This window comes from Ambystoma mexicanum, chromosome 1p (assembly GCF_040938575.1).
Source record: "Ambystoma mexicanum isolate Mex_15411 chromosome 1p, UKY_AmexF1_1, whole genome shotgun sequence".
Taxonomy (NCBI): Eukaryota; Metazoa; Chordata; class Amphibia; order Caudata; family Ambystomatidae; genus Ambystoma; species Ambystoma mexicanum.
This window is the reverse complement of record NC_090921.1, coordinates 210,861,467-210,933,555: the sequence shown is the minus strand read 5'-3', so window position 1 is coordinate 210,933,555 and position 72,089 is coordinate 210,861,467.

The window sequence follows — 72,089 nt, the reverse complement described above, 5'->3', positions numbered from 1 at the left end:
TGCATCCCTCCCTGGGGTCAGATGCCCCTTCCTAGGAGCAGATATCTGCCCCCAGGGAGGGTTGCATGAGGTGGGGCCCTCCATTTGGGGTGGTGGGGGGTTGCGGGCCACCCCCCATTGCGGTACATCATGCGCTGCCAATTTAGCGTGGCCCTCAGCCCCCCCTAAAAAGCAGCCTGTGGTTTTGTATATTTTTTTTTGTTTACCCAACTTTGCTTGGTGCAGATGGCCACATTAGTGTGGCTATCTGCCCCCAGGGTGCCCAAACCCTACTGCCCCATCTATTGGGGGTCCTGCCCCACCTTTTGGGGTGGCCCTCTCCCCCCTCACCCCAAATGGAGGTGGGGTGTACCTCAGGCAGCCGTTTGGAGGAGGCCCAGGGAGGCCTGCATGAGGTGTGTCCCCCAGCCATTGGGGGTGGGGTGGGGGGGGCACCCCAAAAGGTGGGGCAGGACCCCCAATAGATGGGGCAGTAGGGTTTGGGCACCCTGGGGGCAGATAGCCACACTAATGGGCCCATCTGCACCAAGCCAAGTTGGGTAAACAAAAAAAAATATACAAAACCACAGGCTGCTTTTTAGGGGGGGCTGAGGGCCACCCTAAATTGGCAGCGCATGATGTACCGCAACGGGGGGTGGCCCTTAACCCCCCACCACCCCAAATGGAGGGCCCCACCTCATGCAAGCCTCCCTGGGGGCAGATATCTGCTCCTAGGAAGGGGCATCTGACCCCAGGGAGGGATGCATGAGGTGAGGCCCCCCTATCTGCGCCCAGGGAGGGTTGCATGAGGTGGGGCCCTCCATTTGGGGTGGGGGGGGGGTTGAGGGCCACCCCCCGTTGTGGTACATCATGCGCTGCCAATTTAGGGTGGCCCTCAGCCCCCCTAAAAAGCAGCCTGTGTTTTTGTATATTTTTTTTTGTTTACCCAACTTGGCTTGGTGCAGATGGGCCCATTAGTGTGGCTATCTGCCCCCAGGGTGCCCAAACCTTACTGCCCCATCTATTGGGGGTCCTGCCCCAGCTTTTGGGGTGCCCCCGCCACCCCACCCCCAATGGCTGGGGGACACACCTCATGCAGGCCTCCTCCAAACGGCTGCGTGAGGTACACCCCACCTCCATTTGGGGTGAGGGGGGAGAGGGCCACCCCAAAAGGTGGGGCAGGACCCCCAATAGATGGGGCAGTAGGGTTTGGGCACCCTGGGGGCAGATAGCCACACTAATGGGCCCATCTGCACCAAGCCAAGTTGGGTAAACAAAAAAAAATATACAAAATCACAGGCTGCTTTTTAGGGGGGGGCTGAGGGCCACCCTAAATTGGCAGCGCATGATGTACCGCAACGGGGGGTGGCCCTCAACCCCCCCACCCCAAATGGAGGGCCCCACCTCATGCAACCCTCCCTGGGCGCAGATAGGGGGGGCCTCACCTCATGCATCCCTCCCTGGGGTCAGATACCCCTTCCTAGGAGCAGATATCTGCCCCCAGGGAGGGTTGCATGAGGTGGGGCCCTCCATTTGGGGTGGGGCCCTCCATTTGGGGTGGGGGGGAGTTGAGGGCCACCCCCCGTTGCGGTACATCATGCGCTGCCAATTTAGGGTGGTCCTCAGCCCCCCCTAATAAGCAGCCTGTGTTTTTGTATATTTTTTTTTTTTTTTGTTTACCCAACTTGGCTTGGTGCAGATGGGCCCATTAGTGTGGCTATCTGCCCCCAGGGTGCCCAAACCTTACTGCCCCATCTATTGGGGGTCCTGCCCCAGCTTTTGGGGTGCCCCCCCACCCCACCCCCAATGGCTGGGGGACACACCTCATGCAGGCCTCCCTGGGCCTCCTCCAAACGGCTGCGTGAGGTACACCCCACCTCCATTTGGGGTGAGGGGGGAGAGGGCCACCCCAAAAGGTGGGGCAGGACCCCCAATAGATGGGGCAGTAGGGTTTGGGCACCCTGGGGGCAGATAGCCACACTAATGGGCCCATCCGCACCAAGCCAAGTTGGGTAAACAAAAAAAAATATACAAAATCACAGGCTGCTTTTTAGGGGGGCTGAGGGCCACCCTAAATTGGCAGCGCATGATGTACCGCAACGGGGGGTGGCCCTCAACCCCCCACCATCCCAAATGGAGGGCCCCACCTCATGCAACCCTCCCTGGGGTCAGATGCCCCTTCCTAGGAGCAGATATCTTCGGTTGGGGGGGCACCCCCCCCATGGAGGGACACCCCCCCCCTTTCATTCAGTAAAAAGTCCATGGTGGCTAGTGACCCCCACCCCTTCCCCCAACCCTGTTTCCCATCATTTCATTTTTATTTTTTATTTTACATTCCCTTGGGGCAGATGGTCAGCCATCTGCCCCAGGGTTCACATGCACGTGCCCCCATGCTTTGGGGTCGGGAGGGGGGAGAGGGCTGCTTACTTGAAGCAGCCCCCCCCCCCCCACCTCACAAAGAGATCCATGGTGGTCTAGTGGGTTGCTGGTCACGGATCGAGCGCTCTGCGCCGATCCGTGACCAGCAATGCCTCATATGTGGTGTCCTTGGAAAGGGGAGAAAGTCCCCTTTCCAGGGACACCACTTTCTGCTCAATCCCTGGTGGCCTAGTGGGCCCCAGGACCCCAAACCCCCTCCCACCTCCCCCCATCCCTCGGATTTTTACTTTTTTTTCTTTTATATATTTCCCTGGGGGCAGATGGTCAGCCATCTGCCCCCAGGGTTCATTTTCATGTGTCCCCATGCTTTGGGGGCCGGGGGGGGGGGAGAGGGCTGCTTACCTGAAGCAGCCCCCCTGCCCCCCAACTCACAAACAGATCCATGGTGGTTCAGTGGGTTGCTGGTCACGGATCAGCGCTCTGCGCGTATCCGTGACCAGCAATGCGGCATATGAGTGGTGTCCCTGGAAAGGGGAGAAAGTCCCCTTTCCAGGGACACCACTTTTAGGTCAATCCCTGGTGGCCCAGTGGGCCCCAGGGCCCAAACCCCCCACTCACCACCCTCCTTCCCTCAACATTTTTTTTTTTTTTCCCCCCACCCCTGGGGGCAGTGATCACCTGCCCCCAGGGGTCCCTGGTGCTGTGGCCCCATGCTTTGGGGCCACGGGGGAAGGGGGCCGCTTACCTAGTAAGCAGCCCCCCCTCCCCCACGCGTCACAAAAGGATCTTCGTTTGATCCGTGACGTTGCTGCCCGCGGATCGAGGCGCCCTGCAGCAAAGTCACACAATGGGTACCGTTGGAAAGGGGAAGATCTCCCCTTTCCAACGATACCCGCCTCGATCTCCGGCTTGAAATACAGCCGGAGATCGAGGCGGAACAAGAAGGGCACTCACCTTCTCTCTCCAACGCAGCAGCCGAAAATGGCTGCTGCGGTGGAATTGCTTTCAGTTTCACGCCGACGTGCGTCACGCACGTCGGCGTGAAACTGAAGGAAATCCAACCCCCGGGCAGTGAGGGGGGACCTCCCCCTCACATAGCCCGGGGGTTGGATTACAGTTTTGAGCGATGGGATCGCTCAAAACAAGGTGCCGAAAAAGACGAGCTATCTCGTCCTTGGCACTGCGTGTGCACTTCCAAGGACGAGATACCTCGTCCTTGGCACTTAAAGGGTTAAAGATGTTAAATAAATAAATTACTATTTATAACTGAAAACTTGAGTGTAAGTGTTACTTCGTTACTTGTATTTACGAATTTCATTCCTACAGCTCTACAGCTCACATTTACCACGCCTGGCCTGGTTGCTCAGTCGCACTACCAACTTGTGTAGTACAGACCTATACCTAAAAGATGGGTTACCTAATACCAAGCAGATAAGTGTTGTGTAGTCTCACACATTGTGTGGGGGTACACTTTCGCTCACCCCACTTCCGTCAAAGGGGACCCCACTCCAAAAAGACTCAGACACTTGGTCAAGTCATCCATTTATTAAATTTCAGCATTTGCAAATGGGCATGACTTCCTGCACATTCAAAAGACTGCGCAGGAGTGACCCGATAAGCAATATGTCTCCATGGTTTATATACATTTTCAAATATCATTGGTTCCAATCTCTAGTACATGCACATAAAAAGAGTTTACATAAGCATTAGCAGTTAGTCACGTAATCTTCCTCCCCCATCCCTCCTTCGTGCAGAAGAGTTCCTCGTAAACACATTCCTGGGGTGAGCAGATAAGCTTGCAACTGCACAGTCATTACGCCTTCTCTGCATCTCAGGGGCCCTCTTCGGGGAATTCTCTTGTAGTGTTCATGACTATTGTGTATCTGTTGTGCCAGGCCTTCACCACCCTCTGCCCTTCCCTTCTTCTTGGAATTTGACACCTGATTAACAAGAAAACAAACTTTGCAATACTGCCTAGTCTCACGCAATCACCCTTTTCTATTCTGAGGCTCTACAGGATTCATCTTGCTACAACATGTGCACGGCCTTACTAATTTTTGTACCCACATGTGACTGCACCAATTCTTACCTAACAAAGACCAAGGCACAAGCCAAGCCAAGCCAAAGGGGAAACCCAAGGCTAAAGGAGTCAAGAAAGACAAGAGGGAAAGAAAACATTCCCCCTAACTCACTTACCACCGAGGTGGAGGTAGTTGGCCAAACACCTGAACCTGAAGAGGAAGAGGTTTTGCCTGATATTCTCAATCCACATGATCATCCTGAACTCCAAAGTTTAGTGGTTGAAGGTGGTCCTGATAGGGCTGAGGTTAGTAAGGGCCAACACGAGTGCCCATCTTTGGAAGGCCTAAGGAGACAGGCCTGCTCCCAGCTTGAGGGTGAACCTCCTGGGCAGCATTGGATTTATTGGGAAGGTGGGCTCCTGTACAGTGAGTCTACAGAAGGAGACCATAGGAGTTTAGTGGTCCCCCTTCAAGTAAGACCCTTCCTCTTGCTGTTGGCGCATGAAGTCCCCCTTGCTGGTCACCTTGGCATAAAGAGAACCAAGCTAATGTTAACTATGCACTTCTACTGGCCCAAGATGGGGGTCCAGGTAGAAAGCCACTGCAGAAGTTGTGCCACATGCCAGTTATCTGGGAAAAGTGGCACAACAATCCAGGTTCCATTGGTACCACTCCCAGTTGTGGGGTTACCATTTGAGAGGGTAGGGATTGACATTGTTGGTCCCCTTGACCCTCCAACATCCTCAGACAATAGGTTTATCTTGGTGCTGGTCGACCATGCCACCAGATATCCGGAGGCCATCCCATTAAAGACAGTAACTGCCAAGTCAGTTTCTAAAGCTTTGATTGGCATATCCACTAGGGTTGGCTTCCTGTTAGGAAAGATTCCCATTTATGTGAAGTTTTCCCCCCAGTTGTGTAACCCCACAACTTTCTGCTGCTGCTTAACACCATAGTCTGACTTTACCAGTGGAGCACAGCCTTAAGCACCACTCCCCTGGGATTTTCACTCACGTTGTTATGGGGAAACTGACATGCCCTTAAATACAGTCAGTACTGGGAGACTTTGTTTCCCTTAGTCCATTTCAATGTTGCACCCTTTCTGCAAAATGTTACAAGTGCACAATGTACCTTACAGTACAGTGCACTTGGGTCCTCCTGTAATTTCCCAGGGCCCTAGACCCCCTCGAATGATTTATTTAGCAGAAGTGCAGGTGTGCCTTGAACAGGGCTGGTGACAGCATATCTTTTCATATATGTTTAACCCTTTCCTGCCATGCAAACCGCGTTTACCACGTTTGGCACAGAAAGGTGGCCTGGCTCCAAAATGGCCATGCCACAGGGTTCTTTGTCCTGTCCTTTGGCCATCTTGCCCCTATACCTCCCCCAGGTCGAGCTGACCCAGATCAGTCCTTATTTGGGCATGCATTCTCCCGTAAAACGCCAAGCTTTTGCGGGCTTCTGCATGCCTTGTGTGTGTGCTTCCAGGATGTGGGTTGGACTGTCTGGTTCCAATACACATCCTGGGTGCCAGAGAGTCTGGTGTGCTGTGAATGAGTGGGACCACCGTGGTCCATGATTGGTCCACGTATGGTGTGCCTGTATGTGAGCAGATCTACAATTGGGTCCTCTTTGTTTTGGTGCGAAGGAGATTCTGGATAAGAGAAGGCTCCAAACACCCATACCATGTTGATTTCTTGAGTTCTCTCTGAATGAAGGATAGGATCCAAGTATCCTGAAACTAAGAAGCTGAGTTGAGGAACCGCTGGTGACCCGCTGGAAGGTTTGGCACCCTGAGCCCGCTGTCATCCCGCTGAACTCCTCTTCATCTAATCGAACTAGAAGGTCTGCGAAGATGATTCGACCCATTGGAATAGCGTGACTAACTATTCTCAGCACCTTCATCAATCCCTGCAGGTAAGCCTTCTTGGAAGTGTCCCTGGGCCAACCAGTGGGCTGACCAGCTTGTGCAGGACCTTTGCTCTGAGACCGCTGCTGTTTGAAGGAGGCCCTTGAAAATTGGTACATCGCAAACTCTGTGTTCATGGCACTCTCACCCCGAATTTTGGACACTTGGCATTCCCAAGTCTGAAGTAAAGAGAGTGTGCCTGAACCGGAGTACATGCGGTTACCGTGTCGCCCAGTCATGGTGACGAACTTCGCAGGTGCCTTGCTGCTGTGCCCCCATTTGCTATGAAGCCTGCTACAGTGAAACTGGCCTGATCCATCCACCAGTAGCGGAGAAATCACCACTGTCTCTTTTGGGTATCATCACTGTAACTTCGCCGCTGAAAGCCACACAGCCGCACAATTGCGGCATTTGAACTTGCAACCGAAGTGGACTCGACTACCGAAGTTTGGTCCGGAGAGCGCCAGGGGTCGGTGAGTACTTGCAACCCGTACCGGTGGCCCCTAGCGCATCCATCCATGTTTACGCACAAATGGCCCCTGAGGGCCCCTCTTCTTTCCCCAGATAGTCTGAGCTATCGAATTATTCCCAACTCCTGGTACCTGTTCTGCCTTCTTGGGGAGACCACCCACGAATAGTGGGAACTTATTCTGCATCAACTCACCCACCTTTCTGAGCTGCTACAGACCCTACAAGAGACCCCGTTTTCGCCCATCTGCACTACCGCGCGCACCAGCATTGCAAGTACATTTGAGCAATAGGCTCCCCTCTTCTTAGGGACTGGACTGCCTTTTGGTTAGGATTGTGATTAATGCAGAATTGCCAAAATACTCTTTTCACTGCCTGCTTCCTCCCCTTTCTAGGTTGTGGACCCATTTCGTGCATTAACCATTTAGGCCACTTGGTCTTGTATATATGTATTTTAGCAGGATTGTGTTGGTTTAAAAGTAGTGCTGTTGATTATTACTGCGTGTTTGAAACTCAAAGGCCTTGAATAAATGTATTTGTATTTTTGATATGTGTACACCAGACTGGGAGTGATTTGAAGGTGTCCTTTACTCTGTGTACACATTGAGGTCCTTCAGTCACTCTCACCCCTCCTGAGACCTAGTCTTGACCGCCGCCAATGCTACCTTGATTGGTCTGGCTTGTCCAGAACTTTACCCTGTTCCAAGAAACTAGGCTGGCCTTCTGAACCTCTGCCCACCAGGTCAGAGTTCAGAAATCCATCTTAACACTTCCCTAAAGATGTTGTGTCTGATTGGGGCAGCTACCTTATGTCCAAGTATATGCAAGCCATGTGGATAGAGTGTGGGGTCACTTATATGTTTTCCTGAGCTCAACATCCACACTCCAATGGCTTAGTTGAGAGGTTCAATAGAACCCTCAAAACCATGATTGTGGCTCTGCAAGAACCCCAGAGGAGAAAATGGGATCACCTTCTGCCATGTTTACTTTTTGCCTGCAGAGAGTTACCTCTAGCAGGGGTTGGCTTCAGCCCTTTTGAGCCTCTTTTTAGTCACCCTGTTAGGGGACACTTGGCTATAGTCAACGAGGGCGGGAGATGCCTACTCCCCCTATCACTACCAATGTAGTGGGCTATGTGCTGGGACTAAGGAAGATAATGGCCCTCCTGATGGCTCAAGCCAGTGATAAGTTGAAATCTGGTCAAGCTCTGGTGAAACATTGGTATGACCAGAAGTCTTCACGTATTAACTTTACCCCAGGCCAACAAGTCCTGATCATGAACCCTATAAGACCTAAAGCTTTACAGGATAAATGGTCAGGCCCTTACTTAATAGTGAAGCCACTGGGTGAGGTGAACTATTTAGTAGACCTTGGAAGGGCTGGACAGGCTCCAAAAGTGTTCCAAGTGAATAGACTGGAGGCTTTCATCCCTAGGGTTGAAATTGCTGCACTGCTCTTGGCATCAGATATAGAAGAGGAGGAATCAGAACCTCTTCCTGACCTGTTGCAAGGCAGTCCTTCAGACAGCTCCATTTAGGGTGTCAAAGCAGCCCCTCGCCTGACTTATGCTCAAGAAGATGAGGTGAGAACTTTGCTGAGGCAATTCTCCCCTTGTTTTCCCTATCTCCTGGTTTGACACCTCAGTGCAAAAATTACATTGACACAGGAGATAGTGTACCTACCAACTGATGAGCTGGTGGATACCTCGGGTGCCTCCAAGTACATCAGCACATTTGACCTTACTGCAGGGTATTTGGCAAATATCCCCAGCAGAACATGCCAAGGAGAAGGCAGCATTCTCAACTCCATAAGGCATTTACCAATTCAGGGTAATGCCATTTGGATAGAAGAATGCACCTGCCACTTTTCAGAGGCTTGTGAATCATATCCTTAATGGGTTGGATGAATTCTACATTGCTTATCTGGTTGATATAGCAGTTTTCAGTGCCACCTGGGAGGATCATGTGAAGCACCTCCAAATTGTGTTGCAGGCTCTTCAGAAGGCCCACTTGACTATAAAGGCCAGGAAGCGCCAGATTGGTCGAGGATCAGTGGTCTACCTTGGAGGCGAAGGGAGGATTCAGCCTCTACCCAGTAAAGTACAAGGAGTACAAGACTGGCCTAGCCCCACTACTCAAACTCAAGTCAGAGCCTTTTTAAGTCTCACTGGGTGTTACAGAAACTTTATAGCAGACTATGGCACCATGGCTGCCCCTCTCACTGCTCTCATAACTCCAAAGAAACCCACGAAGATCTCTTGGTTTGTGGATTGTGGGAAGGCCTTCAATAGCTTAAACGACTTCTTGTGCCAAGCCTCTGTTCTCAAGGCCCCTAACGACAAAATACCTTTTATTGTGCAGACAGATGCCTCTGACACTGGGATAGGTGCTGTACTATCACAGATGGATGAGAAAGGCAAGGAACACCCTATTGGATTCAGCAGTTGCCAGTTTAAGGACAGAGATCTCAGTTGGGCCATAGTAGAGAAAGAATGTTTCTCTGTTGTGTGAGCCCAAAGGAAGCTGAGGCCATACCTATATATAGGGAGAGTGTTGGGTGTTTTGCTAAGGAATGTCCTGCTGTGTGTGCCATCAAACGCGCATGGCTCCTTGTGCACAGGTTAGCGGTTTTTGATTTCATGTGCATGAATACTTTGTATACTAATTACCGGAATATCCCCATTTCAGTTGCTTCACTGCACAGATCTCTGCAAAACTGTGTATTGTCAATTATGTTCTTCTTTTCTTTTCCTTTCTTTCCTTCTTAACTAAAAACTATTTTACTCACTGTGTAATCCACTGTGCAGTCGTTCTTTTTGTTTTGGTGCTGGCACCTCGAAGTTTTCTCCTGGACCTGAAGTGTTCGGTCTCTGGTAGCCAACAAGCCAAGAAGCCAAAGGAACACCAAGAAGAAACACTCTCACGACACTCCTGTTTAGAGTGCTTCCCTTTTGTTTTTGTTAGGCAGGGAAATCCTCAGCAGAGTAGCAGAGTAGCAATAGTGAGGCATTTAATATCATTCATACTTTAATAAAATGGCATATTTTGAACAATCAAACAGTTGTCAACCTCACATTTCTGATTCCTCAAACATGCAAAATGAGAACAGTGATGACGTGTAAAGCATTAATGAGTTATGAGATTGGTCAATCGTTGAGTGAACTAGAGTCTGGAATTCAGGTGCAGCCAAGATGCCAGGAATGATATATGCAAAGTGGTGAATTGTACAGGCAATGTGGTGAAAACCTGTTTATATTACTGTGTGTGAGTTCAGGAACAGGGATATGTGGGTAATTGAAGTCTATGTATCAGGTGAAGGAGTCAAGATTATCAAGTGAAGGATATGTTTCTGGAGACTGTTGATTCAGTTTACCCTAAACTCCCCCTGCCTATCCAATATCTCTTCCTAACCCTCTTTCTGGTGTTCATAACTCCCATGCCTATCCATAACCTCTACCTAACTCTCTTCCCCCCTTTGGTTGCCTTGTGGTGGACTGTGTAACTAAAGTGGGCCTTGTGCCAACAAAGGTGGGAGGGTCATGCACATGCAGCTTCTGTGGTTAGCTTGAGAGTGTGGCTAACACATGTGACAACTGCCATCTTTCAGAGCGCAATCATGCAGGGGTCTGGGGGCCGGCATGCGGTTTCCACAGATGCATAATTTTAGATGCATAATTTACACGGCTTGTTGTGGTTGCTACGGGTTACCCGGCAAGGCCACGGAGTCTCGGTCTCGTATTCAAAGGTATTTTCACCTTTGCAATCATAAATCTCCCCTGGATCCCCCTCTTCTAGGCTCAGACCACTCTCGAATGTCAGCCTCCCTCCGCCGGGTCCGCTATGGCTTGTATTCAAAGGTATTTTCACCTTTCGCAATCATAAATCTTAATGTCTTTTTAAACAGTTTCCTGTGGACATCCCTCTGTCGGGTTCACTCTTTGTCAACACAATGTTCATCGGGCATCATGTTTTGCCCCGTTCTGCAGGCATCCCTCCGTCGGGTTCACTCTTGCCAGTCTTACAGTTCCTTTCTCACTATGTGGAATTCGCTTCCCTTAGTTTTCCATTGGTTTGTTGGTCAAAGGCTTTCAACTGTACATAGGATTTTGCTAGACCCCTGTATGACCACTTTGACCTTTCTCCTATGGCTCTTTTACAGCCTTCCGGTTTCAGGAGTTTCCACAGTCGGGGAATCAACCAGAGTCTCCTGAGTGAGCACCCCCATGGTGCCGGACCCCTCTGCAGCTGGATTCCCCTTGAAGAGTTAACAGTTCTTTAATTTCCTTTTCACTTTGCCATTTGCATCTTTCTTTCAATGCAGTTCGATTTCTTATTGGTTCACCCCTCGACTCACCGGCTGTGATGAACCACTTGGCTTTTCCTTTCATCTGGAGTCAAGGACAGGACCACGGTACCAAGTGTCTCCCCCTGTCCTGATTATCAGCATAGGAGGACTTTGTGTACTGTTTGTCATGGTCATGAAGTCAGGGGCACAGGCATGCAGGGGTCGCACGCACAGGAGACTTGGGTGGACACTGTCCTGGCGCCTTTGGCGCCAAGCTCATGAACAAAAGTAAACAAAAACATCCATTTAACACCAAAAAGCTTTTATTATGGACATAGCACTTCAGATGCATTAACCTTGAACATTCCATCCATTAAGCACTTCAGATGCATTAACCTTGGACACTCCATCCATTAAGCACTTCAGATGCATTAACCTTGGACATTCCATCCATTAAGCACTTCAGATGCATTAACCTTGAACATTCCATCCATTAAGCAGCCGCAAGTGTATTCTTGGGGTGTGGCTGCTAATGGATTCACAACTATATAAGCTGCCCTGATCCTCAAGACAGATGCTTCGCGTTATTCTGCACTTACCAGCAGCGCAACGCATACCATCGCCTGAGGTAAGACCTGCTTACCTTTGAAGACCCTGATTCCTGGACATCCTGCTTCCTGCCAGCATACTTACCAACTGGGGGAAGCTGTTCTTACCTGTACATCTCTTCGGCGAACCGAGCATTCATCTTTACACTTTCCGGAACCCCGAATTCTTCATCTTGGCACTGCAGAATGACATGCTCCATCGTCGACAGCAGCGCCTGCAAGGAAAAACAGAAGACAAGGTTAGACATTGAAAAGACAGTCCGTTTAAGGTCACGCTTCGCCATACTTGGCGCTTTTCCTTAAACCTTAACTTACCTGCTGTCAAACATTGCAGTAGTATCAATCTTCCATCATGCCACATCTCCGAGCTGCATTGAGGCCGCATTTCCATCTAAGGGAAGAAAACAGAAGAGAGACATTATTGCGGGCATAAGGAGCAACATATAAAGACATTAAACAGAACGAACAGAATCACAAGAGCTCAAGAGACACTTACCAATCATAAGGAGAAGCATAGTCGCAACTGGACTGGACTAATCCTTATCAGTGAAGGAACTAGATCCCATTCAACGCGCCCTTGCCAGAAGCAGCAGGATGGAGGGCTTACCTTCCATAATTCACAGGTGAGCTTTATGGGCCGGAATATGCTGACAGAAACAGTACTTTGGGGAGAAGGGTTTGAGAGGTACAACAATCACAGATTGGTGCACTTACACACTCTTATCTCCACTCAGGAGCAGTATCACCACGTACCACCGCCCACCGCTTTTCTACCGAGGGAGAGGCCTGAAAGTTCAGGGAGGGCTGTAACCGTGCCCCAACGCCTCCCCAGAGACCAGGTGAGCGTAACACTGTTGACATCTGCTGCAACACACGATGGCTATTTTTCACGGTCTTATGATTCCTTTCATGAAGGTTTTGCAGGCTGAGGTCAGAAAAGGCAAGGTCACTTCCCTCCTTATCGTCCCTTCGGTTCGCCATCTTTCTCCACCTCTTGAACTGCCGTAATTGGATAGCTGTCTCATTGTGCGGTTTACCTTGCTCGTCATGTGCTCTTGTGTTCCACTATTTTATCCCTGTGGGGAAGGGAAAAGGCCGTTGGGTGTGTGTGATTATGGTCAATTGCCTGTCTTTGCCTGACCCTTGTGTTGGGACATATCAGGTAAACGGCTCTGGTGTTAGACCGTTGCCTTTCATTCTGTACGGAATTGTTCGTGGCGGAAACGGGGGATAGAGTTTCTGATTATCCATTGTGGTAGGATGGGGAAAAGGTGTTAGAAGAAGGGGGATACGGCATGTCGACATCAGTGTCCCACTATCACTCGCCTAGGACTCCCTATCCAGGTGATGCTCCTGCACTGGTCCACCCTTAGGAACTGGATCCAAGAGCTATGGCCGTATCCTGGCCACCTGAATGACAAATCCCTGGGGACTAGTAAGTGAGACACCTTCAGGTTTCTCACAGCCCTTACAGTGAATTCACATACTGTCAGTGTCTTTGACTTCATTGGGGTTCCCTTCCCCAATCTTCACCTTATTCAAGTTTCAAACACCACAAAAGAAATGTAACACAGTTCCTCTTGAAGCCCCTCGCGGTTCCCTCCCCCACGCTTCAATCCTTTCAACACTAAAGAGCAAGTCAATCAGTCTCCAACGTGTTTGGGCCGCTTAGGATTTCCTTCCCCAAGCTCGGGCCCCTTCCAGCTTTCAAAACACAAAGTCAGTTTTATCTGGATGCACGTTACTTTCTCAATAGGCCTCTCAGAGTTCCCTTCCCCAAGCTCGGGCCTCTACCAGCTTTCAACCCAAAACAAAATATATCACAGTTCCTTTTTGGTTTCAGAGGGCGCCCTTCCTCAAGATTAGGATTTGCCTTTTCCTTAGATGTAGTCTTTTCAAACATACCATCCTCTCATGGGGTAGAATCGGAGGCTTTCGAAAACAAAACTCCAGGCTCTTTGCTTTTCCTCAGCGTGACCACTCTGATCCTTTGTCCCTCTCTTTGTTGCTTACTCAATTTTTTTGCACTTTTTATCTTCAGGTGCCTCCTGCACTATTTTCATATATTGTTTTCCCTTTGTCATGCACACTTCCACTGTCCTTTATTCTTTCTCTATGTTGTGCCTTGTGCATGCTTCTTTCACTCTTCTGTGCACTCAGGCACTTGTCTCCTTCTTTCTGGGTCACTCACACTCTTTTTACACTGTCTTTTCCTATCGTGCCTCTGGGCTTAGCTTTGCCCCTTTTTGCCCCTCCATCTCCATCAGATTAAACCTTGTCATAAAACACCTTAGTGCTTAAACTTTTTTTCTCTTTCTTCCTTTAATTTTAAAGTTAACCTCTTTAACATCGTTCACAGGCTTCTGGCCCACTTTTCACTCATATCATTTCAGTGTCCAACTTCATTCCTTTTGTTATTTCACAAACGCGTGTCTCCCTAGCTTCGTGCTTACAGTTACTTGTATTCTTTCATTGTTGAAGTCTTCCCTTTAGCTTCAATCGAACACTTACACAAATTGCAGTCCTCTTTCTTACGCGTTTCTAGGGTTACTCCGTATCGCACTCTTCACAACCCGGCTCTGCAATGCTCTCAGACTCACCAAGCTGATGTCTGCGCTTCAGTTCTACAACGACTCTTCGTTCCGAGGTCAGGGTCTCACTGCCTGCCCCTCGGACACCCCTGGGCTATCTCACCGGCCCAGGGGGACAAGCATTCACCTTCACAGGTTCAGCAGGGGACCAGCACACCTCTCTGCTCCCATGTACAACTTTTCTCCCTGGAGACACGGCTCCCTCACCACGCTTCTGCTCTTTCAAACTGCAGCTTCTCGGCATCCTGGTTTCTGGCCTCCAGTCCTGGGCAGCTCTGATATCTCGGCTCTCCCCCCAACTCGCTCAGTCAAGTGGAGTCAGGTGTGAATGGTTACTATAAAATGCCTGACCCTGCCTGACTCTATTAGTGGAACAACTTGAGTTCTTTCTTTCTAGGGTAGTTTTCCCTTATTTCTCCCCATGTTATTCCTATGGGTAATCTTTACTGATCTTAGTTGCCTCCTCCTCGTCTCAGTATTTGTTTTAATTGGGGAGGGGAAGATGGGGTGAGATGGGACTTGACATTTAAAGGCTATATTATTACAAGGTTACTGGTAAAGGATAGGGGAAGACCCCCTGGCCCTAGTTTGGTAGACAAAAGGTGAATCTCATGGTATAAAATGACTCCCTATGTTATTCACACAATCATGCAAGCACAGGCCTGTACAACATTTCCCATGATCTGAAATGGGGAAAGAAAAGGAAGCGTTGGCATTGATACTATGGGCCTCATTATAAGTGTGCCGGTGTGGAAACAAGGGGGACGGTAAGCTCACCAGCACCCTTGTTTCTGGACCAGCAAACTACAAGCCTGCCTGCCGGGTCCTCTGTGCCCGACAGGTCTGACCCTGATGGGTGCATCGGTCACGGTAGGCAGACCTTTCACGGGAGCACTGCACCGTTTGCAATAGGACTCTATGGGAGTGGGGATTTACAAATATATCAGCGCCTGACTTCCCGGCCGCCGGACTCAGGAAGACCCGGTGGCACCCGGAGATCAGGTGCTGGTAAATTATTCAGAGTGCGGTGGCAACCCGCCGGTAGCACCGACAGGGTTACCGCCGGAGTCGGAATGAGGCCATATGTCTTTGTCTCTCCTTGCTTTGCCATTTACCCGGGGTTGCTGTAGGATAATTGGTTTGTCTCCTTCTTGGGTTAGGGACAATGGGGCTTGCATAACCCATAAAGGCTTCTGGGATCTCTCCACCTATTATTCGTTGGAATACTGCTTCTATCCTAGGGTATTCTCCTGAGGGAAAGCCTGGTCTCCCCTACCCAGGTGATCCTCCCTCGCTTGTCCACCCCCAGGGTTGGGATCCAAAAGCAATGACCCTCACCTGCCACCTGAATAGAGGATTCTCGGGGTCGACATGGGAAAATGCCCCTAGGTTTCTCACAGTTGGCTCTTCTCTGTTGCTGGCCTGTGGTCTATCTTGCAAGGATGTCGTGCAGCGTGACACCTGATCCTGCCATAGCCCGTACTGATTGGTGCCTGAGTACACATTCTCTGGCACCCAGGGTTATTGGGGTCTGACTTTCCCCCCCACCTCTGACAGGGCATGATCAATGGCCCTGTCACATACCTCCACCCTATCTCCGAGGTTGTCTTCCCCTTCTCCAAACACTCCATGTGGACTAACTGTCTGGAGGTAACGAGATAAGAAATCTATATTGGCTTGTTTTTATTCCTGCCCGTTATTCTACTATAAAGAAAAAGGGCTGTAAGGCCAAGAACCATATCAACAAACAGGGATTTGAATCTTTATTTCGAGCCACCCACACAAGTGGGGCATGATCCGTCACCAATCGGATCTTCCTCCCTTTAAGATAATATCTCAAAGATAATATTGCAGTTGCTTCGGAAGCAACTGCGCAAAGCTAACGATAATTGGAGACACAGCAAGAATAATAATGATGCAGGGAGGGCCAAGGCGGTTTTACAAATATATAAAACAGCCCTATTTGTAGCTAAACTGGACTACTTACACAATGAGATCACGCTAGCTGGTAATCAGTCTAAGGCCATATTTGATGTGGTCAAAAAATTTAGCAAACCAGCATGTATGGACTCAACCATTGCAGCATCTCAGGAACAGGCTGATAAATTCAATGCCTTTTTTAAAGAATAAATAGTCACCAAACATTGAACAGGAAAGGGATCCTAACCCAGAGAGAAAAATGAAGGAAGAAGACGAACATAAGAAGGAAAAACAAAGGGAAATAGTCTTTCAGTTCCAAAAAGTGGAGGATAAAACAATTTTTACACTATTAGGACAATTGAAACCCACTAATGACTCTTCTTGCAGAATGCCAGCATATGCTGCCAAACGGTTAGCGAAGGAACTAGCACCGTTCATTGGGACTTTTGTGAATAAGTCACATCAAGATTTACAGGTACCCACAGCTTTAAAAAAAAGCATTAAACCTTTATTAAAGAAAACCACCCTAGATCCAGAAGTAATGAAGAATTATCGACCAGTGGCTAATTTAATGTGGCCAACGAAAATTCTGGAAAAAGTGGTGTGTACTCAGTTGGATAATCTCCAATCAGGTTTCTGCCCGAAACATGGTACAGAGTCGGCCCTTCTAGCCGTGCATGATGATTTAATGGAGGCTGCTGACAGGGGGGCGGGTGGTCCACAGTATTATTAATGTTGGATCTCTCCGTGGCCTTCGATACTGTAAATCACCAGGTAATGGCAGAAAGGATTGAGCAGGTGGGGAAAGCCTCTGAACGAGTTGTGAAATGGTTTGAGTCATTTCTCAAAGATAGAACCCAAAGGATCACACTCGATGGCTTTACCTCGCAAAAGGTGGAACTTGACTGCGGGGTACCACAGGGCTCCTCTCTGTCCCCACTCATTTTAAATCTCTATTTTCATCCTGTTTTTAGGATATTCAGGAAATATGGTCTGTTATGCCACTCATATGCGGATGATAAACAACTATATATTGAGTTACAAAATAGGGAAGAGGACTTTGAGAGAATTAATCAATGTATGAAAGAACTCCATGAATGGATGAGCAACAACCATTTACAATGAAATGCAGCAAAAACAGAAATCATACTATTCAGTCCAAATAATAAAAAAGCATCAGGAATTCAAAGTTCTCCCCCTCTGATTCTAGGGGGACAACTGCAATATGCAAAAAAAGTAAAAAACCTAGGCTGCTGGTGGCAGGAGAATCTGAATAGTGAGACGCAAGTAGGAGCCAAAGTAAAAACAGTTCATTTTGCACTTTGGTCACTATGGAAAATACTACCCTATATTCCGATGGAAGATAGAGCAGTTTTGGTGGGGGCAATGACTAATCCCCACCTGGATTAATGTAATAGTTTGCTGGCAGGAATTCCCCAGAAACAAATGTTGAGACTTCAAAAAGCACAAAATGCAGCAGTGAGAGCAATTGGAAATCTGAATAAAGAGACCATGTTTCATCAATGTGGAGATCACTCCACTGGTTGATGGTGGAAGATAGGATTAAATTTAAGATGGCATGCCTAGTGTTTAAATGTACTAAAGGGCTTGCCCCCGCATATTTAGCTAAATAAATTGTACTATATCAGCCGAAAAGGAGCCTATGTTCAGAGGATAAACTCTTACTCTGCATTCCGCGAACAAAATGCCCTTCAAGAGGAGATAGACGCTTTGGTGTCTTTGGCCCTAAAGTTTGGAATCAACTTCCACTTGAAATCAGAAAGTGTGAAAGTCTGGATCTTTTTAGAAAGAGACTGAAAACATTCTTGTTTAGATAAGTGTAAACAGTTAATCAAGTCAGAATGTTACCCCCTCCTTTCTCTTCTCTTAAGAAATCCCCTATTGCCTAGTTACCACCTGCGCCCGAATATGGTTTACTCCGTCTGGTGCGCTTAATAAATGACTCAAAATCAAATCAAAATCAAAATCAAATCAAACTATATACAGCCGATTTTATGGCTAATTTATCTAGTTCAACAACAGAATTGTTTATTTCTCTGGTTTGAAGTTTCCGGCTTATGTATGCTTTTCCTCTCCATCTTCTGTCTGTGACAATACTGCCACTAAACGTATGCTGGAGGCATACATCTGCAGAATGAACTCTTTTGAAAACTCTGGCATAATAAAGACAGGATGTTTGAATAGGGCTTCTTTAAGCTGTTCAAAAGACTTCTGGGTCTTATTATCCCATTGAAGAAGATTGGGACATTCTTTCTTTAGGCGATCTGTTAACAACCCAGCGAGTTTGGAAAATGTGGGTGTAACCTGCAATAATACCCAACAAGTCTCAGGAAGGCTTGTATGTCTGTGCATGGTTGTTTAGTTTGTTATACTGCTTCAACCATGGCTTGTTGGGGTAGGACTTTACCATTTCTTCCTTGGAAGCCTTGATAATGTACAGTGCTCCTGGTCAGATGACATTTACTGGGATAAAGTGGGTTTTCCGGAGTTGTGTGCATACTGCATCGAGGTGTCTTAGATGTTTGTCCCAATCTGCACTATATATAACAATATCGTCCAGGTATGCACCTGCATACCCTCGGCAACGCTCCAGAATGTAGTTCATTAGACGTTGAAATGTTGCGGGTGCCCCATGGAGTCCAAAGTGTAGAACAGTAAACTGGAACAGTCCAAATGGAGTGGAAAAGGCCGTTTTTGCCTTCGCCTCCTCATCCAAGGGGACCTGCCAATAACCTTTTGTAAGGTCAAGGGTAGAGATCGAACAGGCTGGTCCCAAGCGTTGTACCAGTTTGTCAATTCTTAGCACGAGGTACGCATCAAAATGGGAAATTTCATTGAGTCGGTGGAAGTCAATACAAAATCTCCATGTTTGATCCTTCTTTTGGAAGAAGCACAATCAGTGATGACAACTCATTGTAGGACCCCTCAATTACATCTATCTCCAGCACTTTTTTGAGTTCTGCTCATACAATCTGTTTTGGAGCTTCTGGCAGCTGATAGGGGTTTAGGTGGATCACTCGACCCGGTGGAGTGTGTATCTGATGGGTAATCCCCTGTACTCTTCCCGGTCTTGGTGAAAACACGTCTGCATATTTCTGGATCAATTGTATGAGTTCCTAATGTTCCTTGATTTGCAGGCCGGTCGGGATGGTTACTCCCTGTACTTCTATGGGTAGTGGAGTTGTCTAGGTGTTGTTTGCATACAACAGCAGCAGCTGTTCTCATGCCAAGCTTTAATGAACGAATGTGGAATAATTGGGAAGGTTTTCACCTATCCTCCTGTTGTACCTTGTAGGTTAGCAGGGAAACGTTTTACGTGATGGTATAGGGTCCATGCCACCATGCAAGCAGCTTGCTTTGGGTACTTGGGAACAAAACCATCACCTGGTGTCCAATGTGCAATGTTCTTGTCTTGCTTGGGCGGCTTGCAGATGTGTTTTGACCAATTCTCGCACCGTCCCCATATATTCTTGGGTGATTCTGATGAGGGGATGATCGCTCCTCTGTTCTCTGTAAGGACCTTCCCATTCTTCACGAGGCGATCAGGGACATGTCGAGGAGTCCGACCGTACACCAGTTCAAATGGGGGGAAATGAGGATTGGGGTGTCTTCCTGACAGCGACTAATGCCTAGGGAATTAGGACATCCCAATTCCGTCCATCCTCGTCGACTAGCTTCTGGAGAATATGTTTCAGCGTTTGATTTATCTGCTCGACCAATCTGCCTGTCTGTGGGTGATATATGGATGTTTTCAAAGTATTTATCTTCATGAACTCCAACAGACAGATACAAGTGATCACAGTTCAAGGGTGTTCATTAAACTCTATAGGTAGGTTGGAAAAACGACTAATCTAAATCTAAATCTAAGATGGGAGCAAGCTACGACCATAAAATAATAATAAGACAGTCCTAGTGGCGTCTTGTCAAATAAAAGGGCCTATACAAAAAAAAAAATATTGCAATCCTTACACCTAAATACAAAAGAGTGTGGGTTAGGGTTCACAAGAAAGAAAGAAGTGTTCAGTCAAGATGTGTTTCGAGAACAGGAAAAGGCAGGACTCCAGAGTACAGCACATGCTCGAGCTTCCCCAGCACGAGACCACAATTCCATTCTCAGGTATCAGGACCTCTGGTGGTTAAGTCTCTTTTTTACAACAAAATCTTGCCTCCGAGGATCTGATGTGGTCAAAATAACAAACAAAAAGTTCCTTTCCGTATGTATGTTGGGTGATGACCATTCAGCCCTGTATACCCCTCTTCCAGGCTGAGATCCACAAAAAAGTTCCTAGCCATATCAGGACCTTTGTTATTTTTTATTTTTTACATTTGTAAAGCGCACTAACAGCCCAGAGGCATCAAGGCACTGGTTAAGGGCCTTGTAGGTTCAAAATAACAAACAAAAGTTCCTTTCTGATTGTACTTGGGGTGATGATTCTACAACCCTGGGTCCCCATCTTCCGGACTCAGACCCTCTCGAATATCAGCCTCCCTCAGATGGGTTCACCATGGTTTGAATTTTCTTCACCACTGGGTCCCCCTCATCCTGGCTTAGACCCCTCAACAAACAATTGTATCTGTTACATTCATGTGTCGGTGGATGATGGCTTTTCTCCCCTGGAAACCCTCTTCCAGACACAGACCCTTCTCAGATGTTTGCCTCCCTCTGTTGGGCTCAAAAGCCTTTTTTTTTTTTTTATAACACTTTTTATTGAATTTTGTGACAATAATAGCTTACAGCGTGGTAACCAGTACCAGACATTCCACCTTTGTTCATCTTCACCGTTACATGCCACATTTTTATTCCCCATGTGCCCCCCCAACTGCCCCCTCCCCCCAAGCTCCCTCCTCCCTCCGGCCTACAGTATCACTCACATTCCCACTATGTTCCGGTCTGGGGATCCAGTTTCATTCCGTTCCCCTTCCTCCTCCTGCTCCGCAGGCCCATATCCATCGCTACTAACAAAGCCACCAAGTGTCTCCAGGCCGCCAATGTAACAGCCTCTTCCTTCCCGACCCTCCCTGCCGCCTCTTTCCATACTTCCGTTTCCACCTCTGCCCGTCTCTGCATTTCTTGCCGCCATTTTAGCAGTGACGGTCTTACGTGCACCTTCCAGTTCATCGCTATTCTGTGTTTGGCCAATATGTACGCCAGGTCTTTAAGTTTGCTTACATGTGCTGTTCTGCGTGGCCTCGGAAATCCCCCCCAGAAGACACCCCCAGGGGCCCTCTACATCCAGATTAATTTCCCATCTCGCAATGTGTCGGGCCACTTCCCTCCAGAACCTCTTAATTTCCGGGCATGCCCAAAACATGTGTGTCATCACCGTTTTCAGCTCCCCACATTTCAAGCAGCACTGTGTACTCGCTCGGTGGAATTCAGACACCTTCTGGTGCGTCATGTATGGTCTGTGGGTTATGTGCAGCTGGATTTGTTGAAATCTTCTTATGGTATCTTTGCGCTATAGCCCATATCCCGTCTTCCATTTGTGTCCACACTTCATCCTCCTACTCTGTTCTTGTTTGTGTGATTTCTTTTCCTGTCTTGGACATTAAGAGCTCATAAATGCGAGACACTTCATGCCCACCCTCCGACACATCATACAATGTTTGTATCACTGCGTCTTCTTGTCTGGTTAGCTCAATGTCTGGCCAAGTCTGCTTAATATTCCGTATTACTCTGGAATATGCTATATACTGGCCCCTGTGTAGTCCCACTGCTGTCACTAGCCTTTCAAATTCCTTCAGGTGGCCCACTGACCAGACATCTACAACTGTCGCTATACCCACAGGTTCCCATTTCCGCCTGATACTCTTCCGTGTTTGTTCGTCTGTCCCCCGTAACACCACTAGCGGTATTTGTGGGGACCACGGGGTTGGATTATTCATTAATTTACAAGCTCTGTGCCACACCCACCCCCTCAGGTTCAGCAGGTTACCTTTGTCCCTCCTACCTTGCTTCTCCAACCATATCCTCTTGTTTAAGAAGTACGGGGCTCCCTCCTCCGCCAACAGTTTGGATTCAGGTGTTTGTGTTCCAGAGAGCCACCTAGTCACGAAATGCAACTGACTGGCCAAGTAATATACTTCGAAATTTGGTAGTCTGATGCCCCCCTTTTCTTATGCATTTTGCAATTTCCACAGCCCTACTCTATTCCTAGTATTGTGCCAGATGAATCCCCTGCATATGCTGTGTAGTTTAATAAAGAATCGCCTGGGTATTTCATACGGAACGGTTGTGAACCCGTGCAGTAGACTCGGTAGTACCACCATTTTTAATAGCGCCACCCTCCCCATCATCGATAATGGTAGTTTAGCCCAAAATGTCATGCTCCTCTCTATGTTAGCCAGAGCCCTTTCTGTGTTCTGTTTATGTTCATCTGCTATGTTATGGTACAACTCTATGCCTAGGTATCGGAAGTGCTCCGTCTCCCAACCTATTGGTAATATCGGCAGCTCCTGTCTCGATGTCCGCACGTATCTCCCCATGGGGAATATACTTGACTTGTGCGGATTTATTGTTATGCCCAATAGGATCGCGTACCGTGCCATTACCTCTAAAATATATTGCACATTTTCCTCAGGATATTTCAAATACAGCAACATGTCATCCGCATACAGTGATATCGGGTACTGCATCCCTGTGACTGTGATTCCCACTTCCCCATATTGTTGCTGTAAGTATGCTGCTAGGTGTTCTAGCGCCAGGATAAACAACATCAGTGACTATGGGCATCCTTGCCTGGTGCCCCTGCTCAGTTGCCATCGTTCTGAGATGTACCCGCCCATTTTAACTCATGCCACCGGCTCACTGTACAGCAGGTAAACCCACCTCAGATATGTGGGCCACAATCCGTACCCCTTCAGAACCACCATCAGCCAGGGCCACTTGACTGAGTCAAACGCCTTGACCACGTCCAGCGAGACTATTGCTATCTCCTGTGTGCTCTCCCAAGTGTGAGCTATCACTTGCTGGAGCCTCATCAGATTTTCAGTTATATTCCTGTGTGGTAAATACCAAGGCTTATCCTCGTGTATCAATTTGTGTATCTTGGGTTTTAGTCTGTTCGCTAGTACCGCTGTCAGGATCTTTCCATCCTGGTTAAGTCAAGACAGAGGCCTGTATGACCCACACTCCGTTTCTGGTTTGTTAGGTTTCTGAAGTAGGACAATGACCGCCTCCCGAAGTGATTCGGGTAGTTTTGCTTTGGCCAATGGCTCATTCAACATGATCACTATGGGGGGGGGAGGAACCTCGTTGTTGTAAAATTCACAATTTTACAAATTCACTCGGTAGTCCATACGACCCAGGGGCTTTGGTTGTGGGCAGCAGCCTGATCACTAGTTCCAGTTCCTCTATTGTTATAGGTACTTCCAGGCATTCCCTATCTGCTTCCTCAAGCCTTGGGACTGTAATTTCCTCTAATGCCTCTGGTATGTCTATCTCCACCTCCTCCTTGGGATCTGAATATAACTTTTTGTAATAATCCCGGAAGCACTCATTCACCCCCTCCTGTGTGTCTAGTATCTGTCCTCCCTCCCCTTGTACCACTTTTATGGTCTGTTTAGGGGTTTCCCTTTTATATAGCCAGGCCAATAGTCTGCTGGGCTTACTCCTTCCTCGTGCTGTCTTTTCAGATATTTCCCGTAGCTAAGATTGCTCAGCCTCTCCCAGTGGTCCTTACATTCTTGTTGCAATGCGGTTCTGGTCTCGGACCCCCCTTCCTTCCCTGCTTCTTCCTGCATTAACCTTTCTAACTTCCGCTCTGCTTTCTGTAGGTCCCTCGTTATAGTATCTCGCATTGCTTTAGATTTCGCCATTGCTGCTCCCCTGAAAGCTTCCCATACAGTCCCCGCTGAGTCCACACTTCCCATGTTAATCTCAAAGTATTCCTTCATTTCATCTCTCAGGCTTTCCCTGAACACAGCATCTTTCAAGGCCTCTGTCCTCATCCTCCTGGTTGGGATCCTCGCCCTTGGCGGTCTGACCTGCCATGTGGTCAGCATGGATGTGTGGTCCGATAACACGATTGATTTTTACTCTATTTGTGTGACCTCCTGCGTGTGTAGGTTGTGCGGGGCCGAGAAATGTGAGTTTCCTCTCTCCTGAGGGTGACGCTCCCTCCACACATCTGTCAGGCCAAAAGTTTATATCAGCAAGTTCAGGGCTTTGGCCGCTGGGGTCAGGTGTGTGTATTTTGTGTCTGACCTGTCTAGGAGTCGGTTCAGCTTGCATTTAAAATCCCCTCCCCATACCACTGCAGCTGGTTTTTCCTTAAGACGTTAACAGTTCTTTGAACTTCCCTTAACTTGTCTTTTGCAACTTTCATTCAACACAGTTCGGTTTCTTATCAGTTCTCCCCTCGACTCACCAGCCGTGCTGAACCGCTAGGCTTTCTGTCTATCTGGAGTCAGGAACGGTACCATGGTGGTAAGCGTCTCTTTCTGTCCTCATATGGATATGGTGCCCTGCTCCCCCTTCTATTAGTAACTCCCACTCTACCACTAATGGAATTGTTCTCGCTACTCCCCCCCACCTACTTCCTCTACTCCAAACCACTACTACCTCTGCTAATTCTACCTCTGCTAATATTTTCATTCTCTCCCTCTCTCCCTCTCTCCTTCCCTCTATCCCTCGATCCCTCCTTGCGTCCCTCTTCCTCTTTCTCTCTCTCTCTCCCTCTCTTTCTCTCCCTCTCTCTCTCCCTCCCTCTTCCCCCCCCTCTCTCTCTCTCTCTCTCCCTTCCTCCCTCTCTCCCTCTCCCTCCCTCCGTCCCTCCCTCCCTCCCTCCCTGCAGGGCCTCAGTCAACTGCAACACACGCTAGACAACTCCCAAGCTCCCTCTTATATATCACTCCCCCTCTCTGGATTGGCCAATTAGCCTCACAATGGCTTACCTTGCTCTTTAGGGGGTGGAACAGTGGAGGGCTTCGGAAGTTACATAAGGGCTTCAAGCCCCACCCCCTTTTCTACGTGGCTTTGCTGTATTAGGGATCTTTTCCTGGTAGGATGGCTCTTCTCTGTTGCTGGTCTGTGGTCTTTCCTGCAAGGATGTCATGCAGCGCGACACCTGATCCTGTCATAGCGCCGTCCTGGCAGGTAAGTAGCTAATGGGAGGAGGCATGTGTAAACATTCTCTGGCACATAGGGTTATTGGTGTCAGACTTTCTCCCCACCCCTGACAGGGCGTGATCAGTGGTCCTGTCACACAGGAAAAGGATCGACAATAGCCTTCAAAGGTTTGAGGGACATAAAACTCATTCTGAAAGGGAAATGGGGGATACCATGCCTCACCTAAGGGTGCCTCATCGCCAATCCCACGTATCCTCCACCCAGGTGAACCTCCCTCGCATATCCACCCCCAGGGTCAGGATCCAAGAGTGATGGCCTTTCCCTGGCCAGCTGAGAGGAGAATATATTGGGGAGAGAATTGAGGACGCCCTCAGTTTCCTCACATGACTTCCCGCTGGACTATTGGCTGCATATATGTCTGTAAACCAGGCACACTTCAATGTCAGCTTCAGTTACCCAAGCCCTATATATATGCTATAAAACAGGGCATTTCTCACACCATTGTGGTTTGGGAGACCGAACTCAATGGGGTAGGCTACTTTATGTTGATCATGTCAAGGGGATACAGGTACATTGGGTCACATGATGCATGATTGTAAATTTACATTATTGTGTTGGAAGATATGTGACTGCTGATCTTGGAGATGTGCAGGTTACAGGTGCCATTGTCACCGACAGCCATATTGTGTTGTAGTATGCACCCTCAGGTTGGTGAAACTGAATCCCAGAGACACTTGTTTGACCCTTTGATAGCAGCTGGGTTGCAGAACATAACGGCAAACTGGAACGACTTGCGAGCCCTGTCCAGAGTCAGGTGGTGGAACTCAGTGTCATACACACACTGCATGGAGACCTGCCTCCTGAGGAAAACTGCAGGTGGGGCATGGAAACGAGAAGCTTGGTCTATTTAGAAGGACTATATGGACAGCATGCAGCCTGGGACCCTCAAGCGGCGGAAGAGTGCTGAGTGCCGGCGAACGTGGACTTGATGGGATGCTTAAATGTGTAGAACTGTTCTGGCCTGAGCAAGTGGGTGGGGAATCCACTGTTGCTGCAGAACCTATGGATGATGAGTATTGATACCTGTTTCTTTCTCTCGTTCTCCCTCTTGCTCCCCTATCCTCCTGGGATATAATTTATTCTCCCCCTTAATTTAGTTTTGCTCCTTTCTTCTCTCTTTCTGTCTGTCACTTTTTTCTCACTCCTAAGGATGCCTAGAATACATGAGAATAGAGCTGGCTGATACGATTGCTACTAGCACAGCTATTTTGTCTGTCCTCTAGGCTTGGTGGGGTTTATTTGGGCCACATTTTACTGTTCATGTCAAGATTATTATTACTATTATTTGGCGGGCTGTTTACGCTCTGAAGGGTAGTACAGGTTTGAGTTTATAACATACAAATGTGTCTCCAGGTTGTCATATGTCTCTCATAGTGCCTTTATGGCTCACAATAGCAACTGATGTACTAGATGAGCTACAATCGTACCCGTGGAGCGGCACTGAGACAGCTATCTGAATGTAGATTAGAACGTATGTGCATGTCATGTATGGCATGCATGTTATTCTTTCATCACAATAAAATAATTCAACTTTAAAAAAAAGGATTGATCCAATGATTCAACAAGAGTCAAGGAAAGCCATTTCTAAAGAGGAATGTACCGTTCAGAATCTCATGAGTGAGCTACACAACCTTCTAATAAAAGCCATGAAAGACTTTTTGAAAAATGCATATTAATAAGAAACAAAGACTAAGAAGAGGAGGGCGTGAGGCACACATCCAGAGAAGGGGATCATTCTCTTGATATTAGTTTGCTACGTCAGTGGTGGAGTAATTCAGACAACTGACAAGCACCTTAGATATTCATATAGGTAGGGAATACTGTGAGGGGTCAGAAATGTGAGGCGGACACAAAAGTATTGTTTCAATTCAACACCACAGTGCAAAAATTCAAACATATAAGGCTAAAAGATTACTCCTTGTATCCAGGGTTATGTTCCCTTGCCCTGGCTCAATGCAGGAACACTTGTGGAAAAGTTTTGATTCAACAAAGTTCTATTCAGTCCAACACAAAAGTTCCTTTTCTCCCACGATAAAGTAAATGTCTCTTTCATAAACACTTGTTCACAAAAATCAAAGCATTTGTTGTTCTTCACAATAGCCTTCTTGATAAGACAAATGTCTTTCTCACAACATACTTGTTCCAATTTAAAGCAATTGATATCTTCCACAATATCTTTCTTGACAAGACCAATGCTTTTCTCACCAAACAATAGTTCATAAGTCAAAGACAGTGTTCTCTTCAAGATATAAGGCAATTATTGGCATAACCCATTTTTTCTTCCAACTGAATACTTTGTCAGGATAACAATTTCTTCTTGTAAAACAACAGTTTGTAAAGAAATGATAGTAGTGGTAACCCTTTCTTTCTACCACACATTTGCCACAAATACATTGTTTCAAAACATCTTCTGTCCTGGTCCACTCGCCTGCCAGGGCTACCGACTATTGATCACTTTCCTGGTTTACTCGCCTGCCAGGATAGAAACACCTACAACTACAATTGTTTCTAGTGGCAATATTTGTTCCAAAATTCTCCCCACCAGTATCCTATGTGGGCAGAGTTGAACAATGGCCATCTTTTTTATAGTCTCTTGACTCTTGGCAATATAGGTTACAGATTTCCCCTGATTGGTACTCCACAAAAGAGGAATTGGCCCTTGTTGTTTCTGTATGATGTCTTTACAGCCTCTTGGCTGTTGGCATGCAGGTTGTTTCCTCTAATTGGTGTCCCATAAAAGAGGAATTATGCCCTGGTCACCATTGTATTACTTTCTATGTTCGGTAATCAAAATTATCATTTGTTATCAAATGGTCTTCTTGGAGTGCCTCAGGGTTACCTCTAGGTTAAGACCAACCACCGGTCGGACTTGGCGTCTCTGCTTCTTGGTTCACTGAGGCGGCAGACCTCCCATGGTCTGCCCATTCTACTGACAGTGTTCACTTAATTTCAGTGGATTTCTTCTTCCTTCTTCGAAGCTCGAATAGCTCTGGTGCTCTTCTGCTTCTCATCACTTCATCACTTGCCTGAATAGGAGTATGTTTCCCATTCAGCTGGCCTTTCTTGTCCAATGCCGCTCCCTGATGTATATACTCTGCACGGTTGCACAGCTTCCCTTTTCGGCATCAGCACCAGCTGGGCTTCCTGCTACTTTCATGGTGATCTCAGCACTCCGGTTTGCTTCAGCTACACCGTCCACACCTTCTCTCAGCTGTAATTAATTTCTCCAAATAACAGAGGTAACTGTCTTCAGTTGAAATCTCACTACAAATGTCAAACAAGAAGTCCAGGAAACAAGCAAGTGTATTCTCAACCCTCCCAACCCCCTCAACCTCTTTAAAGTACCAAGAACAGGGCCAAGGAATGCCCAACATTCATTCAGACACAGTTATGACAAAGTCTTGGTGGAAAAGCGAAAAGCAGTGAGACGTCTTAAAAGAGTCGCTGCCAACTCAAAATCTGCACAATCGAGAGAAGAGGCAAAAGTCGCTAACCAAATATACATAAACTGGGTTGCTGGACGAAGAAGAACCGTCCTTCAAAATGACGGGGAACAGATGCTTATGGTTCTGAGCAAAAAAAACTTTAGAGACCTTTGGCTGCTGATTAAGCAAGGACCATTCACCCCACCTGGCATACAACCAAACTATGTCAGTGACACACCATGGGAAATCCATTTCTTGATGTTGTTCGAGGGTGCCGGTAATAACGTAAACTTGACACCGGTATACAACCGAGGAGAATGGAACCTTGACTGCAACCTGGAAGACATCGAACAAAAAATTACTAATCTTAACTCCTTGAGAACCCCCCTGCCGAGACGGTTTGACAAACGTGATGCTAAAAGACCATCTGCAGGAGTGGGATTGCTACCTAAATGCTGTCTTGGAAAAAATTGGTAGAGCTCAACAAATACCTCTCTCCTGGAAGACAGCAATGATTGTTCCAATCTTTAAAAAAGGGAAAAAAGAGATGAACCACAGAACTATCGTCCTATCACATTGCTGGATGTCATAGGTAAAATATTTGGAACCCTCATATTAACGAAATTCACCGACTGGACTACCACCTACGGATGGTTTGACCCTTTCCAAACAGGGTTCATCAAGAACATCGGAACATCAGCTAACATCGCGATATTGAACATCCTCAAATTCCAGAGTCATCAGACAGGGACTAGAATCTACATAGCCTTTGTAGATCTAGTCCAGGCTTTTGACCGGGTAAATAGAAAATGACTATAGAAAAAGTGATTAGATCGAAATTGCCCAGCAGACATCCTAGACCCTTTAATTCAGCTTCACTCTAATACCTCGATAAGAGTACGTCTGAACAGAGAAGGCCTTTTAAGTCAACCTATTCCGACTTCAAGGGGGGTCAAACAGGGCTGTCCCCTGGCCCCGTCAATTTAGAACTTCTACATCGCCGATATCGTGATTTTGACCAAACTATCTGCACATTCCCACCAACAATAGGGAAAGCAAAGGTCACCAGACTGCTTTATGCGGACAACCTGATCATGATTGATCAGCCAGTGATTGGCTACAAAGGCAATTGGACAGCATCCAACGCTACTTACATTTAAACTCTCTGGAGATAAATGAAGAAAAAATTAAAATCATTTGTCTACAAAAAGCCAAAAAAAGGAAAAACGCGCCAAACTGGCATCTGGGCGATAGGAAGATTGAAGAAGTGGACACGATCAAGTATCTTGGAGTGTTGTATAACAACAGTTTAATAGAAGCCCCAGCCCAGGAGCACTTGAAAGCAAAGGCCAAAGTGATGGCGACACAGGGCCGCTTAATGGAGAAGCCTTTTGGGCTGTAAGTGACTTCAATCCAGCAATCCAACTAAGTCAATGCCTAGTCTGGGATGCCCAATGGAAGCCCTTATTTATATATTTTTATGTCAAGTTCTTAAATCTGGATGATGAACCCTTATATAACGCCCCTCTCTTTGAATCCCCTGACCTCACTGAGCCAAGAAGTAGGTTTGTTTTGCAAATTAAAAGATTTATTTGAAGAATTAAACAAGATATATATATATCACACTTTATGAATAAATAAATATTTGATAGCACACTTATGAATATAATAGTGATCAACAATGGGTAATATTACAATAGCACACTCTCTTTAATCAATGGGGAGTTGGTATAGAAAGGATAAGGTAGCAGAGAATACTTTGTATGGTTTCAAGGAAATGCAAGATATGAAAGAATGCAACACAGGTTAAACTTGATATGATTTCAATCACAAGATAATATGATCACTTTTCCCTTGTGACAACTCATTCCCCCCCTTATGCAATAGGAAGAAATGGAAATGAGGACACACAGGTTTCAAGAATACAATTAATAATGCAGTTCCATTCCAGTTCCCCCCAGCACGCTTAGAGAAACAGCTGTGATTTCAAACAGGCAAAAATACTTTGAATATGGTTGCACTGAATGTGAAAAATATGCTAAAATGTTTTTAATTCACTAAAGGAGATTCAGGAAAAGTGATAGCTACTTTGGATTAGTTCAGGTCAACACGAGCAATGATACATGAATTATTATCAGATTGAAAACGAATTTCAGCAGTGGAAAGCAAGAAGCAGCTATTTTTACAAGTGGTGAAATGGAGCTAAATTGCAATTCGCACCACTTTTTCCGCGTGCGTAAATCGTGATTACGGAAAAATTATAAGGAGTTGGAATGTATTAGCTTTAAAATGACAGTTAAATTTCGCTTCTAGGACGTGCGGTTCAAAAGATAAGGACGTTTTTGTGAAGGTAGATTTTCAGAAATGAAGTCAAGATTTCAGAATGACAGATGACGCTTTTACAGATTTGAAATCACAGGATGGATACACAATTCTAAATGCAGTTCGAGACAGGTTTAAATGGATGGGATAAGATTACTTTAGACTAAGAGATTGGTTCTGTACAGCTCTTAGACTGGATACTCACTCCTAGTTTTGGAATAGAATGGACCTCGTCACAGATCTGGTCAGGTTTGGACTGCACTCTCACCACCGGATGGTCAGGCACTGGTTCTGCTCACAGCATGGCCTCTGGTCTGGATACAGCACTGCTCTCTCTGGGTCTGGATCTGGTTCTGGCACAGGGTTCTAGCCAGAAGCAAACAGTACGGCCCAGCTGTTGAGATTCAGGTTGCAAAAGATTTTGAGGCCTGCTGAAGAGAATTCAGCTTTTGGGATTAGGCCTCTGCTTCTCCAAGGTTCTAGAGCTTGGTTCTGGATCTATCTGGAGTCTGGAATCTCTGTCTGGGTATTGTCTGGATATTGTCTGACAGACTGTTGCGCAGGAATCGATGACTAGTGGAAAAATGAGTCTCCCTATCTGGGTCTCAGTGGTTCTTTTTATGTGTTTCCAAAGGGGGTGTGAAGGCTGACTTTCTATGCCCAACCCACTAAGGATTTGATAGGTTAGAGGATTCTCTGTGACCTGACTTGAGAATGGAGTAGTGAGTCATCCTATGTCATCAGGTGTCATGTTTATGGCTTGCGGAAATCCCTCCCCTCTGCTTTTACTTAGAAATCAATTTTTCATAACCACACATGCTTCCCAGATACACAAGTTGTTGAGAATAAATGTACACATCCCAGATTAATTAAGACAGGTCCCTGTTCAACCCCGATCTTTCTAAGAGCTTGGGTTCAGAAATGACACCTTATTCGCGATTTTGGTAGGTTTCGCAATATTGGTTTTGCACCAAGGGGTACACACCCTCTCTGAGCATATTACTGTAAATTTTCAATTTTCTAGTGTAAACACAGTGTCTACAATATTAATAAATCCTGGGGTTTGGTGTCAGAACATCGTATGGATTTCAGCTTAGTCTCAAACTGTGAGTGAATTTTTCATTTTATGAATCTCAAGGTTTGACATTTCTGTCCGATTGGCATAATTTGTCATAAGCAATTTTATAAAACATACATTTGTTCTCAATTGAATTCACCCAGTGGTTTGTCTCTGCCCCTAGAAGCTGGCTTGACTCAGAGGTCACATGTCTTGTTTCTCCCAGAGCAGTGTTGTTCAGGCACACCCAAAATCAGCATATTCTATTCAGTCCAAAAGCCTCCATTGTTCCTTCCTCCAGGCTGCAGGGAAAATCTCCTCCCTCTTAATCAACAGGACTCTGTGATATCCTGTCTTCTGGTGTGGAGTTCTGAGGTGTGAAGGATTCTCATGAAAGCAAACCTTTTGAAGTCTGAACTGCATCAGGCTGCCTTCTAGTCAATTGCAACTTAGTTCCTTGTGAAAAAAAAAATAACATTATAAACTGAAAATAAGCAACATATCTTTAATCAAGTCTTTTTCCACATTAAATCAATGTGTGGCACTCTATATGGCATTTTGATAGACTTCTCTGATTTGGCATATTTAGCTTCTGCAAGACAGCTCTCCTGTCAGAATTAGGAATCGCCAGCACCTGTCAGTGGCGAGCACCAGTATTGCACCCATTTTTGACAGCTGTATTTAAATCAAATGTCTTTAACATGGGATGTTGTCCTAATAACATATGATTCTTGCTGACGTTGTACTCATGTGGATTCTTGCAGTAGAGTAATGTAGAACACCCAACAAGAAGTTGTATCCTTTTGGTGGTTTTGTGAGCCATGATTTTAGCAATTTTGACGATCAAGAAAATGAATTCCCAAACAGCTTTGGGTTGCTTTTGGCAATCAGTATTGCTATTTCCAAGTGGTTTCAGGCCACTGTGTGGGTATCCCAATGGTGGTTTTAGGCAGTGATCTCCTGTGTTCACTGACATGGCAAAAGTGGGTGGGAGCCTATTTTTCAGATTTTTACTGCGCATTTTTGGATGATCTCTGGCGAGCAGCATGCTTTCCGGCGGCCATTATGATGTTTCCGCTGCCAGTAATGCACAGTTCTGTTGTAGGGCTTGGATGTGTGGGTTAAAACATCCCACAAGCCCCCCTCTTGCGATGGCCATTCTGATCTTTCATCGATGGAACTTCGCAAGACTGGGATGTCCGCATCATCTCGCCTGATTCCATAGATGGCAAGTTCAGCATCTTTTCCTCCATCAGGGGTGGATCGATTGGTTCTCCTTGCCAGTCCTGATGGGAGTATTGAGCGATACCCCGGGCCCCTCGGATCTTTTGCTCCCGTTCCCCGGGTCCTCCTCCTTAGTCAGTCTCCATGGTTTATCTCTCCTAGGATGACAAAGCAAAGAGACAGAAACATATTCATAGACATTTTCCCACCACTATTAATGTAGTGGGGTGGGCATATACATTTTATAAATCAGGAGACATTTGCATTCTTATCGTTGTATTTTATGGACTATGTGTGGGATATTTTAGGGTTGGAAATTTTATTGTTATGGAGCGGCCCCCTCTGGGGTTCCAGAGGACTGCTCCAGTTGCTGCAGAGTGTGCCTAGGATGGCCACACTTTAGCTGATTAATATGGACCCACTTGTCTTCCCCCTTTGCCAAACTGCCTTTGGGGTTGCGGATCTTGTAGGCGAGTGGTGAGATCTTGTCTACAATTTCAAAAGGTCCCTTCCAGGTAGGCAGAAACTTCCGCTGTTTGGCCTGGTTCCTTTGGAAATTGTACAGGTAAACCCGGTCTCCTACATTGTATTCTTTCCTGGTGGTCTTCAGGTCATAGTGGGTCTTCATGCTATCGGCTGATCTTAATAGATTTCGCTGAGCATAGGCAAAAGCCTGTTGAAGCTGTTTTCTTAAATTTTCAGCATACTCATGGGTTGTGGCGGAATTGATCAATGTCTGCTCTTGGGTCCTGTAGAGCAGATGCTAGGGAAGCACCATCCTGCATCCAGTAATCAGCTCAAACGGTGACATTTTAGTTGCAGATGAAGGGGTAGATCTGATGGCCATTAGGACAAGAGGTAATCAGATATCCCAACTTGGCCCAGAATCTGCCACAAACATTTTCAAGATGCTCACAATGGTTTTGTTGTAGCGTTCTACTGCCCCAGAAGAGGCAAGCCGGTAAGCAATGGGTAGCTTCCTTTTAACCCCAAGTATCTCCCACATCTTTGTCATTTCTTCGCTGGTGAAATGGCTACCTCTGACTGACTCAATTCTTTGAGGTAGTACAAAACGTGAAAAGATGTGGTTGATCATCAGGGCAGCTGCTGTTTCTGCCTTGCAGTTTGGGGCCGGGAGACATTACACCCATTTAGTAAATAAGCATGTCACAGTCAACATGTACTTATTCCCCCTAGAGGAGCGAATCACGGGCCCTATGAAGTCGACTTGCAAATCTGACCATGGCAGTGTCATCCCCCTCTTTTGGAGAGGCGCACAGTGTGTGAGGGATGTTGGCTGAAATTGTACACACACAAGACAACCCTTCAAGTATTTGTCGAGGTCCTGCCCCATGTGTGGCCAGTATGCAACCTCTCTTAAGATTTCAAGTGTTGTCTGAAACCTCCTGTGACTGGCTGTGGCCGCATCATAAGCGTGACATAACATCAGGCTTTGGAATGACGTAGAAACCACCCACTGATCATGACCAGCTTGGGATTTCCTTACCAACAAACCGTCTTGGATTCAGAACATTTTTTGGACATTTCATCAACACTCTGAGGTCTTCTTTCCAATGTAATTGGTATCCGTCAGGGGAAAGTTCTCAGGGTCCTCAATGTGTTGGTAAAACTTACCAATTATTGGATCCCGCTTCTGAGCCGTAATCAAATCAGCATCTGGGGTCTCCTTACTCCATTGCGCAGTTGAAAGATCATTGTGAGCATTTGTCTGGGACCTAGTGATAGCAGTGACCTGGATTTCGCCCAACAGTGAATCTCTTAGATCCCCTTGGATGGCCCCGGTTTTGACCAGCTGATCAGCAAAGTCATTTCCAGTTTTGTCTGGTCCCTCTACTTTGGAATGACCCTTGATCTTTTTCCGGTAGATGGACATCCCATTCGAGGTGACCAGATCATCAATATTTTGGATTAACTTCCCATGTTTCAAAGGTTTGTTATTAGCACATAGCATGCCTCTGGTTTTCCTATTAACCAGGTGCTCCACGAGCCCGTTCCGTACATAATCCGAATCTGTGATTATGACCAGTTTGTGGAGTTGATTTTGGACAGCAGTGAGGATGGCTTGATGCAAAGCCATCAACTCTGCCACCTGACTACTTTGGGGACCAATCTTGTACCGAGCGGAGGGTTCTGGGGACTCATTCACCCATGCATTCCCTATGCAGGCCACAAGTTCTTTCTCCCCGTTGTTGTCAACATGGTAAGAGCATCCATCCACATAGACAGTGGGCATTCCCTCACACTTATCTTCTTCAAAGACTGTGTGTGGGGAACTGAGGTATGCCTCCATGTTGTCCATGATTTTTAGACTTTCATCCTCAAGACAGTTTTCTCTGGCACAATCATGCAAGTCAGCCAGACCTTGCGCGAGGGGACTCTTCTTGTTTTGGCCATATCTGACCTCCACAGGAAAGCCTTGCATTGACAGAATACAGGAAGTAATTCGGGAATTACTCACATTTCCGGCCTGGATTCTGTCACTTTGGAGATATTGCAGAGGCTGGTGTGGAATTTCCACTATGATGTGTTCCCCCTGGATAAATGGGCGGTAATTCTTCAATGCCCAAACCGTTGCCAAGAGTGCCTTCTCACAATCGTTGAATTTTTCCTCCACAGAGGATAAAGTTTTACTCGCAAAAGAGATTACTTTATTGACCTTGTCATGCTTTTGATATAATAATGCAGTCAAGCATGTATTAGAGAACCCTGTCTCCAAGAAAAACTCCTTGTTTCTGACAGGGTAAGCTAGGCAGGGCGCTTGTGAGAGGCTTCTTTTGAGTTGTCTTACTGACTCGGCTTGTTCTGGACCCCATTCCCACTTGACCCCCGCTTTCAAAAGATGAATCAGGGGTCTAGTGATCTCTGCGTAGCCCTCAATGAACTTTCTGCTGTAATTAGTCAGTCCAAGGAGGCTCCTTAGTTCCCGCAGAGTTGTGGGATCCTTCAGTTTCTGAAGTGCTTCCACTTTCTTTTCCTGGGGACAGAGACCCTGAGGAGTAATCTCATGCCCCAAGAAATTAACATGGGTTCTACACCACTGTGCTTTCTGAAAGGAAAGTTTTGCTCCGGCGGCCCTCAACTGTGTCAGAACATAACGGATCTCCGCTATGTGTTCCTCCATGGTTGAACTTTTGATGAGGACATCATCTACATAAACCAGGTTACCCCTCGCACCCAGGTCGGGCATGGCCTTGTGTAGGAATATGTTGAATTCATTGCCGGAGTTGAGGTATCCGAAGGGAGTCCGGGTCCATGTGTACTACTGGCCCCCAAAGGTAAAAGCCAGCTTGTATTGGTCCTCTCTACTGACAGGCACAGTCCAGTATCCATTGGTCAGGTCTATTGCAGTGAATACCTGTGACCCCTGGATCTGGGCCAGCCCTTGGTCAATGTAGGGAAGAGACCATCGGGAGGTATGGACCCGTTTGTTGAGCTCCCTAAGGTCGGCGCAGAGTCTCCACTGGCTGTTTGGCTTCAATATTCCCAGCACCGGATTATTGAAGGTGCTGTGTACTGGACGGATTATCCCCCGGGACTCAAGGTTCTTAATTATTTCAGTAAGGGACTCCATGGATGCGAGAGGCAAGCGATATTGCTTCACAAACACTGGAGTCATGCCAGGGTCCATGGGAATTATTGTTGTGTGGATGGCGGTGCGACCACAGTCATATGAGTCCACCGCAAAGAGATCTTGAAAATCCAAGAAAACTTGTTTCAACTTTTGTTTCTGCTCCAGAGTCACACAGGCATCAGCTAGGTTGACTCTCTCTTCCACCATCTGCCTGAAGCCTGGAAAGACTTCTGGTTTCGCTATCTCAGCGGCCTCCTCCAGCTGCATGGAGAAGTCCCTGGTCAGAGTGCTGATTTGGACTGGTGGCTTTAGGTTGGAAAGGCAGCCCTCATGGACCTGGAAAATCACCTCATCCCCTCTGAAGTCACAAGTCACATCTTCCTTACCATAAGGGCAGGAAGTGTACACCAGGAAGTTCCCCCCATGCCTGGTGAAGATCCAGTCTGGTGTTGTATGGTCATCACTGTCACTGTCAAAACAGTCCTTGGGGATTGGTTCTGACAGTTCATTTCCTAAATCAATGGAAAAATGTCGGTCATCAACCACCATTCCAATAATGGTACCTGCGGCTAGAGTGATACTCTTTAAGTCGCTGTTATCCACCGCTATTGGAATGGTGTAATGTTCTATATTGACTAATGGTGTTGGGTTTACCCCCAACCCTTGCTGTTGGAGAGAAGCATTTAGATGAATATAAGCATCAGGGTTTTTCAATTTTTGTCCTCTTTTAACTTTCACTTCCAGGGAGAATTGTCGGGTCCTTTTTGGGATGGTGACTTCCTCTTTAATATGAATTTCAACTGCATAAGGTAGCAATTGAGTTGACCTAAATGCTTTCTCTGGATCATCAAGGCCCATGGGATTATCCGCTAATTGGGACCAAGCTTTGAAGTTTATTAGGTCCAAACTAATGGCAAAGAGATTGAGAATGTCACTGCCTAAGTAAAAGGCGGCAGTGGCGTCTCGCACGACCCAACAATTATGGACTATGCTCTTGTTGCCAATGGAGATTTTTAGCATACACCTGCTTGGCAGGGATGTTTGGAATTGGGTGTTTCCAGATCCATTTTCCATTTGTCTATCAGTTTGAATGTGGGAATGGCTGGATCTTTTGGGAGTTGGCGGAACATGGCTTTGCTGATGAAGCTCTCACCGTTGTTCACACACACTCGGGCGAGAACAGAGTCCTTCCCATCATTTAACTGAACAGGGATGAACAACTGCTCTCCAATTTGTTGAATATCAGCCAGGCTCTGAGCTGATTTCACCTCTTTCTGGACTATTGGAGTGGGAATGTCGGATTGTGGATTGGTAAAGAATTTCAGTGTTTCCTTCCAGTGTGGACTACCACCTTAAACTGGAAGGAATGTTGATTTTCAGAAATCGAGAGGACCCCCCCCATCACCAGTCTGTTGTCCTACTGCTATTACTGTCACATCTGGAATTTGGTTGTTCTAGAAATTAAATTCTTCTTAGTCAGATTTTTGTTCAACCATGTGGCATGTGCCGTTTAAACTAACATGGTTGACACTCTGTTTTAATTTTATTGGTCAGCTAGTCTGGGTCCAGAGGACCTTGTTTACGCAATCTATTAGTAAACAAGGGGTGCCCTCTGGAGTCACTACTATGACCGGGTGTTTCACCTTGTGTCGCCCAATTTTAATGTCCAAATCCGCAGTCCCATCGACGTGAATTTCCTTCCCATCAAAGTTCTGAAGTTATCCAGGAAGAGAGGTGAGAGGAATTTGATAATTCTCCCCCCTTCCTGAATTTAGTTCATCAAAGGCCTTTCTGGACAGAAAGGTAGCTTGGGATCCAGTGTCCACCAGTGCCAAAATTGTACCCTGCCCCTGTACTTGTACTGGGGCATAGTATCTTCCCTCCTTCTCCGCAAAGGGGCACAAATAATGCACATTTTTGGACAACTGCTGTGCTAATTTTCTGGTTTTGGACATTGAGAGAGAAGAGATTTGGGCAGAGTTCTGTGGAGCGTCATGGGATTCTGCAAGAAAAAGTTGGCAACTGGAGATAGGAGAAGTTTTGAGTTCCCCTGCTTCCGGTTCTGGACCGTCCTCCCCTTTTTGGAGGCAGTCACCAGAATGGGTTTGAACCAGAGGATTTTGATGCTGTTGGTTCTGGGATGAGATGATGGGTGGCGCTAGCTCAGTCCCCACATCTACCCAGTCTGGATGTGAATACCTTGGGACCCATTTTTCTTTGGAAGGAGTTCCCTTCCCCCATCTCTGAAAGAGAAGATCCTTTTCCCAGGATCCTCTGAGGATCCCTTTCCCTCAAATTGGAAGATCTGTACCTCCTCCTCAAAGTGGGTCTGTTTGGGTCCTTTGTTTCTCCTACCTCCTCTCTGCTCCTTGGGTCGCAGACTTTCAGGGGTAGGAGATTTTGTTTCCGGTTCCTGGGTTTCCAGGGGCTGCTTACAAGTGGGGAAGGAAGCTTCCTCCAAGGCTTTACACCCCCCTTCCCCTTGTGCCTCCTCCCTGGGAACCGGTGGGTTATCGGGGTGCTGCCCCGTCATTGTTCTGGAGCACCAGGCCCAGAGTTTGGGGCATTCTGCGCCGGCATTCCCATCTGAGGGTTCTGCTGAGCCCTCAGCACGCGACCCAGCTGATACAGGGTTCTGTTTTATCCCCTGGGCTGATCCCGGGAAGGGTAGCTATACCTTCTCTGGTTGTACCCCGGGTTGGGAAGATTTGGGTACCCCTTCACCCTTGGCCTCCCCTCTCCCGGATTAGGTGGTTTGGACTCAGGGAATTGGAGAAAGAAGGATGGATGATTTTGGGGTTGGAAGTTGGGTGGATACCTGTTAAAAAAGTTCTGCCCAGGATTTGGTGAATTTCTGCCCTCCTGTGGGAAGTTAGGAGGGATGTTCCCTGGGTTAGGTGCTTGGTTGGATCCCCTGCTTGGGCTGGAGGAGTCCACACATAACCCAGGATGGGTCGGTTTCCCTTGTAGCAGGGACTTACATAGTCAGGGGAGTGAGGGACCCCATTTGTGGGACTACCTCCTTGACTCCCTGTCTGTGACTGGCCTGAGGGCCTTCTGGGCTTGGAATTATTCTGTGCAGGCATGTTTTTAGGCCCCCCATCTCCAAATCCAAAATGGGGGCAATTTTTTTTAATTCTGCCACCTTAGCAGCAGCAGGGGTGCTGGTCGGTTTGGGGGATTTTCTGAGCATTACTTTTATTTTCTAAGGGCTTCTGCACCTCATAGATTCGGGTGGCCTGTTCAATGACCCAGTCTAGTGACCTTTTCTCATGAAAATCTCTCACTAGCTGGGTCATGATGTATTTGGGTAAGGCATGGAAAAAAGTGTTAACAAATTCTTTGCTATCAGTGCGCACCCTTTTGGTAGTCTACGCAAAGGCACGCTTCAACTCCTGCACAAATTCTTGTGGGGCCTGATCCTCCCCACATTGCAAATTGTAGGCTGCCTTGCGAGCCTCGTGGGGATTTCGGTGAACAGAAAAGTGTTTCAAGATGGCCGCCCCATATGTGGACCATCTTGAATGGTTTTGGTCCTCCAGCCCCGCAAAGAAACTGGAGTATTCTGGTGAGAATGTCCATTTTAAGTACTGAATGCAGCTACTGCGGTCTTTCAAGTGGAAAGTCTACATCATTTGCTCAAAGAGCTCCAAGTGTTCCCAAACAGAATACTTTGAGTTCTTATGGTAAGGAGTGATGACGCTCCTTATTGCTTTGATCTGTTTTAAGGGATCCGTAAGCAAGGCCCTTTTTGCCTTATTGGCCTTCTTGGTTTGGGTAACCCTGGTCCATTCATCCTCTGACTCAGAAGCACTGCTCCCAGAGGTGCCGTCTGATCTTCCAGGTTTTCCCGGATTGTGCGAGCCTGGGAATGGCTGGCGGAATGTGGGGACCTAGTCTCTTGTGTCCTGGGACGCTAAGAGGAGTCTTCAGATTCCTCCTTGCTCCCAGGATTTGATGGGTACCCACGCACTGACCTAACTTGGCAGAGGTTTTCAGAATGCCCTTAGAGGGCCTACTCTCCCGGGGTTCCCCACTAAATTGCACTGTACTTGGGTGCCCATACCCAGATGCCCCCCCCATCCATTCCTGGGAGGTACTGGCCTATGCGCCCCATACTTCTGACTGGATAGTAATCTGCCATCCCTGTGGCCCTGGGCTCATGTGCGCCAGGGGACATGGGGGTGGCAGAGTCCAGGGATTGGGAGAGATGGAGGCCTCTGGTACTAGGGCTCCTGAGGTTATGCTCAGGTGTTTCCCTTTCCCAGCGAACCTCATCTCTATCAGCCCCTGCTCCCGGTTGCCCTGCCAGAGCCTGTGCTTTCAGTTCCTCATTCAAGGCCTTACTAGACTCTATCAGTCTCTCCTGCATGGCTACCTGTTGCTGGAGCCTATCATTGTACTGGCGGAGTGCTTCATTCTCTCTCTCTGCTTCCTGGTTAGTCTTGGAGTACTGGGCCAGTCTTTGCTGCAGGAGGGTTACCTCCTGAGTCCCATCCCTACTGGCCTCCTCCTTTCTTGCCAGAGCATCTTCCACCCTCCTGGTGTGCTCTAACAAGTTCTGATGCTCTTTTTGGAGGTCACCCAGTCCCTGGAGGGCCAGGTGATTTTCTTCCATCTTCTTTTTTAAGTGGCAGATTTCCTGGCCTAAGGTATCCCTTTCCTGAGTAAAAGCCTGCATCTGTGCCGCCAGGTTGTCCCTCTGCCTTTGAAGGGCACAAGCTTTCTGGCGCTCTTCATCAAACTCTGCCTGTGTATCCAGGTCTTTCAAAATCAATTTATTGCTCTCCTCTTTTTCTTTATCCAATTGCCTTTGCAGGGTGACTACCTGCTTTGTGCATGCCCTGTTGAAATCTATCTGTTGCTCCAGCTTTTCCTGGCTCTGCAGTAGTCCAAACCTTCTTGATGCTCCTTCTGCAAGGCAAGAATTCTGGCATCCTGGTCTGCCCTTTCCTGTTGCAGGATACCCATATCCTCTTTTATTTTAATGATATACTGTCTACTATCATTTTCTGACTCTTGGCTCTTCTGCAGCCTCTGCTCAGAAGAGTTCAGATCAGATTGGGCCTTCTCTAATGCCAACAGTTGCCTACTTGCCAGATCTTGGCCTTCAGCACATTTGTCCTGTATGGCTTCCATATATAAATATAAATATGCCGCTATCCTGACCATCTTGCCGTGCTCATCTTTGGCCTTAGGGGCCATGTATAGTTCACTCAGTGCCACGTGTAAGGGGCCCTGATCTCTTCAGATATCTAACCCAGTTGCAGTGACCTGTTGTGTGATTGCCTGCAACCACACATCCTGGCCCTGCTCAGTCCATTCACCTCTCACAAACAACTTATACAAAAGTTGCTCCCTAGCTATCTTGATATCTAATGACGTCATTCTGGAAATTGATTTCCTTCCTGATTTACAGAAGTTTATTATTTTATTTTGCAAAACAGACCGTTTCCTGAGAGTGTTCCCTTTTGAGGGGTGCTTTTACAGCACAACATAGCATGGTAGCCCAACGGGATTTATGTATCCTATTAGTTAGCACACTGTATTAAGCTGCACAAGTGGTAGACCTAATCCAGAAATCCCGGACGAGCCCCCACTCTGTAAGTGACTTCAATCCAGCAATCCAACTAAGTCAATGCCTAGTGTGGGATGCCCAATGGAAGCCCTCATTTATATATTTTTATGTCAAGTTCTTAAATCTGGATGATGAACCCTTATATAATGCCCCTCTCTTTCAATCCCCCTGACCTCACTGAGCCAAGAAGTAAGTTTGTTTTGCAAATTAAAAGATTTATTTGAAGAATTAAACAATATATATATATATATATATATATATATCACACTTTTATTAATAAATCAATGTTTGATAGCACACTTATGAATATAATAGTGATCAACAATGGGTAATATTACAATAGCACACTCTCTTTAATCAATGGGGAGTTGGTATAGAAAGGATAAGGTAGTAGAGAATACTTTGTATGGTTTCAAGGAAATGCAAGATATGCAAGATATGAAAGAATGCAACACAGGATAAACTTCATATGATTTCAATCACAAGATAATATGATCACTTTTCCCTTGTGACAACTCACTCCCCCCCTTATGGAATAGGAAGAAATGGAAATGAGGACACACAGGTTTCAAGAATACAATTAATAATGCAGTTCCATTCCAGTCCCCCCTAGCACGCTTAGAGAAACAGGTATGATTTCAAACAGGGATAAAATACTTTGAATGTGGTTGCACTGAATGTGAAAAATATGCTAAAATGTTTTTAATTCACTAAAGGAGATTCAGGATAAGTGATAACTACTTTGGATTAGTTCAGGTCAACACTAGCAATGATACATGAATGATTATCAGATTGAAAACGAATTTCAGCATTGGAAACCAAGAAGCAGCTATTTTTACAAGTGGTGAAATCAAGCTAAATTGCAATTGGCTGCACTTTTTCTGCGTGCGTAAATCGAGATTATGGAAAAACTGTAGGGAGTTGGAATGTATTATCTTTAAAATGACAGTTAAATTTTGCTTCTAGGACGTGCGGTTCAAAAGATAAGGACGTTTTTGTGAAGGTAGATTTTCAGAAATGAAGTCAAGATTTCAGAATGACAGATTACGCTTTTACAGATTTGAAATCACAGGATGGATATAAAATTCTAAATGCAGTTCTGGACAGGTTTAAATGGACGGGATAAGATTACTTTAGACTAAGAGATTGGTTCTGTACAGTTCGTAGACTGGATACTCACTCCTAGTTTTGGAATAGAATGAACCTCGTCACAGATCTGGTCAGGTTTGGACTGCACTCTTGCCACCGGACGGTCAGGCACTGGTTCTGCTCACAGCACGGCCTCTGGTCTGGGTCTGGCGGGTCTGGATACAGCACTGCTCTCTCTGGGTCTGGATCTGGTTCTGGCACAGGGTTCTAGCCAGAAGCAAACAGCACGGCCCGACTGTTGAGAATCAGGTTGAAAAAGATTTTGAGGCCTGCTGAAGAGAATTCAGCTTTTGGGATTAGGCCTTTGCTTCTCCAAGGTTCTAGAGCTTGGTTCTGGATCTATCTGGAGTCTGGAATCTCTGTCTGGATATTGTCCGAATATTGTCTGGATATTGTCAGGCAGAGTGCTGCGCAGGAATCGATGAGTAGTGGAAAAATGAGTCTTCCTATCTGGGTCTCAGTGGTTCTTTTTATGTGTTTCCAAAGGGGGTGTGGAGGCTGACTTTCTATGCCCAACCCACTAAGGATTTGATGGGTTAGAGGATTCTCTGTGACCTGACTGGAGAATGGAGTAGTGAGTCATCCTATGTCATCAGGTGTCATGTTTATGGCTTGCGGGAATCCCTCCCCTCTGCTTTTACTTAGAAATCAATTTTTCATAACCACACATGCTTCCCAGATACACAAGGTGTTGAGAATACATGTACACATCCCAGATTAATTAAGACAGGTCTCTTCTGTTCAACTCTGATCTTTCTAAGAGATTGGGTTCAGAAATGACAACTTATTCGCGATTTTGGTAGGTTTCGCAATATTGGTTTTGCACCAAATCTTACACAGAGGTACACACCCTCTCTGAGCATATTACTGTAAGTTTTCAATTTTCTAGTATAAACACAGTGTCTACAATATTAATGAATCCCGGGTATTGGTGTCAGAACATTGTACAGATTTCAGCTTAGTCTCAAACTGTGAGTGAATTTTTCATTTTAAGAATCTCAAGGTTTGACATTTCTGTCCGCTTGGCATAATTTGTTATGAGCAATTTTATAAAACATACATTTGCTCTCAATTGAATTCACCCAGTGGTTTGTCTCCGCCCCTAGAAGCTGGCCTGACGCAGAGGTCACATGTCTTGTTTCTCCCAGAGCAGTGTTGTTCAGGCACACCCAAAATCAGCATATTCTATTCAGTCCCAAAGCCCCCATTGTTCCTTACTCCAAGCTGCAGGGAATATCTCCTCCCTCTTAATCAACAGGACCCTGTGATATCCTGCCTTCTGGTGTGGAGTTCTGAGGTGTGAAGGATTCTCATGAAAGCAAACCTTTTGAAGTCTGAACTGCATCAGGTTGCCTTCTAGTCAATTGCAACTTAGTTCCTTGTGAAAAAAATATAACATTATAAACTGAAAATAAGCAACATATCTTTAATCAAGTCTTTTTCCACATTAAATCAATGTGTGGCACTCTATATGGCATTTTGATACACTTCTCTGATTTGGCATATTTAGCTTCTGCAAGACAGCTCTCCTGTCAGGATTAGGAATCGCCAGCACCTGTCAGTGGCGAGCACCAGTATTGCACCCATTTTTGACAGCTGTCTTTAAATCAAATGTCTTTAACATGGGATTTTATCCTAATAACATATGATTCTTGCTGAAGTTGTACTGATGTGGATTCTTGCAGTAGAGTAATGTAGAGCACCCAGCAAGAAGTTGTATCCTTTTGGTGGTTTTGTGAGCCATGATTTTAGCAATTTTGACGATCAAGAAAATGAATTCCCAAACAGCTCTGGGTTGCTTTTGGCAATCAGTATTGCTATTTCCAAGTGGTTTCAGGCTACTGTGTGGGTATCCCAATGGTGGTTTTAGGCAGTGATCTCCTGTGTTCACTGACATAGCAAAAGTGGGTGGCAGCCTATTTTTCAGATTTTTAATGCGCATTTTTGGATGATCTCTGGCGAGCAGCATGCTTTCCGGCGGCCATTATGATGTTTCCGCTGCCAGTAATGCACAGTTCTGTTGTAGGGCTTGGATGAGTGGATTAAAACATCCCACAGGGCGATTTACCATCACTGGGTTGGTTAATTTCTACAGAAGTAAAGTAACCCCCCGTTAACGTACGGGGCAGAAGGCACGTTCCACATGCCAGTAAAAATATGGACAATACTGGAAGCCATGTTCTGGCGGATGGTTTTGAATCTCCCTAACTCAGCTTTAGGGAGTTAGAAACAAACTTGGCCTATCTTCCCTTGAAGTCATAGTAGAATGGAACATCCTGAGTCTGTATTGCAAAACCATTCCACCCTTTAGTGCACCTATATTTGAGATAATACATTACGAATCTCTAAAAAACACAAACAATATGCTAAACACCTGGATCGCTAAAAGAAGGAGAGTACTGGAGGAAATTGGCTGTTCGGAACAGGATCTTGTGAGGAACCCACTGAGAGTAAAGAAAAAGCTTCTAGAAAAGGATTGGATCGACACAACAGAAGAAGCAAAAAAAGCAGCCTCTCCAAGAACCTACCTCTGATTGACACAAAACTGAACCATCGCAGAGAGTACTTAAAGATTCACGGACAAATCCTTCAGAGACACTTTTCTCCGAAAGAGGTTAAACCTTTCTCAAACAAATTAAATAAATCATAGTCGAGGTAGGTCAGCCTCAGGAGCATGCCGCTTCTGTCAGCCAACCGCAGAGACAGAAAGGATTAGACATTTGTTGATGAGCTGTCCAGGCTGGAGTGAACCAAGAGAGAAATTCCTGTCTCTGCTAACGAAAAACTTTCACACAATGGACTCGGAGGACTGTTGGAGAATCATGATGAGTGGCGAAAAGACCAAGATGGTCATAGCCACAGTAACAATGATGAAATTAATTTTACCGAAAGCTGTCCTGGATGGAAGTTCCAGCTCCAACTTAACTTACCTTTTAGGGAAAAGGTTTTCTTGCTTTCTGTAAAGACACATCAGGACTTTGGTGTACAAGAAATGTTGTCTTCTTTTTGAAAAAATTGTTAATTCAATTAATTCAAATAAAAAAAATTAAAAAACATTTATTTATCCATTTAAATGTCCCAATCAGGTGTTTTTCTTTACAAGACCGCTCATTCTGATTAGTAGTACTTTGGATGTGCTGACTCTAGTGATGCTTCATCACAATGCCCATAGCGATAGTGATAGATAGGCCTTCATGTTACGATTTAATAAATACAAAGGGACACCGGGGTCAATAACGGTACTGTAATTTACAGTACCATTATTGCTGCCTTCCCCCTTCCCATTGAGCCCTATGGGAAGGGGGAATTACCGGTCCCTCCGACCTCGGAATGGACCGGTAATTACTCCATTCACCAGGCCCGAGTCGGAAGGGCTTTGGAGGCAGCCATGGCGCTAATAGCACCATGGCTACCTCCAACCTCGTAATGAGGCTGATTGTCTCTGATTCCAAATAGTCTCAATGGGTCTCTTTTTAGGGAATCCCAATCATTAGGATATATCAGACATCCCTACTTGTATTGAAACATGTTTGCTGGTTCTAATTTAACTCCTTAGAGCTCCTTATAGGAAGACCCCCATTTCATTGTCTGTGTTGAGTCCGACAACCATAGATCTGAATCTACATATTGTGCGTGCTTCTTCTTGTCTCAAAGGTTTTCTCTGTTCCCTCCACATCTGCCTAAATTTACTTTTTTCAGGCCAATGAATCTGATACGTTTATCATCCATTTGGTGAAAGGTCTGCCAATGTACTGCCAAAAGCAATGTTCCATCTTGGCTTGCAATTGGAGACAAATGTTCTCGTATCCTAGTCCTTAGCTCTCGGATAGTGCTTCCAATGTAAACTCGGTGACAAATACAGATAATGGCATATATTACATATTTTGACTTGCAGTTTATGTTTTCTTTGATAGTTGTCATAGTTCCATTCCTGTCTCTGAATCTGCCTGTAGGTGTGTGTGCATACTTACACATTGTGCATATGCCACACCTTCTAAAACCAGGTGCTCCTCCTTGTAACCATGTGGTTTGAGTCATTTTTTCTTCTTCTGGCAAAAGCGATGGGCTAACAGTCATTTTAAAAGTGCGGGCCCTTCGATAGATAACATTGAGGCGATCATCTATATACTTGCTGATGTGTTTATCTAATTTGAGTAAGTACCAGTTCTTGCATAGAAAATGTCTTATCGTTGCGTTGTTGTTGCAAAATGTAGTCATACATTTCACTGTTCTCTTGTTGCAGGTTGTGCCTGTGGGGTCAGGGTCTGTTCTCTGGTCATTCTTTTCATCTGTTCACATGCTGATGTGATGCATTTGGGCTTATAGCCCCTTTCTCTAAATCTTCTGTATAGTAGGTCACATTCCTGATTGAAGATTTCCTGATTTCCACAGTTCCTGCAAGCCCTGACAAATTCTCCTTTGGGAATGTTACGTTTAACTGGATCAAAGTGGCAACTTGTCGCAAAAAGCATTGAGTTCACTTCAGTTTCTTTACGATATGTCCTTGTTAATAGTCTGCTTCCATCCACATAAATCGTCAGGTCCAAAAAGTTAATGCTGTTACTGCTGTTAATGCCAATATATGAGATCCTAAAGTCATTCGTATTTGCTCTTGTCATGAACCTTTCCAGATCTTCTGACGTTCCATTTCAGATTAGGAGCACATCGTCTATGTATCTTGCCCACATAACCACATTTCTGTGAAACATCTCGTCTGTATAGGTGTAGACATCCTCATACATCCCCATGAAGAGGTTTGCTAATGCTGAGGCGTACTTAAAACCCATCGCTACTCCAATTTTTTGTCTATACAACTTGTTATCAAACATGAAGATGCTACTTTCTAAGGTTGTTAAGAGCATTTCTTTAAGCATCTCCACATAATGATAATGGGATGCCGATTCCTCTTTGAATATGTAGTCAAGGTTTTTAATTGCTCGATCATGTTTTATGGATGTGTACAATGCTTTTACATCCTCACATATTCGCTTCTGTCCATTATCACGATATTGCTGCCCTTATCGACCTCCTTTATGACTATTTGTTTATCATTTTTGAGATTGATGAGGGCTTGGTGTTCCAGAGGAGTTAGGTTATTTCTCCTATATTTTAATTAATTTCTCTCTAATTTAGTTTTGCCTTGTTTGTGTCGGTCGAGATCTTTTGGTTACTGCTTTATAGAATGCATCTATTGTATTCTCCGGATTTAGTTGAGGCGTGAATCTAGATTTGGGTTTCAATTCCTCACTGTTTATACCATTTGGCAGAATTTCCAATTACTGTAGTGTATGATGAATCTGATATACTTCTGATTCCTGTAAACATCTGATTGTATGTATATTGTCTAATTCTTCAATAGTAAATTCACTTCTGAGTTTCTTTTTCTCTTTCTCCCTTTAGTATGATTGTGTTAGATGTGTTTCAAAATATTTTTTCAATTTTAATTTTCGAATAAACTTGAATAAATCTATGTGAACTTACGTTGTGTCATAGTTATAAGTGGGGGCAAAAGATAACCCTTTAATGAGAAGCGAGATTTCATCATCTGTTAGATTCCTGTTTGAAAGATTGAGTACCAGATTGGTTACTTGTTCCTTCTCGCTGTCAGGCTTCAGATCTTCCTCCCCCTCCTCCTCACCTGAATCTTCAGAGCTGAACTCCTTAGGAACAGCTTCCGTCTTCCTACGGTCCTTCTTCTTCTTAGGAGTCTTGTCCTTGGGTGTTCGGACTTTCCGTTCGTGTAAATAGGGTCTGGCCCTTCCGGAGGCCACCTTGGCAGAGAAGGACCCCTGTCCGCGGGGACCCCGAGGGGGTCAGCCCTAATTCCAGGGAAAAAGCACAAAAGCGGAAAAAACCCTGGTTTCCAGATAGGTTCAAAAGGTGAAAGTCTGTTCCCAGCTCTGTATTTCCAATGGAGAATAAACTGGATTCCAAAGTACAAGGAATATGGGAACTCCCACACTGAGCAGGGTATCAAGATGATGTCTTGAATGACTTGAGACAAGATAGGAAAATGTAAGAAAGGAGAAAGAGGCAGAACCAAATGAGGTCAGTAAAAGGATGAAAGGAGTAAGGAAACAAGGAAACACAACACCGAGTATATTAGAAAACAAAACGATAGCAAGAAAGGCAAACAAGCCCACAGAGCGAGAGAATATTCTGCAAGCATATGAGGCAGCAGGCGCTGAAGAGCAGAAAACTGAAAGGCGCCGTAAACTCTAAAGCCGCTCGTATCAGATAGAAAAAACAAAAGACAGAAACCAGAAAGGAGCTAGCGAAGCTACACAGGGAAAATAACACAGAGAATGGTAAGTGAAGAAAGGTTGCAGAAACATTACCCGGCTGAATGATCGGTGTATCGCTAGCCACGGGAAGGAGGTGGAAGCCGTGAGTATAGTGAGTAGCAAGGTGTACGCTGGAGAGGCAGTACACGGGAGGAGGCAGAGGAAAGTAGGACAAAGAAGGGACCAAAGGAGGGCCAAAACGGTACAGGGAAGGGTGGAAGGGAAGTAGATACGGACGTAACCACACACAATCCGGAGCGCTGAAGCTGGCGAAAATTCAGATACAACGCGTCGGGTAGTGGGAGGAGTCAGCATTTAAAAAAACGTCCACCATGTTGGGTGAGGACTGGAATGCGCGCAAGGCAATTCAATGCCTCCAGCGATTCCCGATCTTCCATTCACAGTTCCTGACACTCACTGCCTCTCTTGCACTTGCTCTTGTTTGTCTCCGTTGGTCCTCTGAGTTGTCGGGATTTACTGCTTTTCCGCTTCCCCCGCCTTCCTCTTCTCCTGGAGTATATATTTTCTGGCTTGTTGCGTTGGGAAGCTGAAAACGGACCTGCTTGGTGAAATTTGCATTTCAGGTTCCTTTTTTGTATCGCCGTATTTGGTTCAGGAAACCTTGCTCATCTGCATGCTACTTTCTTTCTTGCTCACCGTCCTTTTCCTTCTCTACTTCTGAGTCAACATCTGAACTTCCAGATGATGTATTTGTGGTACTGCTTCTTGATAGATGTTTGTTAAACTGATTATATTTTTCTTGTATATATATATATACACAATCTTCTTGGTAATCTCTTTCATCTCTGAGGTATTTTCTAAGTTTTCTTATCTTGATTTCTTCCTGATACTCCCTCAATATTTCATAAATTTTAAGATAGTTCCATTCTTTAGTTGCATCTAATGCTTGTGTGTCTGTTATTTCTTTTTTGATGGTCTCAATTTGTTCTGTGGCTCTTTTATGCTCTCTGGTGCGTGTTCCACTAGTAGTTCCAGCATTGTTTTTGAGCTGTGATTCAGGTTTCGTTCCCAGAGCTCTGCTAAATCCTTGTCATCATCCTTGGTGAAGGACTAGCATTAACAAGGAAACGCCTAAGACAACAAAAATGCGCATCCGCGGCATTTCGGTGCCGACGCGAGAAGACTATTATCAGAATCTACAGGTAAGAACACTGCCTTGTATCAATCTAACACCATACGCAAGATAATAGATTGTTGTGAGTCAAATACACGCATATCAAGTGAACTTTGTGTTTCATAAAGACAAAGCAAGAGATCACATAGCGGGATAAGGAAAGCACTTATAGCTAAACAATAGCATTCAAACACGGCACAGAGCGCAGGCAAAGCAGCGCACGCAATGTAATGACAAGCCGTTTTGAAAACTATTTTAGGGCATAGTTATCATGTATAGAGGCATGAGTACACCATATTCGAACAGAGGGATGGACAGAGATGAACAAGAACACGGGCAACAACAGTAATCTGAGTGACATTTGCCACAAAAGACAAATAGAAAGAGATGGTACAATTTTACAAATTGTGCAAATATGTAATGAACAACAGGGAAAGGAGACAAAGCCACAGAAGATAGACAGGTTTTTTGTAAAAATGTCCTCAGCAAGATACTATATATTTTTGTTCTCAGGTGGGATTTAACTCGTAATTTGCCTGTGCAATTCAGAGTCACTACCAAAAATCATCCGAATGGTATTTATGACTGGTAAGATTACCAGGATTGAAAAAAATAAATATTTAAATTAATACAAACATTATATAAATTAAACCTTGAACTATACTAACATTCTATTTGACCATTCTCTCCTCTGTGTGTGCATATGTGTGCCTTTTACAAATTCCTTCAATATCCACCCATATTCCCCTCCCCCGATTTTTCTGTGACATAAATTGCTAAAATTGCCATATAACTTTTTTTTAAACTTTCTTTATTTGACAACACACAACAACAGCAAGAGACGCACACAGTTTGACAGCAAGATACAATCCTACATAATTAATACAATACCAATGCCTAATGGACATTTCATACAAATGAATTGGTCAGGGACCAGGCGACACCACAAAAGGAGGATTAAAGAGTCATTGCAAACGGGGCGGTGACAGGAGCAGGGAGTGCGGGGATGGAGGATTCAGTGTCTGAGTCTGAGTTCGTAGAGGACATGTAGCTGCGGAATTTCAGCCAAATATCCCTTGGCCTCGAGTGTGGATGTTGCATTGCTCCCCAAGCCTCCTCAGTGTCTGACACCCAAGTAACCGCCCTGAGCCACTGTGTATACGTGGGTGCTCTAGGCTGGAGCCAGTTCATCAAAATGCAGCGCACAGCTTGCAGCATACAGAGCCCAGCCAGCTTTCCAGAATCTGGGGGAAGTCGTGGAACAGGCATCGTGATGGAGATGGGACTATTTTGTGGTCCAGTATAGTAGATAATGTGGAACATATTTTGGTCCAGAATTGTGATAGATGTGAACAGGACCAGATCATATGAATGTATGCAGCCTGCTTGGAGCCACACCAAGGGCAGTTGGAGGGAAGGTCACTGAACGTATGATGCAGCCTGCTCGGAGTATGATGATATCTGCGCAACACCTTGAATTGTATTAATTTAAATCGAGAATTGAAGGATACATTGTAGGTGCGTGCACACATCCGGGACCAGCGCTCATCTGTTAACTCCACCCCAAGATCTTCCTCCCACCTCTGCCTCAGCTTAGTGAATGAGGGGGCAGCTCTGGTTTGTAGCAGGGTATAAAGCCTAGATACCTTCCCTTTCGAGGAGTCGAAGGAGCATAGCTCAGCTATTATGGGTTCGTCAGGTGGCATCATAGGGAAATTAGACTATTTAGTTTTGAGATTTTTCCGGAGAGAGTAGTACTGTAACCAAGCCGATGGCTATCGTTTAAGGGAGGGCGGGAGATCTTATCATTCGAGGAAGTTACCCTGTACATAAACATCTCGGAGTGCCAAGAAGCCCGCGTCGGCCCATCGGGATACGATGGATTGTGAGACGCGTGGAACCTCTGGGAGGAAATTCCAGAGCGGAAGGTCCCCGTGAAAGGGGTAGGGTGTGTCTAACAGCTTCCAGAGTTTAGAAAGGGCCAGGGACGTACTAGCGACTGGATTTGCTGACAAAGGGTCCGCCGGGGCGGGTTTGAGAATGAGGGAACAAATTTCACGGTCCCTGACCGCCAGCCTCTCCAACCGAACATGAGGGGGGGGCGCGGTGTTAAACCAGTGGGACGCGAATTGGGATTGTGCAACTAACCAGTATCTGAGGAAGTCCGGAGCTCCGAAACCTCCACATTCCATAGGGGTGGTTAATGTTGTTAGTTTGAGCTGGACTGCCCCGGAGTGCCACAGATAGGTGTTTATTGTGGGGCGCAGCGTCCGGAAGACGTTGTCACCCGGCCATAGGGGAAGATTAATGAAGCAATACAGGAGCTGGGGCAGAACAAACATTTTAAGTATTCCTATTCGGCATGCTAATGAGATAGGGAGCTTAGTTGTTTTCACGTAGCATCTCAGCGTCTCGAGAGACCACCACCCGAGGTAAGTGAACTTGGACTGGGACCATGTAAACCCTATTAGGTCAGAGGGGGGTTGCGTGCAGTCAGTGAGCAGGAACAGACCGGATTTAGAGCAGTTCACCCTCAGTCCGGATATGCGTCCGAAACGGACCACATCCTCCAGAATCGGGGCAAGGTTGGCATCTGAGGAATGGATATAAAGGAGGGCATCGTCAGCGTATAGGGAGACTATATCGGACTGGCCTGCCGTTCGCAAGCCTCTATGAGCGTGCGTTTGATGCATCATGTCCGCAAATGGTTCCATGGCTATAGCAAATATTAACGGGGAGAAGGGGCAGCCCTGTTGAGTTCCTCTGGCTATCTAGAAGGGGGGAGCACCTGTCCTCTGTGCAGACTCTAGCTGATGGGTTTGTGTAAAGTAGTTTAACCCAGGATCGTAAGTTGGGGCCAAATTTGCATTTCTCTAGGACTCGCCATAGGTATTCCCATGATACAGAGTCGAATGCTTTCTGCATATCTAGGGTGGCCGCCACTGCCTGCACTTTCAGGCTGATCCTACTGATCACATTAAATAGGCGTCTTAGATTGAGGGAGGTGGAGCGGCCTGGGACAAACCCTGCTTGATCCGGATGGATGATGTGGGGGATAAGTGAGGCCAGTCGCATGGCTAATAGTTTGGCATGAATTTTGACATCACAGTTAATTAATGAAAGGGGCCGGTATGAGCCACATTGGGTGGGAGGCTTGCCAGGCTTGAGTAAGACTGTTATCATTGCCTCCCGGAGTGTGGGAGGGAGTATGCCCTCTTCACAAGCCTCCTCCCATAGGGCCAATAGATGTGGGACCAGAAGGGATTTGAATTGTTTATAAAGTTCGATGGGGAGGCCATCTGGACCAGGGGCTTTGCCAGATGCCAGCGAGTTTATGGCCTCTTAAAGTTCTTCGGGAGTGAACGGTCTCTCAAGGGAAATGCTGGTGTCAGCATAGAGGGCAGAAAGAGGGAGGTTCTCTAAATAAGAGTCAATCTCTGATATCTGGACACTATCCGCTTTCGAGTATAGGGAACTATAGAATTTAAGGAATTCCGAGTTAATATCGTGTGGTGATATGGCCAGTGTTCCATCATGTCTCTCTATCGCCGGTATATTGGGGGCTCCGAATTCTCGGCGTATCAGCCTGGCTAACATCCGGCCTGGTCGCTCTCCCTCCCCATATTTCCTTACCAGATGGGGGCCGTCTAGAAATTTAACCTCACGTCTGGCTAGACTCCGGAATGTGTCCAGCTCTGAACCCAACAGCGCTAGAGTCTCAGGGGATTGATCCAGGGCATATTGGGCCTCGAGGGTGGCCAGGGTCGACTCGGTTCTCGTGATATCCGTGCGGATCTCTTTCAGGATTCCACTTCCCTTGGAGATGGCGACACCCCCGATGTATGCTTTAAAGGATTCCCAGAGAGTGGCTTGTGATGACTTGGAATTAGTATTAATTTCAAAGAATTCCTCAACGGAGGATTCCAGTTCAGAGCTAAAGACTGGATCAAGTAGGGAGTGGGGGCTCATTTTCCACTGCCTGGCTCTGTCATAGTCTGGGCCCCAATTTAAGGAGCTGACCACAGGCGAGTGATCGGAAAGAGTTTGAGGAAGAATCGACAGGTGAGATAGGGACCTAATCAAAATGTCTGTTATGAGCCACCTGTCTATTCTAGAAAGCCAATCGTGTACAGAGGAGTAGTAGGAGTATGTGCGCGAGTCGAGGTACATGAGTCGCCATGCGTCCACAATCAACAAGCGGGGGAGCATTGTCAAAATAGAGTGGGCTGCTCTGGAGAGCTGGCGGGGTCTGGAGCCCGATCTATCAAGGTTGATGTCTAGTATAGTATTAAAATCTCCTCCACATATTATAGGGACCAGGGGAACCCTTCCAGCATAGAAGCCAGGCGTAGGTAAAAATCAGGGTCTTCAATATTTGGGCCGTAGATTTTTAATATGGCTACCTCTTGATTTTGTAGGGTGCCTAGGGTTAGTACATATCTCCCCTGTCGGTCTACCCGTGAGTGACTGCACTGAAACATCAGGCTTCTGTGTATCAGAGTCAGCACACCACGACTCTGGGTGGAATAATTGCTGTAGTACCTCTGGGGCCCCCAACAGTTCAGCAAATTTCTCACATTGTTCAGAGCGGGCATGGGTCTCCTGTAAACATAGGATTTTAATGCCATGGCGTACAGTATAAAGCTGTATCTGCCACATCTTTTTATGGTTACCCAACCTCTTACATTCCAGCTCATGAATGTTAGGTTATTATCCAACATTTGCATGGAGATGTTGGTTGAAATCTGATCTACGGCGGGGTGGTGGCCAATGCCGACCCGACCAGGGTGGACTCATAACCTCACCAGTATGACTTTAACCTGATATTGCAGCATGTGTGGTATCTCTCGTGGTTGTCAAGCCTTTTTTAACATAACTCCCCATCACCCCTACCCCCACCCACATCCCTCCCCCAAACATAGGAATGATAACCCAGCATAACCATAACAACACCCGGATCAACGGCATCAACTCCTGGGGGCCTGAGAGCTGGCCTGGCGGTACTACTCCGGACTGGGGGTGTATAAGGATATTTGTATTTCTAAACAATGTTAACCAGTGTGACTAATAAGGAACACATGAATTGAGGATCGGCAGATCAAAGAAAGAACAAGACCAACTACTAATGCATTCTTGTGAGACGCAGCCGCAACCATGTGCACGGCAGTATATGGGCCTATTTCTAGCAAGGGCTAATTGGCAATAACAGAGCAAAGTACAGTGCCACCGCAATGGTGGGGGACCAGCCAGGGAAATGCTCATCGATAAATTTTGAAGCCTCTTCCGGAATCGTAAAGAAGAATGTTTGATTCAAGTGTTCAATTCTCAGCTTCGCAGGAAATAACAGAGTATTTAACCCCTATGTCTCGGAGTCTCTTTTTCACTGCCATGAAGGTTTTGTGCTCCTGCTTCACTGCTATGGTAAAATCCGGATAAAGATGGATCTTCACCGCCCCAAGAATCAGCTCCCCCTTGGCTCTGGCTGCCCTCAGGAGGGCATCGCGGTCCCGAAAATGTAACATTCTGGTTATGATGGGACGTGGAGGCGCACCAGGCCTGGGTTTCGCGGTTAGGGAACGATGGGCTCTTTCCACTGAAAATTGCAGAGAAAGTTTTGGCGTATCCAGGAGTGTTAGAAGAGTGCGTTCCACAAAGTCTTCCATGGGCTCCTTGATATTGTCCTCAGGTACTCGACTATATGTAGGTTATTATGTCTTGAACGAGATCCAAGATCATCATTCTTTTTTTCTACTGCTAGTACCCGACTAGAGAGTGTGGAGACCGCAGACCGCAGGGAACCCAGATCATCCTCGGCGGCCTACACCCTTGTTTCAATCTCGGCCACCCGGCCATCAGTCTTCTCGATATGAGCTTTTATGGAGGAGATGGTGCCATTCATGACATCGAGTTTGGTATGCAATGTGGTGAACCCCTCACAAATATACTCCAGCATCTTCTGGGAGTCATCCGGGGCCGGAGAGGTCGAGGCCGTGGGCACATCCTCCGGAGTCTCAACCGCCGGTCTAGCCAGTGTTTTTGCAAACATATTCAGCAAACTCTGTTTTTTCCCTGCACCAGCTCCTTTAGTCATGGTGTGAACAAAGGAGGGTTCCAGGAATATGGGTAAGCGTGAGTGGTTCGAGGTATTGAAGTTCTGTTGTGACGTATGGTGCAGTGGGGTATCAGAACAAACTGGTTGCACAGATCTTTTACAGAGCAGTATCGGATTCTCCTTGTTAAGCTATGACCTCACCACTCTTTGGAGCTTGTAAGTGTGTCCCAGCAACAGTTGTGCCTTAGCTCTGACTGTCTATAGGTTCGCTCCAGATGTCGGCATTACAAATTCAGTTGATCCGCATCTGCGGCCGTGGCGGCGGGGGACCAATCGGAGGATGCGCAGCGAGGAACCTGTTCACCAGCGGTGGCGGCCTGGGGGGCCAAACGTGTGCAGGATGGGTGCCGGTGATCAACGCTGGACCTTGCCAATGGATGGGGCACTGTAGAGTGACTGAGAGTGTCACAGCGCTATTTGAGGCTTATGGAAGTGTCCCTGCAGAGATTAGATCACTGCCTTGTCCGCCTATGGGTACACTCCAGTCTCTGGTGTTCCCAGTTCCATTAATCCGTTGCTGAGGCAGTAGTAGTGGGGGGGCACTCAGAGGGGGTTCACCCACGAATTTGCCTGTCCAAGGCAGCGTCCAGGGGCCAACCGCGCGCCGCCCGGGTGCAGGGGTATATGCAGGTCATTACCCAGGACTAGGCCCACCCTGCAATCGCTACACTCCGAATATCAGGGCAGGGGTGGGTAGCGTGTGATGGGGAACCAGCGTATTGCTACCAGGGGAGGTCAGCCACTAGTGTCAATGGGTATCAGAGGGGGAAGATTCCTTCCAGTCTCAGTGAGAAGCCGCCCGTCGGGCACAGGAGTTGTTCCCTGCAGAATGCCGGAGCTAACAGTGTCCTCCGAAGTATTTTGATGACCGACATCAGCTGACCATTGAGCCCGAGGGGTGGGAACGGGGGGGCCCCCAGGGCTGCATGGGCAGGCACCGCTGCGGTGCAGGCGTGACCCGCTGGGGCCCCACTCCCCCCCCAGGGCCCTTATAGTGCTATGCGTCCCTCAGAGCATGGAGCCACAGGCAGCGGGCAGTGGGGGGGCCCGGCAACCAGCGCACCAGTGCAGGACCAACGGCGGCGCTGTAGTCTCCCCGCGGCACCTCTGTCCACGAAGCACCAGCCAGGCGGGTGGTTCCACGATGGGCAGGATCACGTTCCAGGCCAGTGGGGGGGCCTCCAGCAGACCTCAGGCTGACTCACACCGCAGCCCCCGGGCCCCCAATCCGGCACAGCACAGGGGAATGTGGAGCGTTCCTGGCTGTAATATGGCCGACTGGCGTGCACTCGGGGCAGAGATACCCCTCCCCATGCAGGCCCGCAGCGCCACGGCACACAGCAGCCGAAGGGGCTGGGGGCGCCGGAGCCGCTGTATGGGGCGAGTCAGGCGTGTTCAGCGCTGGTTTTTGCTTCGGCCGTTTCTCCGCCTCCACAGGGTTCTCAGTTCTGCAAGTCGGTGGGGATGTAGTATTGGTGTCCCCTTAAAGGCCACAGCAAGGAGGCAAGGATTCGCCACGTGATTGAGGTTATTTTGAAATAAAGGATTCTCCCAGTCCAGAGCTCGGCACTCAGGCTGCCATCTCCATTAAGCGCAACATCGGCCCCCAAATTGCCATATAACTTTAACCTTTGACACTAATTTGATAAATGGTATCGTTGATACTTACTATGATTTGGTTATACACATGTATATTTGACTGCTTTTCACTTTTTCATTTCAATGATTGAACAAATGTTAAATTAGCACTGATTGAAAAAGGCATAGAAGTTGCCGAAACACGTGTCTCACTGAGGGCATTCAATGTTTATCACCAAAAACGATCAATTTTTACCTAATAAATATTAGGACCTATTGAGCAAAACTACAAGTAGCTGTTTGTATTATTTACCGTAGCGCTGCGGAACAAGTGAAGAGGGAATTCTTTCCTTTTTTTGTGCACTTATAACGGAGCAAGGGGTACTCTCCGTACCTTCACAAGCATGCAACACCTCCAGAGGCGCAGGGCATTGTAAGTTGATATCTCAAGACCCAAATGGCTTAGGAAATAATCTATACCAGTGCCTCCTCCTGGCAAACTGTCACTGACATCCTCTTTGTTGTTTCCTCACCAGACCTATGGACTCTTCACATGGTCTCTGTGCTCTCTCCTTTCTCTTCCTCTCCCATTAATGGTGGCACATGGTGGGAGGCCCTCCTGGCCTCCTTCCCCTCCCATAAGGTCATCATTAATGTTTATGTGAATGGCACCGCCTTGGCCCAAAGCCCTCAGGCTAACCTTCTCCTCTACGATAGACGCTTCCCCAGTCTCATCAATTTCCTTTCTTCTCCTGCTGCCTCCACTTCCCCCTCCACGGCTTCCTCACCTGCTCCCTCCTCCTTGGCTGCCTTGCCCGCTCCTCCTTCCTTTTCTGTCCCCACCCAGGCTTCTTCTACACCTCTGCAGGGCGTACCTCTGATCTGTACCCTTCCCCAGAAGTCTTTCAAGGATGGCAACCTTCTCCATATTTCCATTCTAAACTCTTGCTCAGCTGTCAAACACTCCTCCGACATCTGCCGCCTTATGGAGGAACTTGACCTCGATGTCCTTGGTCTCACCGAGACATCGTTCATGGCCAGCTCTGTCATGAGCTTTGACACCCTCCTCCCTGACTGCTACAAGATCCTCTCTGCGCCCAGGTCCAACCGTTCTGGAAGGGATGTAGCCCTGATCTTCCCCGAGTGGATTCCTGCCTCTGTCATTCCTACGCAGGTCTACTCCTCTTTTAAATGCCTTGTCTGCAGGCTCTCTCTCTCCTAGCCAGTCCCTCACGGTGGCAACTATCTATCGGCTACCTGGTCAGATCTCCTCCTTCCTCTCTGAATGGGCGGACCTGTCCTCTTCCCTCCTGGTCTCGACCACTCAACTCCTCCTTCTTGGAGACGTCAACATCCACCTGGATGTTTCCTGTCCTTCCTCTGGACTCTTTCGCGACCTTTGCAACTCTCTCTCACTCTCTATTCTCCCCTCTGGACCGACTCAGTCTGCAGGGCAAACTCTGGATGTTCTGATCTCCTCAGACCTGCCCCTTTCTATCCCTCTCACCACTCCTCTCTCCTAGAGTGATCACTTTCCCCTTTCCTCCCAGCTCACCCTCTCTACCCCTCAGGCCAAGCCAACTCCATCACTGCCGCCCACCTTCACGGTCATCCGACCTATGAAGCACGTGTCAGTTGAGGCTTTTGCCACCTCTGTCTCACGCCCCTCCCCCTTTGGCTGACTCACACCCTGACACAGCCCTTTCCATGCTCCACTCTGCTATATCTGATACTCTCGATTGTCTTGCCCCTGTCATGAGGATCCACCTGTAGCCCAAAGCCAAGTGTAACTCTTGGTACAACTCAGACCTCATCACCCTCAAACGCAAGTGCAGGGTGGCTGAGAGGAAATGCCGTTCTTCGTGTACACCCTCTGACAAACTGGCCTGCCGCATGTTCCAAAGGCAATACCGGCTGTCTGTCCTCACCAAGAAGAGAGCTCACATTCAAGCCTGTGTCTCTCCAGCATCTAACAACTTGGCTGAACTCTCTAAAATCTGCAAGGACTGGCCATTCCTGCTGCAGTCTCTACCTCTCCTGTCCCTTCCCAGCCCCCCCTCTGCACAGCACTGGCCTCTCACTTCACCTCCAAAACTCAGGACATCCTGTCCTCTCTTTCCTCCTCTCCCCTTCCTCTCTCTACTCCCTGCTCTTCCTCCGGCCACCCCCCCTCCCTCCTTCTCTGCCGTTCCCCTGTTTTCCCCAGACAATGTTTCTAGACAAGTCCAATCTATGAAAGTCTCGTCAAAACAGGTTCATCCCTGTTCCTCCAAAACCATCAAGGACCACATTGACTCCCTGGCTCCTGCTCTGGACGACTTCTGTAACCACTCCTTCACCGCTGCAGCCTTCCCTTCCACCTTGAAGTACTCCCTTGTGCACCCTCTTCTGAAGAATTCCATTGCCGACCCATCCTGCCCGGCTAACTATCGCCCAATCTCCATCACTCCCTTTCTGGGCAAACTCTTGGAAAAGCTGGCCATCTCCCAGCTCAATCTTCACACTGAATCTGTTGGTTGTCACCATGATCATCAGTCTGGCTTCAGAGCTGCCAAAAGCACGGAAACCGCTCTCCTGAACATCCGTGAAGACCTGCTCTCCAACCTTGATTCCAACACGCCATGTGTCCTCATCCTACTTGATCTCTCTTCTGCCTTTGACACGGTTAACCATGCCATCCTGCTCAACCGTCTCCATGATAACCTGGGTATCACCGGTCAGGCCCTGGTGTGGCTGACTTCCTTCCTCTCCGATCGACCCTCCCAGGTGCAACTCGGGTCCTTCCTCTCCTCCATCTCCACCTGTGGTGTTCCCCAGGGGTCCAACCTCTCTCCATGGCTATTCAACCTATACCTGGCACTTCTTGCCCACCACATTGCTGCACTCTGCCCCAACTTCCAGTGCTATGCGGACGATACTCAGATAATTTTCAGGCTACCTTCAGCCACCTCTTCTCCCTCTCTCATCTCTGACTGCCTGTCCGTCATCCAGGAGTGGTGTGCCGCCAATGATCTCTGCATTAATGCCAGTACAACCGAGATTCTCCTCACTGGATCACCTGCTCCCTCCTTTCCTGTCACTCTTTGGCTGTCCTCCCTTGGCACTCCTCCTGCTCCCACCTGTGAGGCTAAAAACCTCGGGGCCATCTTCGACTCCACACTCTCCTTCTCTCCTCACATCGCTGACATCTCTAAGAAGTCACACTACCAGCTGCACCACCTCAGAAGTATTGTTCCTTTCCTCTTCTTCCCACAGAAGCTCACTGTCTCCAGAGCTCTGGTTCTCTCTAGGCTGGATTATTGTAACAGCATCTTTCTAAATCTGCCTGCTTCTACTCTCTGCCCTCTGCAACTCATCCAGAACAGGACTGCGAGACTTGTCCTTGGCCTCAAGCCCAGGGATCGCATCTATCCAGGACTGAAATCTCTGCACTCCAGTGGCTGCAATGATTAAGTTCAAAACCCTCTGCATTGTCCACAAGGCCTTCTGGGGCTTGGGGCCTCATTACCTTCAGCTTTCTCTTCCGAAATATCTTCCTTCCCGAGCTCTTCGCTCATCCGACTACAAACTCCCTCAGGGTCAGTCGCTTCTCCAAGCAGCGAGTTGGTGGTAGATCTCTTTCCTTGGCTGGGGCCTCCCTCTGGAACAGCCTCCCTGCCTCCCTGAAACTTGAGGAGAACCATCTCCGGTTCCGGAAGCACTTCAAAACCTTTATCTTTGCTTCTGCTTTTTCTCCTCCTGTCCCCAGCTAACTTCCTGGCTACCCCCTGATCTCGGGCCCAGGTCCCCCCACTGCAGTCATGCACCTGCACTGCCTTCCTGGCAACCACCGCACTTAGGGACTGTTTCTGTATCCCCACCTGATGTCTGCACTTGCCCTTGCACTTGCCACCGGCTGCCCGTACGTTACTTATTGTGTATTATTCTTTATCCCATGTACTGCACTTTCCTCCTCTCCCTTCCCATGCACTTGCACGATCTGAATGACACCTAGCCTAGTAGGATAGTTGTCTGTCTTCTGTCTGTACCCTCTCCCTTGCCGCACCGCGCCTTGAAACACTTGTGTATAGGCGCGTTATAAATGCCATATCAAATCATGTGGAAATTGCTTAGAATACATACATCGAGTCTCAGAGAGAGCAAATTGTGTTTCTTTGTTAAATCTGTTGTCCCTTTGTGGACCTATTCACTATTGGAGGAGAACAATTTTATATACCGTGAGGAATTCATGGTGATAACAAGTAAGACAGACACAAGTGATCACAGTTCAAGGATGTTTATTGAACAATGAAATTGGTATACAGGGTTGGAAAAACACCTATTCTAAGCCTAAATCTAAGATGGGGAGAGGTGTCGACCATCAAATTAAAATAATGCAGTCCTAGTGGCGTCAAGTCAAATAAAAGTGTCTACTCTAAAAAAAGACACTATTGCCAATTCCTTACGCTAAATAAAAAGAGTGTGGGGTGAAGTTTCAAAAAAAGAAAGAAGTGTTCTCAAATGATAAGTCAGGGGGCAAGAGCTCCCTGCCACCCTGTTCCTGTACTATCGCTATGTATCCCAATGTATTACCCTACCCTCTTGTCATCATGTGTGTCCCACTGTGCCCGTGTATCACTGTGCACTCTGCTTTCTTATCCCCATGCTACTACTATATAGCCATATGCCCACTTCTGTCACCGTAAGCCCAGCCCACGGTCAGTGTGTGTCCATGTGTCAATAAGAAGAACCATCATATCATCAAATCATATCGCTTCATTACGCCTACTCTCAACTATACACCATCACTGAACTAGAAAACAGCTATACCCCTGACAAATTCGGCCTAGCTTTTCACATACAAACACTACCCCATGAACACCTCAACATCCTAATAAATCGCGGCTATCCGATGTCATTCTGGCCTAACTGCTCACATAAGCGTCCCTCAGGCCTAACACAGCCAATCCCAGTCTGGATGTCCACCCAGCAGACTGCACACAACACTAGGATGCAGCTACCAGACAGCTATTACATCAGCTGCACACAACTGGTGCACCCATGCACCCTATCACACCACCTCTCTCTGTTGACCTGAACTGAAGTTCCCCGAGGGCGAAGATCAGGGTGACATCCCCTCAGCACTTTGAGATCATACAAATGAGCGCTATATATATATGCCAAGTAACATAACATAACAAGATTGCCTTTGAGTTCTCTATGCAATATACAGGCAAATATTTAAGATGCCGAACATTGCAAGAAGTCTGTAGTTCCCTGAATTTTCGTGCTTGCCCTTCTTCCAAACAGGAACAATAATGCTATCTCGCCAGCTGGAAGGGATAGACTGTGTAGTTTCAATACGGCAGAATAGCTTGTGTAGAGTTTTTACCCAGATAGTGGGGTCGAGTTTGACTAATGTACTGCATATGCCAGGAGCTCTGGATGATTTGCTAGTGGTAATGAGCTTGCAGATATCAGCAAGATTATTCTGATATTGCCATTTGGCTTCAGTTGTCAGTACCCTCAGATCCTCTGTTCCAAATGTATGTACCATATGGAGTTCCAAGGCTGATTCCGCAACCCCATTGATGGCTCTAGTTCTAGTCTTGTGCCCATCAACTATGTTACTGGATTTTGTGGAGTGAGGCATGGACCAGAGCCATCCATCGTGTACATTCCAAGATGTATGTGTGTCTCCTTAGCCATTTTGCATATACTTGTTTAGCAAACTTTACTGAGTCACAGTACTTCTTTTGACTTAGTTGAACCTTAGCAAAGTTGTGCAGCTCCTTATGAAGGAGCCTTTTCCTCTCTCTGATTAAGCAATCATAATTATGCAGATGACCAGAGAAGGACGCAACAGCCAATCTACGTATGGGCACACTTTTGACCATTGAACATTGTTTAATGGTGTCCATACATGATTCGAAATGTTTGATGACCGAGGAAACCAACTCAGGAACCATAACATCACCTAAGCCAATGCTCTCTGAGTTACTTTGATGTAAGATTGCTTGTGCAGTGATATGTGCTTTTCTCATAGAAAGATCATTCCATGTGATTTGATTTGTTGTTGAGTTGATAGGAAGGTCTCCAGACGGAACAAGGCCAGTAGGAAATCGTGTGATATTAAGGCATGCAATAAGAGGATAATGATCTCTCTCCTGTCGAGGATTTATGCACATATCATCCACCATCATACTTGTGTTAGCAGTAAACATCTAGTCAATAATGCTTCTCACTCCATTCCCTACTCATGTGTAGTCGGGCAGGCAGTCAGATGGAACTGCTCCATTTATCATATTGATGCCAGCGGCAAAAAGCATTGACGCCCAGCTCCCCCCACATCGAATGGTTTTGAATTGGCTCTGTTTCTGACGGTCAGTGCTCTCACAACTCCAGCTGTGTCCTTCCAACCCCGAAAATTCAGGAATTCTGGTATTGAAGTCGCAGATCAATATAGTATGGTGGTCGCCGAGTCCTTCTAGGATGCTCACCAACTGTGCGACCATAGCCCATTGCACCCTTTCGTATGGTGGAGCATATATGATTAGGACGATCAGGGTTTTACAGGTATGATGGTGGGAAATAGCAGGAATAATACTCCTGCCAATGAGAATGTTATCCGTTGGGCAGGGAATCTCCTCTATGCTCAGGTCCTGCTTTACACCAAATATTAGACCTCCCTTCGGACGGCCTCTATATCCCTGAATATCCAGTCGAGTTATGCATTTCCACCCATCAATTATTAGTGGGTTAATGAGCCAAGTTTCTTGAAGAGCTACCGCACTTAATTGGTCTACGTGGTCTAATAGTCCATCTACATCTGAGCAATGTGTGTTCCAGCTCAAGAGGAGAAAGGGGGAGGGCAGCCATTGTTGCATATTGTTAGCCCCTCATCTCTCCACCATGTTAGCCAGCCACTCGCAGCGTCGCTCTTCTCCATGGGTAGCTGAAGTATTCATGTTGTTTTGGTTGACAGGCACTCCGGGAGGGTTAGCATCCTTCCTTACTCCAGAGATGGGCAAGTATTCCCTAGCAGGGATGCTGCTCGCAGTGATAGCACACCAGTTCCCTCAGCTCTGGCGCCCATGCCCATTCCTCTCATGGAAGGTTGTTTCAATGACTTCACAGCCATGGACCAATTTGAAGAGCGATGCACCATCCTCCATGATGTATGCCAGAGTGAAGTCAGCTTGGAAGTATACAACAGCTGTAGGCTGTTGCTCCTCCTCCAGCATTTCCACTATTTTGTTATCACTGCTTCTGATGTGTCTCAGTGGTATGGTAGTAGGTAGAAGTTCCAATAGACCGTAGCGATTGATGTAGAGTCGGAATCATGAAACAGGCTGCACATTTTTAAGGCATTGACATTCGACGATATATTATTGGACTTATCTGATAAATCAGTTTTGGTATCATGACCAAAATGTACCTAAGTCATATCGTTGTTCGCAGTGAATATTACTCTGTTGGCGGCCTTGGTACCAACTGGTTCAGTGCTGAAATCACTACACTGGCTCCCAGTGACTGCGAGGATCAAGTTCAAAACCCTCTGCATTGTCCACAAGGTCTTCTGGGGCCTTCGGCCAAAATACCTTCAACTCTCTCTTCCTAAATATCTTCCTTCTCAAGCTCTTCGCTCATCCGCCTCCAACTCCCTCAGGGTCAGCCGCTTCTCCAAACAACGAGTTGGGGGCAGATCTTTCTCCGCTGCAGGGGCCTCCCTCTGGAACAGCCTTCCTGCCTCCCTGAAACTTGAGGAGAACCACCTCCGGTTCCGGAAGCACCTCAAAACCTTCCTCTTTGCCTCCGCTTTCTCTCCCACTCTCCCCTGCTAAAATTACTGAAACTGCACTGAATCTGCAACTGGGCCACTCACCGTTCTCGGTCCTTGGCCCAGCCACTCTCCCCTGCACTGCCTCCCTGGCAACCCCTGCACTACGGGACTGTGTCCGTTTCCCTACAGCCCCCCTTCCCAGCACTTGTCTGCACTTACCTTGCACTTGCCACCAGCTGGCCCTTGTTATTTATCCTGTATGCTATTAACCCTGTACTGCACTTTCCCCTCTCCCTTTCCCCCTTGCACTTTTCCCTTCCCCTCTACCCTTGCACTTGCGCAATCTGAATGGCAACTGGCCTAGTAGGATCGTTGTCTGTCTCCCCTTGCCCCCCCCCCGCCTCGTCGTGCCTTGAAACACTTGTGTATAGGCACGTTATAAATGCCATATCATATCATATCAGTATATGACTGGGTCGAAAGTAACTCTTCCTGATAATGTATAAAATTATCTTGTTGATTCACATTGTCATTTCACATGCTCGGCCTCCTTCTTTTTATTAGCATCATACGATCCAATGTGCTTATTCATCTGCATCTGATTGTCTTGGTCACACTCCTTAGTATGCACTCCTATCGTCTTAGATGATACATTTGAGACAGTTATTAGAATGTACTGTGACCTTCGTGCCATGTGTGTTGGATGTGAGACCAGCCTGAACAGGGGGAAGAGTAATCGAAGTAGCAGGCTCACACAGTTCCTTTTGTTTGGTATTTTTCCTGGTGAGATCTTTGTACATAATTGCCTGTTGGGCACTTTTGTTCTTCTTCCTCTGGTACCAAGCAACAGAATTTGGATCAATCACCTTATTGTTATTTTTGGTCACCAAGTTAGGGAAAACTCTATTGGAGTTAAGGTATTCCAATGCTAGATCAGTCATGGTATTGATCTTTTTATCCATGGCCTCAGTGCATCCATAGATAGTGTTCAGGACTTTAGTTATATTATTCATCCCATTTTTTTGAGGCTCTGCTACCGCACATATTTTTACCAGTTTTGCATCAATGATATTGCACGTGTTAGTCAGTTGAGTCAATATATTTTCAAGTATGCCAAACATAGCTTCAGACATGGTGCTATCATTTGCGGTACCTTAAAGCCTCTGTGGCCATATCATCCTGCAGTGAGGTGTTGGACTTAATAATTGCATGTAGCGACTGGATGGGGGTGGAGCGGAGTGTTCTTTTGCCATCCTGATTGAGGGTTAGTACCATGGAGTCCGATGCAGGGCGGAAAAGCCCTTCCAGTCAATGATTTCACATAGGTAGAATGTCCTACATAGTTTGGCAGCTGATAGTTCTGGGCATGATGTTACCAGTCTAACGGGGGGGATTGATGATATACTGCCCACTAATGTCAGCCAGGCCCGGGTTGTCATCAGTGAAGTCCGTCGTATGCCATGGAATTGGGGTGATAAGAGCCTGTACAACAGATTTTATCATCTTGGTACCTGCAGACAAGGCACCAGAAGCTTCTTGTAAGGCAGTGGCCGGGGCCTGATAAAGATCAGTGATTTTAGTGTTGTGCTTAGGGCAGGGCTTAGATCTCCAATGGCAAAAGTTTGTTGTGGGCAGCCATGTGATAGACGCTATGAACTGCGTAAAAGCTTTGCCTTTGGGTACTGTTAAATCCATTTGTTCCAATTCGCCTTCCATCCCCCCTGTAGCCTTAGGGTCGGGTCGATTTTTACTGTTATTTCCTACTTCTCCTTCTTAGGTGGTCATGAACACGGACTGAGTTGGTTGCTTTGCGCATAACCACGGTACGCTTAGAAGCCTGTGCCGTGGCAGCGGTAGTAGCTCGACTCTTCGTCATGTCGATGTGTAGCAAACACTTTGGGGGAAGAGTGGTCTGCTGCGTGCCTTGTATACAGTGTATTTCACGGTTGTGGGCTTACCGGTCAATGCTGGCCCGGTGTTTCAGAGTGCCAAGGAAGATTGAAGGGTTGTCCGTCTCGCCCTCACTCCCAAACACTGAAACAATCAGCTCACTATGCGCGCTCCATCTGGAGTGAGGTATATATTGCAGTGTCCTCCTCTTCCTCAAGCTGGCGGCAGTAAAGATGGAAAAAATACTCAGGAAATGCATATCAACACGGCAGCCACAGCCTTTACCGAAACGCTCAGCTTTAGGGTATTGTGAGAAACGGTTGCCAGTTATATGGTCGAAAACAAAAGGATCGAATGCCTTTTTATCGACAGTAAAATGATCGAAAAAAAGGGTTGATTTTTTTTTTAATGGGGGGTTTCCCCCAACCCCCCGTTTTCTTTATTAAAATTTTTTTTTACCAACCCAAACTAAAAAATATATATAAATAAATTTAAAAAAATTCCACCTTTTTTTCCGATCATTTGACTGTCGATCAAATGGTCATTCGATCCTTTGTTTTCGACCATTTGACTGGACACCGTGAGAAACCTGAGGCCTTTTTCACTTATGGACCCTCAGGATTCTTTTTTCAGGTGGCCAGGGCACACCCATCACCTTTGGAACCAGACCCTCAGAGTTGGCCAGTGCGGGAGGATTACCTGAGCAGGGGTATCTTGGGGGCAGTTGGAAGAATGCCCTCGGGAGAGAGCGGTATGTCCCTCCTTTCTGACAAACCCCTACCCGACAATTCCTCCCCCTTTATAGGTTATGAGTCCTGTCCCGTTTTCCCATCCCCAATTCAAACAGGTACTTACATTAAAGGGTGGTGTAGGAGAAGAAATATATCCCTATCCGACATCCCCACAGTCACTATGGGGACATTATCATCTAAAACCTATTCACCTACAACCACACATCTGCCCCCTTCACCCTGACAAACACAGAAGTTTCCCTCCATTATTAGGGAAAACTACAACTCCCATACTTCCTCCCCATTGCCTTCTTTCAAAACCACTGGGATGAAGAAGAACAGAAGGAACAGAGCTATGAAGATTGCCCATAGGAACCAATGTACCATGGATTCCTATGGGCTGTCTCCATCTTGTGCCATTAACGAGGACAGGCAGGGTCAGGCCTCCCTTTTCAACCACCCACACCTGACTCAAATTAACACTCTGTCAGTATAAAAGGGTGAGCACTGAGACACACTGAGCGAGCTGTGGTTGCAGTGTGGACCGGAGGAGCGGAAGAGCAGAGGAGAGTGCTGAAAGAACCCTGAAGAGTCAGGAAGGGAGCTGAGGTCCAAGATGCTGATCCTGTGTTGTTCAAGGTCTAAGGAGCTGTGCCTTCCAAGAGCCAGAGACGGAAGATTATATCCTGCTGACTCTGTACACAGAGGTACTCATTTCCCATGGGCATAGGAAGCAAAGCCAAGGTACCTGAGGGGCAATTGGGAAGAGCGACCTAGAGAGCTCCAGAGAAGTTGCTCGCCAGAGCCGCACTAACTGGGTGAGTCTCAGGGCAAGACTGAGGAATGCCCGGTGAGCGTGTGTGTGGCTGAGCATTGAATTTGAGAAAGAAAGGAATAAATAGGAAGGCCCATGAAAGGCATTATGAAGTTATTTTTGAAATGAAGTGAAATTGGATTGTAAAATGGAAGTAACAGAGTTGTCCGGCGGAAAACGAAAGTAGGCCCATTCAAAAGACTCTGTGCACTGTGAAAGGGGTCCGAGCCCGAACAAGGGAGACCCAGAACTTGTGCTTGAAAGGGGTCTGAGCAGAACAAGGGAGACCCAGAAATTGTGTTTGAAACGGGTCCGAGCCCGAATGAGCAAGACCCAGAAATTGTGTTTAGAGAGACATTCTTTTGTTAAAGCCAAGGCTGAAGAGAGCCTGAGAAAATAGTGTGAACTATTGAAGCTTGTCAAATATTTGAACTGTGTCTACGAGGACCATAAACTATAGCAAATGCTAAAGAATAAAGCTAGGTGAAGGGAACCCTGAGAAAGTAAAAGGGTCTGAGCCCGAAGGAGGGGTTTCCACGGTCCGAGCCCGAACGGGGGAGACAAATTGTGAACATTGTGAAAAAGGGGTCTGAGCCCAAAGGAGGGGGGATCCTTGGTCCGAGTCCGCACAAGGGAGACCAAATTCTGAACATTGTGGAAATTTGTCAATGTGAAAACCCGAGAAAGGAACTTTTGTGTTTTGGCTGTTACTTCAGGTCCTCTGCAATAAGACTGTCATTGAGAGAGAGACTTTGGTGGAAGGCCCTGATGCCTATGTTTGGAACTGTTACCTTGTGACCAAGAAGCCAGAGTGTGTGCTAAGCTCAAGTGTGCCGCCTTTCCCCGTGCTGAAAATGTGGGGAAAGGGAGCCAACTGCTCTATCATCTTGGCATATTATTTCTTGAACACTTTTGTGTTTGCATACATTATTGTCCCACACACTTTGTATTTAGAAGGTTTGGCAATAGGGTTATTAGTATAGGGCCTTTTATTTTGGCAGAGACACCACTAGGACTGTTATTTTTACTTTGAAGGTCATAGCTTGCTCCCATCATTAGATTTAGGTTTAGACAGGCATTTAACTAACCCATTTGAAGTTCAATAAACACGCTTGAACTGTTGATACCATGCTTTCCTTACAGTATTTTATTTGTACCCCACCTTCTTATGACTCTGTCACAATTGCACTCTTTTCCATAATTTGTTTTCACATGGATACCTTGGCTGTTCTCTCCATTTGCTTGGCCCATAAAGTTTTATTCCATTCCGTATTTAATATACTTAACTTCAGGGTTCCGTTTAATTCGGGCGTTCAATATGCATTCATGCTGTTTTATTTTTAAGTTTCCATTCAGTTCGCTATTCAATGTGCGTTTATTTTGCTTAGGTTTAAGTTTCCAACAATTGGAGACTTTTGAAAACGTTCTCTCTGAGACACGCGACCTGTCCGATACAAAGTATTCCATCTCAAACTTCAACAATCGAAATGCTCCTGCTAATGCACTCGCATATTAAGTTATACCAGGTTTCTCATCTGTCAGAAACTCACCGGTCCCATCGATAACTTTCACATCAACGCAGAGCACACAAAACTCTGCTTCTGATGTTAGGGGTCCAACTTCTGGCCCTTGGACACGCCTGTGTCTGCTCACCAACACAGGAGAACAAGCACTTTCATTTAAAGTGAAAGGGACAGCCTCTCCATACGGCTTTCTTCTCCACCTTCAGTCTGCCCCAAGGAGCCCCAGCTCCCACACCATGTGAGACCACCTCTCTCTGCAGTCCCCAGCATCTCTGCATTTTGCAAACGGCAGACCGACTCACAGCAGTTCTCTCTAATGGCTCGCCTCCTCTCAAACAAGGTACCCTGTTGATCTCCTCCACACAGGCCTCCCTGTTGCTCCCTGTGGTGTTCTCTACCTCTCATCCTATACACATGCAACCCTTTAACAGGTTGCAGGATCTCAATTGAGCTTGCCTGACTATGATTAAGAGGACATGCCTGACCTTCATATCACTTTGCAGGCATCTTCCTCATCCCAGTACTAAAGTGGTGAAATGGCTGTGTTCATCACTCTTAGTCGCCTCTTTCTCATCTCAGTACTGTCAAGTGTCATATGAGGGG